Genomic DNA, 62,358 nt, shown 5'->3' with positions numbered 1-62,358 from the left:
CTTGAGATCTACAATGCCATGCAAATTAGGGTTACGGTTAGGGTTAGGGTTCACAAAGCTGCAAAAATGAGAAGTTCCCGAATACTACGGGTGAAAGAGGCATGCCAAGGAGGGCACGGCGCTGCGCCAACAGTGCTCCTTCAATACCTTTCTCATCTGGGACACCCATTTGGCTCAAGGATGTCAGCCTCAGCTAAAGGACGCAATCAAAATTAGGCTTAGGGCTAGGGTTAGCATGCAGAGATGCAAAAAGCCTACCCGTCATATGCGGCTAGGATTGAAAAAGTCAAGGCAAGAGGAATACGGGACTACACCAACATTGCCCCTTCAAAGAGTTTTTCATTTTGGATACCCATTTGCATAGGAGGTGTCATCTTCAGCTCCACCATGCCATGCAAATTAGGGTTAGGGTTAGGGTTAGGGTTCAGAAAGCCATAAGACTCAGAGGTTTCCCGATACTACAGATGGAAACGGCATGCCAAGGCGAGCACGGCACTGCGCCAACAGTGCTCCTTCAACACCTTTCTCATCTGTGACACCCATTAAGGTCGAGGATGGCAGCCTCAGCTGAAAGACCCTAGCAAAATTTGGTTTCCTGTTAGGGTTAGCATGCCGAGAGGCAGAAAGCCTACCCGTGCTATGATGCTAGGATTGAAAAAGGCAAGCCAAGTGGAACATGGCACTACACTAACAATGCTCCTTCAAAAAGTTTCTCATCTATGATACTCTTTTGGATAGCTGGTGCATCTTGAGATCTACAATGCCATGCAAATTAGGTTAGGGTTCACAAAGCTGCAAAAATGAGAAGTTCACGAATACTACGGGTGAAAGAGGCATGCCAAGGTGGGCACGGCGCTGTGCCAACAGTGCCCTTCAATACCTTTCCCATCTGGGACACCCATTTGGCTCAAGGATGTCAGCCTCATCTAAAGGATGCAATCAAAATTAGGCTTAGGGCTAGGGTTAGCATGCAGAGAGCCAAAAAGCCTACCCGTGCTATGAGGCTAGGATTGAAAAAGTCAAGGCAAGAGGAATATGGGACTACACCAACATTGCCCCTTCAAAGAGTTTTTCATTTTGGATACCCATTTGCATAGGAGGTGTCATCTTCAGCTCCACCATGCCATGCAAATTAGGGTTAGGGTTAGGGTTAGGGTTAGGGTTAGGGTTAGGGTTAGGGTTAGGGTTAGGGTTAGGGTTAGGGTTAGGGTTAGGGTTAGGGTTAGGGTTAGGGTGAGGGTTAGGGTTAGGGTTCAGAAAGCCATAAAACTGAGAGGTTTCCCGACACTGCACATGGAAACGGCATGCGAAGGCGAGCGCGGCACTGCGCCAACAGTGCTCCTTCAACACCTTTCTCATCTGGGACACCCATTTGGCTCAAGGATGTCAGCCTCAGCTAAAGGACGCAATCAAAATTAGGCTTAGGGCTAGGGTTAGCATGCAGAGAGCCAGAAAGCCTACCCATGCTATGAGGCTAGGATTGAAAAAGGCAAGCCAAGTGGAACATGGCACTCCACCAACATTGCCCCTTCAAAGAGTTTTTCATTTTGGATACCCATTTGTTTAGGAGATGTCATCTTCAGCTCCACCATGCCATGCAAATTAGCGTTTGGTTAGGGTTAGGTTTAGGGTTCAGAAAGCCATAAAACTGAGTGGTTTCCCGATACTACAGATGGAAAGGGCATGCCAAGGCGAGAACGGCACTGCGCCAGCAGTGGTCCTTCAACACCTTTCTCATTTGGGACACCCATTCAGGTCGAGGATGGCAGCCTCACCTAAAAGACCCAAGCAAATTTAGGGTTACGTTTAGCATGCAGAGAGCCAAAAAGCCTACCCCTCCTATGATGCTAGGATTAAAAATGTCAAGCCAAGTGGAACATGGCACTACACTAACATTGCTCCTTCAAAAAGTTTCTCATCTGTGATACCCTTTTGGATAGCAGATGTATCTTCAGACCTACAATGCCATGCAAATTAGGGTTAGGGTTAGGTTAGGGTTCAGATATCTGTAAAACTGAGGAGTTCCCTAATACTAGGGATGAAAGCGGCATGCCAAGGAGAGCACGGCACTGCGCCAACAGTGCTCCTTCAGCACCTTTCTCATCTGGGAGACCCATTAAGGTCGAAAATGGCAGCCTCAGCTAAAAGACCCAAGCAAAATTAGGGTTAGGGTTAGCATGCAGAGAGCCAGAAAGCCTAGCTGTGCTATGAGGCTAGGATTGAAAAAGGCAAGCCAAGTGGAACATGGCACTCCACCAACATTGCCCCTTCAAAGAATTTTTCATTTTGGATACCCATTTGCATAGAAGACTTCATCTTCAGCTCCACCATGCCATACATATTAGGGTTAGGGTTAATGTTTGGTTAGCGTTAGGGTTAGGGTTCAGAAAGATAGAAATCTGAGACGTTTCCCAATACTACACATGGAAACTTCATGCCAAGGAGAGCGCGGCGCTGCGCCAACAGTGCTCCTTCAACACCTTTTTCATCTGGGACACCCATTAAGGTCGATCATGGCAGCCTTAGCTAAAAAACCCAAACAAAATTTAGTTTCCTGTTAGGGTTAGCATGCAGAGAGCCAGAAAGCCTATCTGTGCTATGAGGCTAGGATTGAAAAAGGCAAGCCAATTGGAATACGGGACAACACCAACATTGCCCCTTCAAAGAGTTTTTCATTTTGGATACCCATTTGCATAGAAGACGTCATCTTCAGCTCCAACATGCCATACATATTAGGGTAGGGTTAGGGTTTGGTTAGCGTTAGGGTTAGGTTTCAGAAAGCCATAAATCTGAGACGTTTCCCGATACTGCACATGGAAACTTCATTCCAAGGAGAGCGCGGCACTGCGCCAACAGTGCTCCTTCAACACCGTTCTCATCTGGGACACACATTAAGGTCGAGGATGGCAGCCTCAGCTAAAAGACCCTAGCAAAATTTGGTTTCCTGTTAGGGTTAGCCTGCAGAGAGCCAGAAACCCTAGCTGTGCTATGAGGCTAGGATTGAAAAAGGCAAGCCAAGTGGAATACGGGACTACACCAATATTGCCCCTTCAAAGAGTTTTTCATTTTGGATAACCATTTTTATAGGAGATGATATCTTCAGCTCCACCATGCCATGCAATTTAGGGTTAGGCTTAGGGTTAGGGTTAGGGTTCAGAAGGCCATAAAACTGAGAGGTTTCGCGATACTACAGATTGAAACGGCATGCGAAGGCGAGCACGGCACTGCGCCAGCAGTGGTCCTTCAACACCTTTCTCATCTGGGACACCCATTCAGGTCCAGGATGGTAACCTTAACTACAAGACCCAAGCAAAATTATAGTTCGCATCAGGGTCAGCATGCAGAGAGCCACAAAGCCTACCCGTGCTCTGAGGTTAGGATTCCAAAAGGCAAGCCGAGTGGAATACGGGACTACACCAACATTGCCCCTTCAAAGAGTTTTTCATTTTGGATACCCATTTGCATAGGAGATGTCATCTTCAGCTCCACCATGCCATGCAAATTTGGGTTAGGGTTAGGGTTAGTGTTAGGGTTTGGGTAGGGTTAGGGTTAGGGTTCAGATAGCCATAAATCTGAGAGGTTTCCCAATACTACACATGGAAACTTCATGCAAAGTGAGCACGGCACTGCGCCAACAGTGCTCTTTCAACACCTTTCTCATCTTGGACACCCATTCAGGTCAAGGATGTCAGCCTCACCTTAGAGAACCAAGCAAAATTTGGGTTTGGTTTAGGGTTTGAATGCAGAGAGCCAAAAAGATTACCCGTACTATGATGCTAGGATTAAAAAAGTTAAGCCAAGTGGAATATGGCACTACATTAACATTGCTCCTTCAAAAAGTTTCTCATCTGTAATTCTCTTTTGGATAGCAGATGTATCTTCAGCTCTACAATGCCATGCAAATTAGGGTTACGTTTAGGGTTAGGCCGCATAAAGCCGCAAAAATGAGCGGTTCCCCAATACTAGGGAGGAAAACAGCATGCCAAGGAGAGCGCGGCACTGCGCCAAGAGTGCTCCTTCAACACCTTTCTCATCTGGGACACCCATTCAGGTCGAGGCTGGTAGCCTCACCTAAAAGACTCAAGCAGATTTAAATTTGGAGCTAGGTTTAGCATGCAGAGAGCCAAAAGGACTACCCGTGCTAAGAGGCTAGGATTGAAAACGGTAATCCAAGTGGAATACGGGACTACACCAACATTGCCCTTCAATGAGTTTTTCATTTTGGATACCCATTTTTATAGGAGATGACATCTTCAGCTCCACCATGCCATGCAAATTAGGGTTAGGGTTAGGGTTAAGGTTCAGAAAGCCATAAAACTGAGAGATTTCCCGATACTACACATGGAAACTTCATGCCAAGGAGAGCGTGGCACTGCGCCAACAGTGCTCCTTCAACACCTTTCTCATCTGGGACACGCATTAAGGTCGAGGATGGCAGCCTCACCTAAAAGACCCAAGCAAAATTAGGGTTAGGGTTAGCATGCAGAGAGCCAAAATCCTGCTCGTTCTATGATGCTAAGATTGAAAATGGCAAGCCAAGTGGAAGATGACACTACGCTAACATTGCGCCTTCAAAAAGTTTCTCATCTGTGATACTCTTTTGGATATCAGATGCAGCTTCAGATCTACAATGCCATGCAAATTTAGGTTAGGCTTACGGTTAGAGTTCAGAAAGCTGCAAAAATGAGAATTTCCCGAATACTAGGGATGAAAGCGGCATTGCAAGGCGAGCACGGCACTGCGCCAACAGTGCTCCTTCAACACATTTCTCATGTGGGACACCCATTTGGCTCAAGGATGTCAGCCTCACCTAAAGGACGCAATCAAAATTAGGCTTAGGGCTAGGGTTAGCATGCAGAGAGCCGAAAAGCCTACCTGTCCTATGAGGCTAGGATGGAAAAAGTCAAGGCAAGTGGAATACGGAACTTCACCAATATTGCCCCTTCAAAGAGTTTTTCATTTTGGATACCCATTTGCATAGGAGGTGTCATCTTCAGCTCCACCATGCCATGCAAATTAGGGTTAGGGTTAGGGTTACGGTTAGGGTTCAGAAAGCGATAAAACTTTAGAGGTTTCCCGATAGTACACATGGAAACGTCATGTCACGGAGAGCGCGGCCCTGCGACAACAGTGCTCCTACAACACCTTTCTCATCTGGGACACCCATTCAGGTCGAGGATGGCAGTCTCAACTAAAAGACCCAAGCAAAATTAGGGATAGGCTTAGGGTTAGCATGCAGAGAGCCAAAAAGCCTACCCCTTCTATGATGCTAGGATTAAAAATGTCAAGTTAAGGTTCTGAAATCTGTAAAAAATGAGGAGTACCCGAATACTAGGGATGAAAGCGGCATGCCATGGAGAGCATGGCACTACGCCAGCAGTGCTCCTTCAACACCTTTCTCATCTGGGACACCCATTTGGCTCAAGGATGTCAGCCTCACCTAAAGGACGCAATCAAAATTAGGCTTAGGGCTAGGGTTAGCATGCAGAGAGCCAAAAAGCCTACCCGTGGTATGAGGCTACGTTTGAAAAAGGCAAGGCAAGTGGAATACGGGACTGCACCAACATTGCCAATTCAAAGTGGTTTTCATTTTGGATATCCATTTGCATAGGAGATGTCATCTTCAGCTCCACCATGCCATGCAAATTAGGGTTAGGGTTAGGGTTCAGAAAGATATAAAACTGTGAGGTTTCCCAATACTAAAGGTGGAAAGGGCATGACAAGGAGAGCACGGCACTGCACCAACGGTGCTCCTTCAACACCTTACTCATCTGGGACACCCATTCACATCGAGGATGGCATCCTCACCTAAAACACCCAAGCAAAATTAGGTTTAGGTTTAGCATGCAGAGAGCAAAAAGCCTAGCTGTGCTATGAGGCTAGGATTGAAAAAGGCAAGCCAAATGGAACATAGCACTACACTAACATTGCTCCTTCAAAAAGTTTCTCATCTGTGATACTCTTTTGGAGAGCAGATGCAGCTTCAGATCTACAATGCCATGCAAATTAGGGTTAGGGTTAGGGTTCAGAAAGCCGCAAAAATGAGAAGTTCCCGAATACTAGGGATGAAAACCACATGCCAAGGACAGCACGGCACTGTGCCAACAGTGCTCCTTCAAAACTTTTCTCATCTGGGACACCCATTCAGGTCAAGGCTGGTAGCCTCTCCTAAAAGACCCAAGCAAATTTAGACTTAGGGCTAGGGTTAGCATGCAGAGAGCCAAAAAGCCTGCCCGTGCTATGAGGCTAGGATTGAAAACTGCAAACCAAGTGGAATACCGGACTACACCAATATTGCCCCTTCAAAGAGTTTTTCATTTTGGATCCCTATTTGTATAGGAGATGACATCTTCAGCGCCACCATGTCATGGAAATTAGGTTTAGGGTTAGAGTTAGGGTTAGAGACAGAATTCAGAAAGCCATTAAACAGAGAGGTTTCCCAATACTACAGATGGAAAGGGCATGACAAGGAGAGCACGGCACTGCACCAACAGTGCTCCTTCAACACCTTTCTCATCTGGAACACCCATTCAGGTCGAGGATGGCAGCCTCATCTAAAAGACCCAAGCAAAATTAGGGTTAGGGTTAGGGTTAGCATGCAGAAAGCCAAAAAGCCAACCCGTGCTCTGAGGCTAGGATTGAAAAAGGCAAGCCAAGTGGAACATAGCACAACACTAACTTTCCTACTTCAAAAAGTTTCTCATCTGTCACACTCTTTTGGATAGCAGATGCAGCTTCAGATCTACAATGCCATGCAAAGTAGAGTTAGGGTTAGGGTTCAGAAAGCTGCAAAAATGAGAAGTTCCCGAATACTACGGGTGAAAGAGGCATGCCAAGGAGGGCACGGCGCTGCGCCAACAGTGCTCCTTCAACACCTTTCTCATCTGGGACACCCATTCAGGTCAAGGCTGGTAGCCTCAACTAAAAGACCCAAGCAAATTTAGGCTTAGAGCTAGGGTTAGCATGCAGAGAGCCGAAAAGCCTAGCTCTGCTATGAGGCTAGGATTGAAAAAGGAAAGCCAAGTGGAATACGGGACTACACCAATATTGCCCCTTCAAAGAGTTTTTCATTTTGCATACCCAATTCTATAGGAGATGACATCTTCAGCTCCACCATGCCATGCAAATTATGGTTAGGGTTAGGTTTAGGCTTAGGGTTAGGGTTAGGCTTAGGGTTAGGGTTAGGGTTCAGAAAGCCATAAAACTGAGAGATTTCCCAATACTACAGATGGAAACGGCACGCCAAGGCGAGCACGACACTGCGCCAACAGTGTTCCTTCAACACCTTTCTCATCTGGGACACCCATTCAGGTCAAGGATGGTAACCTCAGCTAAAAGACCCTAGCAAAATTAAAGTTCGCACTAGGGTTAGCATGCAGAGAGCCAAAAAGCCTGCCCGTGCTCTGAGGTTAGGATTCAAAAAGGCAAGGCCAGTGGAATATGGGACTACACCAACATTGCCCCTTCAAAGAGTTTTTCATTTTGGATACCCATTTGTTTAGGAGATGTCATCTTCAGCTCCACCATGCCATGTAAATTAGGGTTAGGGGTACGGTTCGGGTTTCGTTAGAGTTCGGGTTAGGGTTTAGAAAGCCATAACTCTGAGTTGTTTCCCGGTACTACACACGGAAACTTCATGCCAAGGAGAGCGCGGCACTGCCCCAACAGTGCTCCTTCAACACCTTTCCCATTTGTGACACCCATTAAGGTCGAGGATGGCAGCCTCAGCTAATAGGACCAAGGAAAATTTGGTTTTTTACTGTTAGGGTTAGCATGCAGAGAGCCAGAAAGCCTAGATGTGCTATGAGGTTAGGATTGAAAAAGTCAATCAAAGTGGAATACGGGACTACACCAATATTGCCCCTTCAAAGAGTTTTTCATTTTGGATACCCATTTGTATAGGAGATGTCATCTTCAGCTCCACCATGCCATGTAAATTAGGGTTAGGGTCAGGGTTAGGGTTAGGGTTAGGGTTCAGAAAGCCATAAAACTGAGAGGTTTCCCAATACTACAGATGGAAACGGCATGATAAAGACAGCATGACACTGAACCAACAGTGCTCCTTCAACACCTTTCTCATCTGGGACAACCATTCAGCTCGACGATGGCAGCCTCCCCTAAAAGACCCAAGCAAATTTAGGGTTAGGGTTAGGGTTAGCATGCAGAGAGCCAAAAAGCCTACCCGTGCTATGAGGCTAGGTTTGAAAAAGGCAAGCCAAGTGGAATATGGCACTACACTAACATTGCTCCTTCAAAAACTTTCTCATCTGTGATACTCTTTTGGATAGCAGATGCATCTTGAGATCTACAATGCCATGCAAATTAATGTTAGGGTTAGGGTTAGGCTTCAGAAAGCCCCAAAAATGAGAGGTTCCCCAATACTAGGGATCAAAACGGCATGCCAAGGAGAGCATGGCACTGTGCCAACAGGGATCCTTCAACACCTTTCTCAACTGGGACACCCATTCAGCTGGGCGATGGTAGCCTCAGCTAAGAAACCCAAGAAAAATAACACTTAAGCTTAGGGTTAGCGTTCAGAGAGACAAAAAGCCTACACGTGTTATGACGCTAGGACTAAAAAGGGCATACCAAGGGGAGCATAGAACTGCGCCAACATTACTCCTTCAGAAACTTTCTCATATGGATCAGCCATTTCCCCGCAGAATGCCAGCCAGTGCTAAAAGATGCAATAAAACTTAGGGTTAGAGTTAGGGTTCAGAAAGCCACAAAACTGATAGCTTCTGTGATACTAGGGCTAAAAAAAGCATGCCAAGGGGAGTATGGCATTGCACAAACATTGCTCCTTCAACTCCTTTCTCATATTGGACACCTATTCGCCTCAAAGATGTCAGCATCCTCTGCAAGACGTCACAAAAATTAGGGTTAGGGTTAGCGTTCCGAGAGACACAAATCTTATGTCTCCCGGGATAATAGGCCTAAAAAGGGAATGCCAAGGGGAGCACGACACTGCACCAGCATGGCTCCTTCAACACCCTTCTCCTATGGGAGACCCTTTCGGCTGCAGGATGGCAGCCTCAGCTCCACAATGCCTAGGGAATTAGGGCTGGTTTCAAAGATAGGGTTCAGTTGAAGCGATACACAAAGCCTACTCCTCCTGGGATATTAGGGCTGAAAAAGGAATGCCAAGGGGATAACGGTATTGCACCAAAATTGCTTCTCCAACACCTTGCTCATCTGGGACACCCCTTTGGCTCAAGGATGTCAGCCTCAGCTGAAGAACACAAGCAAAATTAAGCTTAGGGCTAGGGTTAGCATGCAGAGAGCCAAAAAGCCTACCCGTGCTAGGAGGCTAGGATTAGAAAAGGCAAGCCAAGTGGACCATGGCACCCCACGCACATTGCCCCTTCAAAGAGTTTTTCATTTTGGATACTCATTTGCATTGGAGATGTCATCTTCAGCTCCACCATGCCATGCAAATTAGGGTTAGGGTTAGGGTTAGGGTTAGGGTTAGGGTTAGGGTTCAGAGAGCCATAAAACTGAGAGGTTTCCCAATGCTACAGATGGAAACGGCATGCCAAGGAGAGCACGGCACTGCGCCAACAGTGCTCCTTCAACACCTTTCTCATCTTGGACAACCATTCAGCTCGACGATGGCAGCCTCACCTAAAAGACCCAAGCAAAATTAGGGTTAGGGTTAGGGTTAGCCTGCAGAGAGCCAAAAAGCCTACCCGTGCTATGAGGCTAGGTTTGAAAAAGGCAAGCCAAGTGGAACATGGCACTACACAAACATTGCTCCTTCAAAAACTTTCTCATCTGTCATACTCTTTTGGATAGTAGATGCATCTTCAGATCTACAATGCCATGCAAATTAGGGTTAGGTTTCTGAAACCCGCAAAAATGAGAGGTCCCTCAATACTAGGGATCAAAAGGGCATGCCAAGGAGAGCACGGCACTGCGCCAACAGTGCTCCTTCAACACCTTTCTCATCTGGAACACCCATTCAGCTGGACGATGGTAGCCTCAGCTAAGAGATCCAAGAAAAATAACACTTAAGCTTAGGGTTAGCGTTCAGAGAGCCAAAAAGCCTACCTGTGCTATGAGGCTAGGTTTGAAAAAGGCAAGCCATGTGGAACATGGCACTACACTAACATTGCTCCTTCAAAAAGTTTCTCATCTGTGATACTCTTTTGGATAGCAGATGCATCTTGAGATCTACAATGCCATGCAAATTAATGTTAGGGTTAGGGTTAGGCTTCAGAAAGCCCCAAAAATGAGAGGTTCCCCAATACTAGGGATCAAAACGGCATGCCAAGGAGAGCATGGCACTGTGCCAACAGGGATCCTTCAACACCTTTCTCAACTGGGACACCCATTCAGCTGGACGATGGCAGCCTCACCTAAGAGATCCAAGAAAATTAACACTTAAGCTTAGGGTTAGCGTTCAGAGAGCCAAAAAGCCTACACGTGTTATGACGCTAGGACTAGAAAGGGCATACCAAAGGGAGCATAGAACTGCACCAACATTACTCCTTCAGAAACTTTCTCATATGGATCAGCCATTTCCCTGCAGAATGCCAGCCTGTGCTAAAAGATGCGGTAAAACTCAGGGTTAGGGTTAAGGTTCAGAAAGCCACAAAACTGATAGCTTCTGTGATACTAGGAATGAAAAAAGCATGCCACGGGGAGTATGGCATTGCACAAAGATTGCCCCTTCAACTCCTTTCTCATATCGGACACCTATTCGTCTCAAAGATGTCAGCATCCTCCCCAAGAGGTCTCAAAAATTAGGGTAAGTCTTAGCGTTCCGAGAGACACAAATCTTAAGACTCCCGGGATAATAGGTCTAAAAAGGGAATGCCAAGGGGAGCACGGCACTGCACCAGCATGGCTCCTTCAACACCCTTCTCCTATGGGAAACCCTTTCGGCTGCAGGATGACAGCCTCAGCTCCACAATGCCTCGGGAATTAGGGCTGGTTTTAAAGATAGGGTTCAGTTGAAGCGATACACAAAGCCTACTCCTCCTGGGATATTAGGGCTGAATAACGAATGACAAGGGGATAACGGTATTGCACCAAAATTGCTTCTCCAACCCCTTGCCCATCTGGGACACCCCTTTGGCTCAAGGATGTCAGCCTCAGCTGAAGGACACAAGCAAAATTAAGCTTAGGGCTAGGGTTAGCATGCAGAGAGCCAAAAAGCCTACCCGTGCTAGGAGGCTAGGATTAGAAAAGGCAAGCCAAGTGGAAAATGGCACCCCACGCACATTGCCCCTTCAAAGAGTTTTTCAGTTTAGATACTCATTTGCATAGGAGATGTCATCTTCAGCTCCACCATGCCATGCAAATTAGGGTTAGGGTTAGGGTTAGGGTTAGGGTTCAGAGAGCCATAAAACTGAGAGGTTTCCCAATGCTACAGATGGAAACGGCATGCCAAGGAGAGCACGGCACTGCGCCAACAGTGGTCCTTCAACACCTTTCTCATCTGGGACAACTATTCAGGTCAAGGATGGCAGCCTCACCTAAAAGACCCAAGCAAAGTTAGGGTTAGGGTTAGGGTTAGCCTGCAGAGAGCCAGAAAGCCTAGCCGTGATATGAGGCTAGGATTGAAAAAGGCAAGCCAAGTGGAACATGGCACTACACAAACATTGCTCCTTCAAAAACTTTCTCATCTGTGATACTCTTTTGGATAGCAGATGCATCTTCAGATCTACAATTCCATGCAAATCAGGGTTAGGTTTCAGAAACCCGCAAAAATGAGAGGTCCCTCAATACTAGGGATCAAAAGGGCATGCCAAGGAGAGCACGGCACTGCGCCAACAGTGCTCCTTCAACACCTTTCTCATCTGGAACACCCATTCAGCTGGACGATGGTAGCCTCAGCTAAGAGATCCAAGAAAAATAACACTTAAGCTTAGGGTTAGCGTTCAGAGAGCCAAAAAGCCTACCTGTGCTATGAGGCTAGGTTTGAAAAAGGCAAGCCATGTGGAACATGGCACTACACTAACATTGCTCCTTCAAAAACTTTCTCATCTGTGATACTCTTTTGGATAGCAGATGCATCTTGAGATCTACAATGCCATGCAAATTAATGTTAGGGTTAGGGTTAGGCTTCAGAAAGCCCCAAAAATGAGAGGTTCCCCAATACTAGGGATCAAAACGGCATGCCAAGGAGAGCATGGCACTGTGCCAACAGGGATCCTTCAACACCTTTCTCAACTGGGACACCCATTCAGCTGGACGATGGCAGCCTCACCTAAGAGATCCAAGAAAATTAACACTTAAGCTTAGGGTTAGCGTTCAGAGAGCCAAAAAGCCTACACGTGTTATGACGCTAGGACTAGAAAGGGCATACCAAAGGGAGCATAGAACTGCACCAACATTACTCCTTCAGAAACTTTCTCATATGGATCAGCCATTTCCCTGCAGAATGCCAGCCTGTGCTAAAAGATGCGGTAAAACTCAGGGTTAGGGTTAAGGTTCAGAAAGCCACAAAACTGATAGCTTCTGTGATACTAGGAATGAAAAAAGCATGCCACGGGGAGTATGGCATTGCACAAAGATTGCCCCTTCAACTCCTTTCTCATATCGGACACCTATTCGTCTCAAAGATGTCAGCATCCTCCCCAAGAGGTCTCAAAAATTAGGGTAAGTCTTAGCGTTCCGAGAGACACAAATCTTAAGACTCCCGGGATAATAGGTCTAAAAAGGGAATGCCAAGGGGAGCACGGCACTGCACCAGCATGGCTCCTTCAACACCCTTCTCCTATGGGAAACCCTTTCGGCTGCAGGATGACAGCCTCAGCTCCACAATGCCTCGGGAATTAGGGCTGGTTTTAAAGATAGGGTTCGGTTGAAGCGATACACAAAGCCTACTCCTCCTGGGATATTAGGGCTGAATAACGAATGACAAGGGGATAACGGTATTGCACCAAAATTGCTTCTCCAACCCCTTGCCCATCTGGGACACCCCTTTGGCTCAAGGATGTCAGCCTCAGCTGAAGGACACAAGCAAAATTAAGCTTAGGGCTAGGGTTAGCATGCAGAGAGCCAAAAAGCCTACCCGTGCTAGGAGGCTAGGATTAGAAAAGGCAAGCCAAGTGGAAAATGGCACCCCACGCACATTGCCCCTTCAAAGAGTTTTTCAGTTTAGATACTCATTTGCATAGGAGATGTCATCTTCAGCTCCACCATGCCATGCAAATTAGGGTTAGGGTTAGGGTTAGGGTTAGGGTTCAGAGAGCCATAAAACTGAGAGGTTTCCCAATGCTACAGATGGAAACGGCATGCCAAGGAGAGCACGGCACTGCGCCAACAGTGGTCCTTCAACACCTTTCTCATCTGGGACAACTATTCAGGTCAAGGATGGCAGCCTCACCTAAAAGACCCAAGCAAAGTTAGGGTTAGGGTTAGGGTTAGCCTGCAGAGAGCCAAAAAGCCTACCCATGCTATGAGGCTAGGATTGAAAAAGGCAAGCCAAGTGGAACATGGCACTACACAAACATTGCTCCTTCAAAAACTTTCTCATCTGTGATACTCTTTTGGATAGCAGATGCATCTTCAGATCTACAATTCCATGCAAATCAGGGTTAGGTTTCAGAAACCCGCAAAAATGAGAGGTTCCTCAATACTAGGGATCAAAAGGGCATGCCGAGGAGAGCACGGCACTGCGCCAACAGTGCTTCTTCAACACCTTTCTCATCTGGAACACCCATTCAGCTGGACGATGGTAGCCTCAACTAAGAGACCCAAGAAAAATAACACTTAAGCTTAGGGTTAGCGATCAGAGAGACAAAAAGCCTACACGTGTTATGACGCTAGGACAAGAAAAGGCATACCAAATGGAGCATAGAACTACACCAACATTACTCCTTCAGAAACTTTCTCATATGGAACAACCATTTCCCTACAGAATGCCAGCCAGTGCTAAAAGATGCAATAAAACTTAGGGTTAGAATTTGGGTTCGAGTTAGGGTTCAGAAAGCCACAAAACTGATAGCTTCTGTGATACTAGGAATGAAAAAAGCATGCCAAGGGGAGTATGGCATTGCACAAACATTGCTCCTTCAACTCCTTTTTCATATTGGACACCTATTCGTCTCAAAGATGTCAGCATCCTCTCCAAGAGGTCACAAAAATTAGGGTTCGGGTTAGCGTTCCGAGAGACACAAATCTTATGCCTCCCGGGATAAAAGGTCTAAAAAGGGAATGCCAAGGGGAGCACGGCACTGCACCAGCATGGCTCCTTCAACACCCTTCTCCTATGGGAGACCCTTTCGGCTGGAGGATGGCAGCCTCAGCTCCACAATGCCTAGGGAATTAGGGCTGGTTTTAAAGATAGGGTTCAGTTGAAGAGAGACACAAAGCCTACTCCTCCTGGGATATTAGGGCTGAAAAAGGAATGCCAAGGGGATAACGGTATAGCAAGAAAATTGCTTCTCCAACCCCTTGCTCACCTGGGACACCCATTTGACTCAAGGATGTCAGCCTCAGCTAAAGGACACAAGCAAAATTAAGCTTAGGGCTAGGGTTAGCATGCAGAGAGCCAAAAAGCCTACCCGTGCTAGGAGGTTAGGATTGGAAAAGGCAAGCCGAGTGGAACATGGCACTACACTAACATTGCTCCTTCAAAAACTTTCTCATCTGTCATACTCTTTTGGATAGCAGATGCATCTTCAGATCTACAATGCCATGCAGATTAGGGTTAGGGTTAGGCTTCAGAAAGCCGCAAAAATGAGAGGTTCCTCAATACTAGGGATCAAAACGGCATGCCAAGGAGAGCACGGCACTGCGCCAACAGTGCTCCTTCAACACCTTTCTCATCTGGAACACCCATTCAGCTGGACGATGGTAGCCTCAGCTAAGAAACCCAAGAAAAATAACACTTAAGCTTAGGGTTAGCGTTCAGAGAGACAAAAAGCCTACACGTGTTATGACGCTAGGACTAAAAAGGGCATACCAAGGGGAGCATAGAACTACACTAACATTACTCCTTCAGAAACTTTCTCATATGGAACAACCATTTCCCTGCAGAATGCCAGCCTGTGCTAAAAGATGCAATAAAACTTAGGGTTAGGGTTAGAGTTAGGGTTCAGAAAGCCACAAAACTGATAGCTTCTGTGATACTAGGAATGAAAAAAGCATGCCAAGGGGAGTATGGCATTGCACAAACATTGCTCCTTCAACTCTTTTCTCATATTGGACACCTATTCGTCTCAAAGATGTCAGCATCCTCTCCAAGAGGTCACAAAAATTAGGGTTAGGTTTAGCGTTCCGAGAGACACAAATCTTATGCCTCCCGGGATAATAGGCCTAAAAAGGGAATGCCAAGGGTCGCACTGCACTGCACTAGCATTGCTCCCTCAACACCTTTCTCATATGGGACACCCTTTCAGCTGGAGGATAGCAGCCTCAGGTCTGCAGTGCCTATAGCTAATTTTTGAAGGTAGTGTTATGTTGAAGAGATACACAAAGCCTACTCCTCCTGGGATATTAGGGCTGAAAAAGGAATGCCAAGGGGATAATGGTATTGCACCAAAATTGCTTCTTCAACACCTATCTCATCTGTTACATCCATTAGTCTGAAGGACAGAAATCTCAGACTCATCCTCTGGAGCGATGTTGGTGCAGTTCCTTGCTCCCCTTGGCATGACTTTCCAGCCCTAGTATTTCTGGAAGTATAAGATTTTTGTCTCTCTCATCAGTAATCCCTACCCTAACCACAATTTTTGTGAACACTTTGAGATGAATCTGACATCCTCAAGTCGAATGGGTGTTCAAGATTAAAAAGTTTTTGATGGAGAAATTTTGGTGCAGTGCCATCTTCCCCTTGTCATTCTTTTTTCATCCCTAGCATCCCAGGAGCTGTAGGCTCTGTGGTTTTCTTAACACTCCCCCAACATGAAACCTAATTTTTGTGACGTCTTGGTGATGAGGCTGACATCCTTGAGCCAAATGGGAGTCCAACATGAGAAAGATTTTGAAGGAGCAATGTTACATAGGCAATATGAGAACAGCTCAATATGGGGTGTTCCCCATTCCTTTTAGTCTAATGTCAAGATTTGGATATATTTCTCCATGGCTCAATCAGAACTCTTGAGCTTGATGCAGAATTTGTTGAATGAGACTCTTTGGACTATATTAAACAAAAGATAGAGAGTTCTAATGCCCCCTGTGGCTGTAAAACTTAAGAGCATACAGACTTAAGGGACTGGAGCTTAATTTTAAGATCCCAGTCTCTGGCTGGTTGCCGGGCAGAGGGGAAGGACATTTCACCTGGAGGTGTACTATTGGACACTTGAGCCATTACTGTTCTCAAGGTCCTCAATCTGTCACCAGTATCCTCAGCTGAGAGCTGCACCCAGGTAAATATTTTCAACACCTTTTCCAGGGGAGAGTTTCTAGCCTAAGATCCAAGCCTGAAACCTGCCACGATTTATGTGTTTGAAACGCTACAAATAGTGCCACTGATAGACTGGGGGAATGGTCACAAAGTCAATCACAAACTATAAAATCAGATGTATATCAAGTCAAAGGGACAACTCATTGCTACTAAGACTTAAATTCAGCAACATAAGTCTTTGAAGTTTCAGGGCCCAAAAGGATTAGAACAAGTGTAGATGAGAAAAGACTTTTGAGACCTGTTTTGTAGTCATGGGCACTGTGGCCCCTTCATCAGTTTAAAAACAGAATATACCTTGATGCTGGAGGCATAAGGGAAGATCTATTGTGAGAAAAAATACTAATAAATGCTGGATGTGGTTTCATTTTCATCAGCAGAAGGTAGCATCTCCCAGGCTTGGCAGCAACACAATGTTATCAGCTGGGGCATGGGGAAGGGACCGCTGATGGCAGGCAGAGCCCTGAAATGCCATATTTTGGCTGGAAGAAGGAAGATGCCATCAGAACCAGGAGTTTGCCAGAGGATGGGAAGACAGATGGGACTGCTTGAGTCAAGAGCCCAGGGTTCAACAAGCCTGGACATCTTAGAGCAAAGCCCTTGCGTGTTCTGGGAAGCAGGACTTTATAACCTATCTCCTCTCTGTAAGCAAAGTCACACCAGAGGCCTTTGTATATTTATACACTCAGGTCTCTGCCTCAACTGTCTCCCTCTAAGGAGGGAGAAAGCCAGTCAGACCCCCAGATTAACAAGTGCTTTGACAGCCCGGTGTCTGCAAGAAACAAATGGCTGGGATCCAACTATTAAGTCTTTGTCAGCACCATAAGACCATTCCTAATGGGGTTCTTTTCCCTCCTCCCTCCCTCCCCTCTCCTCTTACGCTTTTCAGTCTTAATTTCATTTTAGCTGTCAGCGTCTCTGCTCTTGATATTTTCTCATGTCTTCCCTAAGTAAACCTATGTTTATGACATTAAATACATTCACTGTGTACTGGTATCAAGCAACTGTTTTTAAAAGATAATCTTCCTCTTTCTGTTATTACCACTTATATCCTCTGCTATTTTTCTTGGTGAGTTATATGGGGGAGAAATTACTGCTATTTCATCTCGAGGCTTCCCTGAGGGACCTTGTCAAAATGAACAGTCCTTCTACTAAGCTTTCCTATGCAGATTTAGCAGAAATAAAACATTTAGCAGAAACAAAACAAAGTAATTAAATGGCTCCTGAAAGAATTCAGTGCCTAAAACCCTGGAGAAAAATAATAGATCCATCTATGCCTTTGGAAAAGCCTTTATTGCGTTACAGCATTAATTCTGCATAGGGTCTTATTGTGTCATCCTCATCACCATCAGATCTGAGTGCTTTCCAGGCATGCAGTTAAGTGATGTGACTAACAAGTGTCATCTGCTTGTTCTCACAGCCTCTCCCCTCTGGGAGAAACCTGTGTAGTTGAGAGCCTTGTTTTGGAAGTATATTAATTTGTTTGAGGCATATTTTCATTCCTGTTTTTAGTATACTTGTTATCATCTGTGTCTGTTAAAGAAGTTTAGTGGCACTCAGGGAACGAGTGTGTCTCTCAGCTGCCCATTCTCCTGAGTGCTTTGTTCTTCAATAGGAGAGTGAGGAGAAAAAAAAAAATGAGTATTTGGAAAGTTTTTCTCAAGTTAGAAAGAAGAGGCTGAATTTCACACTAGTGACACACATAATCTGTGCCTACAAACAGCACAATGAATAATGTCTTGGCTCATTCTGCTGTACAAAAATATCCTTCATCCCTGCAAAGTTATGGTTACCACACCCCCTGGCACGGTTGCAGCATGGAAACCCTGAACAACCTTGGTCATTTTTTTCTTGCAAAGCACACTGAGGGTTCCTTGACTTCAGAATTTGCCTTTCTTGTTGGATCAAACAGTCCAAAGCTCTTTAGTTTTCCAACTCATCTGTTTCCCCCCTACTTCTCAGAAAGCGAGAATTACCGGGCTCAGTCCTGCAAGACACTGGTCTTTCTGGCACCGGTTTAACAAACCACTTATACAAGTGTTTAGATCTTAACCACACACAGGAGCTGAGTTGCTGAGGTTAATGGAACTGTAATGGGGACTGTGGAGGGATCAGCTTCCCTGACCCCGTGGCCTGACCTGCTAACATCCCTCTGACTCCCACACTGCCATGACTTGGGGGTGACCTCAGCTCATGTTTGTTTGTCCTGGAGTTAAATGAGTATATGGGGACTTTGCTGGATCTGTCTTAGAATGCCCGGCCCTAAAATTCAGATCTCCACAGAGCAGTCACCAGGGAAAAGCAGATGGGTGGGATTGGCTCCATCAATGACATCCAGCGACCATGAAACTGTTCAGGCACCTATGATATGAGCAACCTCCTGGGACAGCTCCCCTTTCTCACTGACCCACTACATTTTCTGAGGGTTACTTTATCTTCCAAAGGGGTTCTGTGCTGCAGGGAGGGGAGGCTGGCACCATGGGGAGGCTGGGCACCATGGGATCTGGACCTCAGTGGTTTCCTCCAGTATCATGTTACAACAGTGAAAGGAGAGACCACTACCCTCAGCAATGCCTGTGCATGAACAGGGGCTCTTATGAGTTGTTTGTTCTTTATAGAAACAACAACAAAATTAATCTTAGGCATGATCACTGACAACACTTACAAACCTTCAGAGGCAGCCGAAATTGACCCATCCTTTTTCGGGGGGGGGGGAGGGGGAAACAAGCTCCAGTGGTCCCAATTACTCTGCTCTCCAGAAAAAATATTTTTGTGTAATGACCTCAGTAGGGAGTAAACAGCTCCTTTTGTGTATTAAATTAAAATCTCGGGGGGGACATTAGGCCCTGTAATTTGTATTTCTCAGATGCAATTTAAGTCTTTCATCAAAAAAACTCATAATAATTGAGCTCTGTGATACCCAGTAGATCCATTTTCATGTGAAAGATGGAAATAGCCAGCAACATGTTAACAAATTCCATGGGGTGACCAGCTGTAATGGTAAAAATAATCTGACATGGGCATGAGTTTGCAAATACAGTGCTTTAAGGATCGCTGAAAAGGAAAAGGCTGTCGTAAACACTTTCTTTATATTAAGATAGAGGCGGAAAAAGCTTCCTAGCCTGCTCATTAAAACTTGAGTACATGAGCAGTTTCCAAAGAGCAGAGGTCCAAAATCATGCATCTCTATATCTTATTTAGAAAAACTCCCATGTACCAGGAAGTCTCCCTGCATAAGCTGTCATCACTTCTGCTGGATTAAATTGACTAAGGAAAGAAGAGGTCTGCATTAACAACAGCTTCCATGTCCTGGAACTACAGAGAAGAACACAATTTCCAGTGCAAATAACTGATGCTGGATCTAACTTCTTGTTTTGAGGAGCACATGTATAATTTCCAAGGTTTTGGGGCTTTTCCAAGAATTGCATGTGAGTGTAGGAGAGGCCCAAGCCTCGAGACTGTTGCTCTGCCTGAATCCTGAGAGACAATTGATATGTTAGAAAACAGCAGCAGAAATGTGCCTTATACACAGGTTAGCCTCTGGGGTGGGAAGGCATTTTCTGGTGGGAAAAGCAGCATTCCTCCCCCTCCAGCTGGAAACTTTATCTAACACCATTGCTTATTAAAGCACATTGATAGATGCATGCCTTTGCAGCAGTTCACCTCATGAGGAGAATCAGAGCATTCAGCAGGACTTGCAGCAACACCACTCAGAGCGGGGGCCGTTTCTGTGCAGCCATGGTCTGAATGTAAAGCAACAAGCCAATAGTCCAGGTCAAGAAGAGGGAGGACATGGCTGGATATAAAGAAGGAGATGGGAAAATTAAAGAAAATACAACAAATTATTCAGCAAAATAACAGATACAGTCTTCACACTACATTGTAGTTCAAGTGATGACAAAACATCTGGCAGTCTCAGAGAAGGATAGTGGCTTTGCCAGTATACCAGCAGCTTTGCCTAAAATAAATTTAATTATGATTTTAAGCATAAAAACTGTTTAAGCAGGATTCATCATCCGCTGTTGAAACATTTTCCACTGGAGCCCTTGGTTTTTGCAATCCCTAGGTATTTACTGCTATTAAAGTAACACATGGAAAGATGCCTATCAGTCCCATCCAAAATATATTTTGTTACATAAATATGCTTTAATCTATTTTTTTGTTTACTCACCTATAAATAAGCAAACTAAGACCCAGTCCCATAGCACACATGCAAGCCACATATACATCAGGTACTAATTTTCAACACACACCTGATTCATCAAAAAAAAAAAGAAAAAAAAAATATGGGGGCAGAAAAAGCTTCCTAAGCTCTGGTTTGTAGGAAATTGGACTGAGACAGAGCAGTTACAGTGGCCTATGAAAAGGAGAACAGCAATCAGGCCTATGTTATATATTTTTCCTGATGGAGTTGTGAAAGACAGAGTGTGCACATGGATGGTGAATGATGCAGCTACACTAGAAAAATTACCTGGAGTATGCATATCTGTAGAGGATGGGCTACAGCCTACAGGTACAGATTATTCTGCTGAAATGACTTGTACTGGCAAAAAACAGTTTTGCTTCTGCTAAAATGCTTTTCCAGAGATAGTACAGACTGAGAAGATGTAACACATATAGATGTAGCCCAAGTGATGAAGTTAACCCTTTAAAGAGAGATCGTGACTCATCATCATTCCCTCCTAAACTCCTTATCTTTTGTAAGGTAGTGAGTGAAATTATTTATTTTACCAAATCCTGTCAAATTGCTTTATCCCCAGAAATCTGCCTGGAAAACCACAGAGGAAGTGTAACAGGCATGTCCACAGGCAAGGGAGTGGCCAGCTCCTGTTTGCTAAGGCCAGGCAAGCTGAAGCCACCAGAGCAAGAAGGGGCAGATTGGTATCACACTGCTAGTACTGACAACAAGTGCTTATTTTCATCATTGCAAATGATATTAGCAGTTTCCTTCTGCTTTCTTCTTCTCTCTAGCTGTGGATACCTTAATGTTGAGTTGATACAACTTGGTTTACGCAAAACTGATCAACAGGCTATTGCTGCTGTAATTCCCTCCACCAGCTTGCACTAGGAGAGCACCAAGGAACAAATCCAAAGACCAAGAAGGAAGTGAACTGGTAGGGAAAAAGGCCAGTGTGTTATATAGGACTTTCCTTGTAAGCAAGAATATTAAAAGGATGAAAATCGATTCACAGTGAATACAAGATGCTCTACGTATTTTACTGCTTGGTATTATCTTGTTGAAGAGGCAGTCAAAGCTCCCTAAATGTGGGCTGTTACACAAGCAAAGCACTCCAATATTGATTTTTCTCTTGCAGAGGATTATAAACCAACATGATTTAAGCAACTCTATGGCTGAGACTAATGGCCAGCCCCTGAAAGTTTAGTCAAGCACAGGAGCTTCGTGGACAGAAGCAGGTTTGTATCAGTGTATTTAATTACATTTGAAGGCATGGATTGTCCATTAATATTTGACCTCTAATTATGTTTTTAAGAGGTAGCTCTATTGGAAAGCAGTTACATCATGAAGATATGTGCAGAAGTTTAAACCAAAGCAACTTGTGTGGAGGGTTTTTTTTTCCCTCTGGAGCCTTTTCAGGAGCCTTTGCTTGAATAAGCAGATCTGGTTTTACCAGAAGGCCAGAGGTTCTAACCTGTGCACCATCACTCAGGTCCTGGGGCTTGTGAACCTGACAGGGTTGTTGTTGTTTTATATGCTATAAGGGTCTAAAGTAGAAAGCAAGTAGCTGTTGTATCTGGAGGCACTGAAAGGATGCCATTGCAGTGTGGTAGCCTCACTCTGCCAAAACTCTGCATTCCATGGCTTTCCTATCAGCAGGACTGAGCAGAAGTTGCTCCAAGGTGTCCAGCACCTGCCTGTTGTGCAATACTTCTTTCTTAGGCAAGAGAGGGGACAAATTCTCCCTCCATGGATTCCTGAGAGCATAAATACAAACTGTAGCTATGGAGTAAGCATTTAGTGCTGGAATCATGAGCAGATTTTCTTGGCCTTGCACTTCCCATCGTGGCAATCAGCAGCTTTTTGCTGCCTGTGATGGCTGACAAATTAGGAGACCTTTTCAACAGCAGAGAGCCAGGCAGAGCCCTCCTGGGGCTGGCATACTTGGTAGTTCTCTCTCCAGGATCCCACTACCTGCCCCAAGCTGAGAAAACCCCAAGTTTCTGTCCTGTTTGTTTCCCCTTTCCTCAAAACTCCCCAGTCTCCAAGCTGTCCAGATGTGCTGATGTCATCTAGCGGGCCTTACATAACTTCCCTCTTGAAAAAAAAACCTAGAAAACAGAAGTGCTGCAGTAGCAGTTCCTATGGAATTTATTATTTTAATAAGATCTTCTTAAAGCACTCAAAACCAAACAAACAGCTGTTTGGAGACCAGCTGTTTCCCCTGAATTCATTGAATATCTGGGTAAGCATGGACATTCGGGATATAAATTTGAACACTTCTAAAACTGGAACCCAGAAAACATCCAAACCAGAAACAATACCTTGATGAATTTGAAAACTGAATTTAGCATTCAAATCGCTGTTTTCTTTTCCCTCGGGACAGGAGAGAAAATATCACTGGTTTATTGCTCTGTTACTAATGGCACCAAATAGCTTTCAATGTAACATACAGAAATCTCTTGTGTTAGATTTAGGACCTATTTGCAGGGGAACGTCAGAGTTTGCATTAAAGAGTAATATTCTATTCTGTGTTTGCTGTACAGCCTCTGTAGACTTCACTGTCTTACTTCTGACTTATACCAGCACAGGAGAAAGGGAAACTAGCACCAGTATGGCAGGAGTGAGTGCAGGGCTATGACAGGAGTTTATAAACCCCTGAGAGTCAGGAAGGAGGTGCATGACAGGAACTAAAAATCATAAAGCAACAACCAGGTAGCAGATTTGAAATGAACTAAAGGATATATTTTCTTCACACAAAATGCAAGTGAGCCACAAAAATCAGCCAGGAGATGTCATGAACACTAAAGCTCATCTGTTTTCAGAAAATTAGATAATTCAGTGGAATAGGTAACCAGGGAGGGCCACTATATTCCAAAGCACCACCTCTGGCTCAGGAAGGTTTCAAGTCACAGACTCATGGGGGTGTCTCAAGCTATTACTTTCCTGGTTTTATACTCCTTCCTACAAATCTGCCTTGGGCTGATGTTGGAGGCTTTTGGTCTAAACTAGCACAGCTGTTCCTGTATGTGGAAAGCGAGAGTAACAAAAAATCCAAGCCAGACCAGGATGCAAATGGGATTTGAATGGAGGCATAACAGATTACTTTCCAGAATCAGCCCTTCTTGGTTTTTGATTTCAAAGTGCAAGCTTCAAAGGCTTGCCAACATTTCAGTGTGGTTTTTGGTATTTATTTATTTATCTATCACAAACAGTGCTCAGGATGATATTTACCAGGCTTGATTTAACTGTATTTGGTGCAGAGATTGGAATTTTTTATTTTTTTTCCCATAGCAGACATTCTTAAAGATTAATCAGGTTATTTCCTCTACTGCCTAGAAAGAGCAAAAAGCATCCTGCCTTAGAATCTGTTTGTGAAGATTTTTCCATGTTGTACTTTGTGCTGTTTTTCAATTAAACAAGCCACTTGACATCATGACAGATGTGTAAAGGCTGTTTCCTTTACATTGTACATTCAGATGGAATTTATTTCCCCATGTATCACATGTGATTAAGCCCCAAACCTTGGTCTTACTGAAGGTCTGCAGTATTATTGCCATAGATAGGGGCCATCATCCTTCACAGGTATGTAAAGGAGTGTGAGAACTGGCTACTGCCTTTGCTCACATAAATAGTGCCTGTGTGAAAGTTCAATGTTTTCAGAAATGGTGACCCAGGCAGAGTGTAATTTGTAGAAGGGAAGATGACAAATTTTCTGAGCTGTGTATGGAAACATCTGTTCCTTTTGAAGTCCAGCAGTGGTGTCCTTCTGCAGGAGTGTAGGATGAGCTACACTATGTCCCTCTGTTCCCTTGGGTAGTTGTCCCTGATATGTGTTGGATTGGCTCTGCATTTGGCTCTTGTATCACAGCACACTGTGCTGTGCAGCTGCTGTCCTCATCATTCCCTCTCCAACAAACTTTCCCTAGAGAATGGGAGAAAGCTGAAAGTCCCCAAAATGCTGCTGGAGTGCCACTCTTTTCTTATCTAGAGCCAAGGAAACACCTCAATATACTTTGCCATCTAGTAGTCAGCCTACCATGAAGTCCCTTGGTACAGCAATTTTGAGTGACAGGGAAAAAGGACTCCCCAGTTTCAATATGCTTAAGCCATCTTTCTTGAGAGAAAAACTTGACTATACATTTTACTTTAAAGGCAACATGAATTACCAAGGACCTCAGATAACTCTAAGCCCTGCATGAATTTAAGTAAGACAGCACAGTTTTCTGAGTAGTTCCTGCATTTTCTCCACATATGAGTTTGAAGATGAACTGCAGAAGGAAGCTTATCAATCTGTCTGTGCAAAGATCTAAGCCCAGAAGAGTAAGCATGGACTAATTATTCCCCTCCTGCACTGTTGTAAAATGATTTAAAAGAGCCACTTACAATCCTCTTATTTCAGCCACAGATGGCAGAGGAAACCAAGGAAACAGTGGGACTTGGATGGAGAGAGTGTTACCCATCCTTGGGGAAAAACACAGCATGCACTCATCCTCTGGCTGAAGCTGACTGAACTTCCCTATAGATGTGCTATTAGTTGGATTGCTTCCTTCAGAGTCTCAACATTATGTGAGCTGAATTAGGGGCTATAAAAGGCATTCTCACACAGCTTTTAGTGACCATACTTGCAGTGGTTTTAGGATGTTCTGCAATTCGCTCACACTCCAGGTCCTTAAGGTATTTCATCTCAGTTATGTGACCACCTCTGCAACCATCTCATTCCTAGGGCCCTCTCTAGCTTTCATCTTTTCTCCCCTGTCCCAACCACACTAAAATTATATCTGGCTTCAGCTATCAGCTGTGATTTTCTTTTTTTTTCTCAGGTTTCTTTTCTTCCTCTTTTAGACCTGCATAACCCTTTGGATGTGCCAGCTGCGGTTAGGGATGAAGAAGTTAAAATAAGGGAAAAGAAGTCATAGATATTCAATATTATTTATCATAAAAGACTAATTTTGGTTTTAACTCTGAAAATCTTTCAAACTGCAACTCTCACGCCCTTGTCAAGCACCACCTTGAAATAAGCTCCAAGTACAGCCCAGTGGGAGGAAGGACTCTGAGCTGCCAGCTAATTACCAAGCCCACCGGAAAAGCTGCTGCAAGCTCTTAAAACATGTCCGAGGAGAAAAACAACAAAAGGCGATCTGGTGGCATTCGGAGTTAGAGGGGAGGGAAGGATTAGGTTATTTCAGAAGGATTAAGAGGTCAAAGGACTCGATGTGGAGAAGTCAGCCCAAATCCACCCAAAGCTGTTAGTATGGGATCAGCTAAAAAACAAATCCAAGGGCTAATCCTTTAGCCTGTTGAGGAGAGCAGTGCCTGTCAGAGATGTTCCCTCTCCTCCTGTTGGGCATGTCCTGATTCAGGGGTGAACTCATGTCATGACACTCCTCAGATGTCCCTCCACCTGTGACACCACCTCCTCCTTTGTCCCAGGTTTACTTCCTCCCTAAATATAAGTACATGAAAACCTTTAGGGGCAAGGAAGAAGCCCAAGGCCAAATTCTTTCTCCCCATACCAAATACTGGCACTGTCATTCCTCTCAAGAAGAGGGTATACCACAAAAGAAAATAGCAAGCCTTTCAAGATAGCTCTTGTCTTCCCAAGTAGGAGTCAGCAGGGAGCTGTGTTATTCCAGTGGGAGAGGGACATACAGGAATACAGCATGAATAGGGTGTCCCAGCTGTGTCAGGTCTGATTTGGATTTTGCATGGCTATGTGTACCAAATAGGTTGCTTTAAAACAGAGACTCTGTTCTGCTTCCTAGTTGCAGAGTCAAGAGGAGGAGACATGATAAAGAGCTGTGCTGTGATCTTTGCCAGGCTGTGAACCTCCCTAATGGATGTTCATCATGTCAAAGATGTAAAGAGAAATACGAAGACTGCTTTCTTCCCACACAACAAACTCAGTGTTACCTTTCCAACTCCAATCCCTAATATTGCCCTTCCTCACAGTCAAGGATAGGGAACAGCTCTATGCTACCTACAGGCACCCTTTACTGCACAGGTGTTTCTAAGAGTTGTTCCTGACCCACACAAACTTCACACAGCCCAGGTTAGCAAAATAGACTGCAGAGCAGGGAAGAAAAAAAAATCCCACTGATGACCCACGAGCCTCCCCATTTCATTTTTCTCTTCTAACACTTCAATCTGAAGGGCATAAGCTTGGTTACATCCCCTTACGGACACCAGTTCTCCATATGACAGGGCTTTTCAGAGCCCCAGAGAAAAGCAACTGATCTTTCTCTTTGGGATTAGGGGCCTGACCCACAGTGGCTTCAAATGAAGCTGTCTCAGTCAGCTCTGGATGAAGTCTGTATGTGGGATCTGAATGAACACACATACTGTGTCTGTTGCAGGGGGAATCCCTCCAGTTCTAGCTGTGGCTCTTTCGCCTAAAGTAAATACTTTACTAGCAATACATCGGGGAGAAGGGCTCAGCAGGACGGCTGCTTTGCTCCCCCTGCCACCCTCGGGAACGGCACAGTGGGTGATGTAACTGCTGGCACCACTTGCTGGGCAAAATCCAACCTGAGGGTGCTGCGCCCCAGTTCCTGGCATGAAACATTAGAGCGAGGCACCACCTAGAGGCATTCGGGCTGTAGTATGGCTGGAGGAGATAAGCACGGCCAGGCTCCAGCAATTTTCTTCGACAGTAACAATGTAGTATGACGCCTATCAGAAACTAAAAGGCTCAGCATTCCCGTTTTCCTGTTCCTTGTTTTAACAAAGTGATTTATCAAAACAAGGTGATTAGTTTGAACAATAAGTGCAAACCTGGAAGCCCTTTGAGAGACCAAGCTGTGGTCAGATGGTATGGGAGGGAATATTCTTCCACCAGCAAAAAGAGTCCAGTGGGACACTTTAATTGTGGTATCTCTGTAATCCAGACAAGATGGGTTCAGTTTACTAGTTACTTGGTTTAGGGCTGGTTGGGGTTTTTGTTTGGTTGGAGTTTTGTTGGGTTTGTTTGTTTGCTTGTTTTTCTGAAAGGCCCAGCCTCAATTTTTAGCTATGAGAAAAATGGGAGGTATTTTTGCAATTGCTTGTTGTCATCATCCACAATATCACATCTTTTTAGCCTTGAGTAGGTGGGCAGCCTCTCCAGGCCAGAACAGACCAGGATTATAGGACCACTGAGGGAAAGAACTATTTCTGTCTTCTCCAAAATAATTTCCTTTGGGACCTTGATGCTGAGTTGTGGTATCAACTCCCTGCACTGAACCACCTGGGCCCCTCTTATTGCATTCAGATGCACTTTTCAGAACCTGGAGGACAATTTCCTTCAGAAAACAGATCCATATGATTTTCTACCACCTTCTTGTTCTCTTTTTTCCAGGTTGTCTGTCCTTTTCATTTTTGCAACCTCTTTTTCCACTATAAACCTGTCACTGGCCTCTCCCAAGTGGGAACTTAAAAAATAATTGCTGAATCTATGAAGGCAGGGTTGGTTTTGTTTGTTTTCTGCCATAGTGTTTCTTCATGAAGTTTGTTGCATCACTGAAGTCTGTTATTATAATGAAGCAGCTCTCCATAGTAGTAATTGTATCACAACTGGAGAATAGTCCTGGGTTTATCTTGCCTCCAAACTGATATCTTCCCACACTTGGTCTCCCTATTCATGGAGAAACTTGAAAAGAAACGTCAAAGGCCACTTATTAAGATCCAGAATAGCAGCCTGTGTAATATTTCTAATACCCCCAGATATGTGGAAAACATCACTAAATCTTTGTGGTAGAAGAGTCACATCTTTGACAGAGCTGAATGAGGGGAAAAATACTATGCTCTGAAGCCTGTTCAACTAAGATCAAATCTCCTAAAAAAGAGAAATGTCCTCTGCTCAATGAAGCTCCTGAACTTCGGATTTTGTATGCCAGGGGCACACTCCACAAGAGGTAGGTAACCACAGCAGGATGACCATATGCACCTGTGAGCCCAGAAACATGAATTTCTTTTCTTAGTGTTCACAAGGGTGCAATCCCTCTAGAGGTGTTTGAACTACTTTTGTAACCTGCACTCTGCCATGTACCAGCACCCCACCAGAGGACCCACTTCTAACCCTCATTCTGCAAACACTTGAACATGTTCTTAAAGATATTCCACAAGTCAGTGGAACTGACTGCCCCAGCAGTGATGACCTTGCAATTTCAGCTGTTGCAGGGATCTTCTGTGGGAACTCTCTTGAATGGCCCTGCAAGTATGTGTTTCTCCTTCATGCCCTGTTTTAAGCTTCACTCCCTGAAATTTTCATCTTTCATGTCTCTTACATGGTCTGTGGTGCTCTAGGACTAAGTTAAATGTCAATATTACATTGCATAGAGGACACAGCACTTTGTAGTTCCTTCCCTGCTTAGCTGTATTTCTCATGCAGTGGGCCAACACGCCTGCTTCAAGACTCTGGGCTGTCAAACAACCTTTGAGAAAACCATGTCCTTGGTGATAAGACCAAAGAAATGCAAAAAAAAAAAAAAAATGCAATGCAACTAATTAGCACCTTCTTTTGCTACAGTGTCCTTTGCCATAAGGAAATGTAAGGTAAGTTCCTTACCTTAGAGCGGCAGTTTACCCTCAGCGCTGAGTGGCTACTCTTCAGGAGGACAAGGAGATGAAGCTCTGGCTCTGAGGGCTCCATGAAACAGCTTGCACAGCTGCCCACTTCTGGGGTGGTATCCCACCACTGCTCTTTGTGACAATGGGGTCTTTGCCCTCCCAGCAGCAGCTTTGGAGATAGGCGGTGATGGCCCCGCTTGCTCACTTCCCAGTATTTCTCCCAGCATTATGCCATCTGCAAGGTCTGAGAAACCAGCTGATGTACTCCAACCAAGTTTCTACCAGTTTACTTTCCATATAGCACATGGGCCTACGGAGGCATGGACACAGCAAGCAAGCTTTTAGTTGAAGAGATTTTTTTCCAGTAAAAAACTCTCTTATCCTGCCCATGGCAGGGGGGGTGGAACTAGATGATCTTAAGGTCCTTTCCAACCCTAACTATTCTATGATTCTATGATTCTACCAGTGTCAAAAATCCCACCTTCCCATTTAAGGAATATCTTACACAATCCTGAACAAACTGGAAGTAAAACAGGATGCCATTTTCGTTCAAGTATCATGACTGATACTTACTGGGAGACAAATGACAGAATGGAAAAACTGCGCATAGTAGCTGTAACAAAAGGCAAGTGCTCTTAGCTGCTGTGCCTCCTCCTTTTCTTATAACAAAGGCAATGACAGTAAATCTGCTAATTAACAGATAGTGTAATTTCTCCAGAAAATGTGTAGATTTCTGGTTTGCCTAATACTAAATGAGTTTTCTGTGAAGATAAGTGTGTTTTGACAGGGCCACTTTGTCTTGTTGCTTTTGACTTCTGCTCTGCTGGGGGAGCAAGCAAGCTACAAATAAACAGAGAAAGCTTTAAGCTATGTCATATGGCCCCGTTCAAAGAGCAAGCATCAGCAAAGGAAGCAAGGTGTTTTATTTCTTTTTCCTATTATGCAAAATAAAACCTTTTCAATTTAGTGTCAGCTCTTCTTCTGGGAAAAAATACAGTTCTGGTCACCAGTGGCTAGAAAATGGTTGAAAAATTTGGTGTCAGGATAAAAGTTCTTGAGAAATGAGGCCTTTGAATCATACCCTTCATGTTCCTTGTGTTTGGCTTAGACTTTTAACTAAGTTTCATTGTCCTATAGAAAAGTGGGATTTTAAAGCCATTTTAAAAAACTAGGAACAAAACTATATGGATAACTCTCTGCTGAAATGTACTGAAAAGACTATGCTAAACTTTTTCCATTCAGGGTTGGACCCTCCTTGTTATTCTGTGCTCCTAAAGTAAAATGAAACTGTTTCTGCTCAGTTTCAGCTAGTGTGGAACTAGCTTAGATTTTCAGAAAGATTCTTTTTACTGAAAAAAAAAAAAAAGGAATATATCTGCAAGAATTTGAGGAAAGCTGGTCAGCTCTGTCAGCTGATGGCTTGAACTCTTCTGTGTGATATATACAGTTCCTATTTTCAGAATGCTCATCCTAAAGCTAGTGTAAGAGACAGCTGCTCCTGGCTGTGTCTGTTGAAATTGAAAACAATACTACCAACAAAAAAAAATATTTGAAATTAAAACCAAATTTTACAGCATAATCCTTCTAGGAAAGGTGGAATATGTTTGTCTTTAAATAATAATAAGGTACCATTAAAAACTGTGAAGAGATTATGAATATTATCTGCTTACATACAGTTACACCAGTGGTAACAGGATAACTACAAATCAGAGTCAGCTAATCTGCATAGGATTAGCTAAAGGGCAATGAATAGTTTTCTGCATGTACAGTACTGGCAGTAACAGTGGAAGTCCACAAACTACTTTTGTTAAAGCATGGCCCTGCATTTGTTTGCACTGTACTACACCAGCCCACCCAAGCAAAAGTCCCACATGATACTTTTCTTACTGAGTCTTCCCCCACTTCAGTTGAATGCCTACAGCTATGATGTTGAACACATATAGGAAACTGAGGAATTTGTGTTTCCGCCTTCTGCTGTAGCAAATAAATCTGCTTGGAATAGCAAGAATAGAAAGGTCTGGATGCAGGCAGCAAGCCTGCGGAGGGGTTCACAGCGGTACAAATTCAGGTTCTGCTGAGCAGCCAAAATGGAAACAGCTGATGAACATTCATAGAATCATAGAATAGTTAGGCTTGGAAAGGACCTTAAGATCATCTAGTTCCAACCCCCCTGCCATGGCCAGGGACACCTCACTCTAAACCATATCACCCAAGGCCTCGTCCAACCTGATCTTGAACACTGCCAGAGATGGAGCATTCACAGCCTCCCTGGGCAACCTATTCCAGTGCCTCACCACCCTAACAGGAAAGAATTTCCTCCTTATATCCAATCTAAACTTCCCCTGTTTAAGTTTTAACCTGTTACCCCTTGTCCTGTCACTACAGTCCCTAATGAAGAGTCCCTCCCCAGCATCCCTATAGGCCCCCTTCAGATTCTGGAAGGCTGCTATGAGGTCTCCACGCAGCCTTCTCTTCTCCAGGCTGAACAGCCCCAACTTTCTCAGCCTGTCTTCATACAGGAGGTGCTCCAGTCCCCTGATCATCCTCGTGGCCCTTCTCTGGACTTCTTCCAACAGTTCCATGTCCTTTATATGTTGAGGACACCAGAACTGTACGCAATACTCCCAAGTGAGGTCTCACAAGAGCAGAGTAAAGGGGCAGGATCACCTCCTTCGACCTGCTGGTCACGCTCCTTTTGATGCAGCCCAGGATATGGTTGGCTTTCTGGGCTGCAAGTGCACACTGCCTGCTCATGTTCATTTTCTCATCAACCAGCACCCCCAAGTCCTTGCCCGCAGGGCTGCTCTGAATCTCTTCTTTGCCCAGCCTGTAGCTGTGCCTGGGATTGCTCCGACCCAGGTATAGGACCTTGCACTTGTTATGGTTAAACTTCATGAGGTTGGCATCAGCCCACCTCACAAGCGTGTCGAGGTCCCTCTGTATGGCATTCCTAATTATTCCTAATTAATTCCTAATAGAGGCATGCTTCAAGGGTTCTTAGTGAAAGCTGGCCTCATTCCTATATGCTAAATGTCATATATGGCAAATGTCAACATACAGCCCCGTTAGGCATCTTGGATTTTTAGCTGCTTGCAGGAACCTGGAGTCATATAGTGGTTTCACACCCCCTCACATTTCCCAGGCACTCTGCTGCGTGCTGGTGGCAGTGCCGAAGCTGCAGGCTGCATGCACAACCTGAGAACAGGCTCGTTCTTGGCACTGAAGGCAGGGGGCGGTGGACGTAAGGTGATCTTAGCTCTGTGCTGGGGCATTGCTGATTCTTAAGCTGTTGCTCCTGTTTTCCTGGCCCTGACAAGTAATGAAATCTCTTTCTTGTCAGTGTCACCAGTGAGTAATTGCCATTAATAAACCCTGGATATGTGTGGTCTGTATCTTACCTCAGAACAGAGTAGATATGGTGTGCATCTACCCCTTGAAAAATAAGAGGGTGTCCCTCTTATTGTCCCTTAAAAGATAAGGAGAGCTTCAGAATTTTTTTGTCTATTGTAGTTAATCTACAGCTTCTCTCCTCTGACAGTTTTTGGTGAGACTTGTTCAAGCTGGGACTGGGTGCAAGAAACAGCTGGGGCATGTTTAATGCAATGCTTCCTCAAAAAGCTGCCTTCTCCTGGGAGAAACAAGAGCAGATAAAACTAGGAACTGCAGCTGAAGAGAGGAGGTCAGCATTTTTTTTACAGGCAAAGTATGCCTTGGTCAAAAAAGAGACAGACACAAGCATCTGCTCAAATGGAGAATGAGTAGATCTTTCATGCTAGGAACACTGTTTCATTTGAGCCTATTTACCAACCCATGTTCAGGCAACGATGCACTGAAGCATAGTGCTAATGGATTTGGGAGCAAATCAAGTACCTGGAACAAGTAATCAAAGAAAAACAAACCCACATCTGTGTCTCACACTGCATCTAAACCCGTGGAGTTTCCTACCATATACTCATTTCTCTCACAAGGAAAACAGTGGAACAGAAGCCCACTCATCTAAACCCAGGCTCAAAGCAGAGGTGGTACAACAGTCACAGGGGGCTACATGCGGTAGCAGAAGGGCTGTGCTGTAAAGAGAGTTCAATGTCATTCTCAGAACAATGTATTTGCTAATTACCTTCATTTCAGCAAGGCTTTTGTGCACCCAGAGACGCAGAACCAGCTAGCTTGCACTTCTGAGAAATATACTAACTTAAGTTTTTGGAGACAGTATCCTTCAAAGGTGGAGTAATGCTACATGACAGGTGAAAAAAAGCTAGGAATGGAAAGTGATTGATTAATTCAAAGACTGGGCTCTGAGTAAGCTGCATGAAATGAAGTTCTCACAAGTAGCTATTCTGAGTAAAGCAACATAAAATCCAAGAGATGGCCAAATTGGAGCAGCTAAAATGTCAGTTTTGATAAGCAAACCTCTCTGTACTGGAGAGGGCTGATAATGTACCAGGCAGGATACAGGACTCAGGCTTGAGGAACTCAGCTCATTTCTCCACCCTCCCAGCAATTTCTCACGGGATCCTGGGCAAGTCACCGACTTAGATTCACCCCCAGCTAACTCTAGATGTTAAGAGGAGGAAGGTGCCAAGATTTAAGACTGTCAGCACCTTAGGCCCCTTTCCATAGTCTAGAGGGTAATTCTGACACCAAGTGAGCTAAGATGTTAGTCTAATTTGGAAACCATAGTAGATTATCTGCTGTTAGACAGAATGAGTACTGGTCTCCTTGCCTCAGTTCCCAACTCTGGACACCAGGATGGCATTGCTCCATCATTAATATATGAAAATAGCATTTATTAAACACCATGACACTCTGAAAGCACCACCCTGCTCATAGGAGCCAAACAATCAGAGAGCTGCACACTGCTCTTAGTGATCTGCTTCGGATGATATTCTAATTGGATGCATTTGGTTTGACTTCCTTGCAAGCTAGACTTGCCAAGAACTAAGTAAACAAACCTGCTAAAGCACATTTTTCAGTAACTGTTATTTGCAAATAAATATTCTGTCATATGCTGCTGTATTCATAGAAGAGGTTGTATGCAGAACCAGATCTGTTTTTCTACAAGTGACACTTTCTGTTCTGTATTTTCCTTCATTTTTCCCTTGTTGCAGTCATTGCACTAATCTCTTGTATTTATTGATGGTAATCTTTATTATAGTTAAACCTTCACTTGTGAAACCTGTTCTTAAGAAGTTGATTATTGACACGTGTAACCTTTCACAATCTTTTCACACTTCCAAAAAACATAATTCATACTGCTTATATTTTGAACTTAACTGATGGAATGGAACTGCAAACCATGCAGAAATACTTTCCCCTCCCACAAACAAATATAAGAGTCTGTGCATAGTTATGAGAATATGTCACAGTCCCATGGGATGAGACTATCCAGCAGAGCATTTTGTCTGTCATGGCTGAAGGTTGACATGCCTGCAAGAACACAGGAACAAGACATAGAGGTCCTTCTCCAGAATATTTTCCTAGGCTTCAGAAATTTGAGATTTTTTGGGCTAGAAGTGAGGTCTTTGTCTTATAACTTCCAATGATATTGTCATTGACAGGAGCAAAACTCATGTCAATTAAAAAATGAAATCTAAAGTAAGCACCACAGTCGAAACTGTTCATAAAGCCAAAGAGATTTAGATCCTAAACTGTTTATAAAGCCAAAGGATTGAAATCCTTTGGGGCCCCTATTGTGGAAGATCCTTCAGAGTCCCTATGTGCAAGATCCTGAGCTACCACAGCAGAAATAACCACCTGCCTGAGCCTTCTGGTGAACATGCCATCCTGGCACCATGCAGTACAGGTCACACGCACAGGCCTGGGGGAGAGGGCTCCAGTTGTCTGCCTTATGTTACACCCACAGAGTTTAACCTTTTGCCTTGCTCCTGATATTCTGATTGCTGGTCCCACACAAGAGCAAACACAGAGTAAAAATGGAAACAAGAGGAGCTGCTACAGCTTACTGGGACAGGGAATGTCCAAGCACCTCCAGCATCACTGTGGTGATTCTCTAGTGGGAAGTGGACACTCTTTCTTCCATGACCTCCAGGCAGAGACAGGCAGTAAAACTAGGGGGGAAGTTTCTGTTAACTCTCACCTAAAAGTTGTGTGAATTCTTTATTCCCAGACTACATAAGCCTTTTCCATTTTCTACCTGATGTTTCCCCTTGTTCAAAAATTGGCTTGGCTTCCAACGAAACATTTCCCTGATGCTTCCAGTTCTTTGTTGTGGAAAGTGCAAGTGGGAGGAAGGTTTCACAACAGTACCTCTGAAACCTGAATCCTTGCAAATCATCCTTGTGTTTCTGCTAATAACAATTCTAGCTCTGGGAGAAACCGTGAACTTTGCTCAGTAAAGTTGATTTTCTTCTCTATTGGAGCTCTGAGCTGGGTTTGATTTCTCTGTTTTAAATGGTATCTAGTCACTGCCGCCTGGTACCACGATATGTGTGGTCTGGAAGTGCTTTCTTTTCTCATCTGATGATGGCTCTTCTGCACCAAGTGTCATATAGCTGCCATCTTCCTCCCTAGTTTAAATAAGGGTTTGTATGTAGAGTGAATTTTGGAAGGAAAATGACCATTGGTGGTATCAGGATGGGGAGAGGATCTAGCTGCATGCTGCAGACAAGTGGGGCTGAGGTTGCTGGATTAGTGGCTGACCTTTTTCCTCTTCTCAGCACTTTAAGAGATCCACAAATGCCATGTGAGACAGGCAGCTGTGTCCTTTGATGAACATCATCCACTGGAGATGGGAAAAAATGAAGGAAGTTAGTTTGTGAGAAATTATGCTTCTGCCCAAGGACCCTCATGTCTGTAAGGGGAATTAAATGCTTTGCAGGCCAGATTGTGACTGATGAGAATAAGGTAATTTCCAAGAAGCCTAAATTAGTCAGCTCTTTAATTTGCATGTTATGTAAAGGAGGAGGGGGAAACTCCCACCTTCCTCTTGTGTAAGAAGAGGCACAGGGGGCTGGACGGCCCCTAAGAGGAAAGTAAGTTGTAAAGAGGGACAAGTGAAATAAAGGGACAAGTTATGCAACTTGCACTTAATTGAGAATTGTGTTTCAAACCAGCAGAAAACAGCATGTTGCTCCCCTTGTTCCCCAGACAGAAAGGCACAGTTTTACAGTCTCCTTTTATTGTTTTGCTGATAAGCAGGCATTTCACATTTCTGACACCATACAAAATGTCCTTTAGAAAACTCAGTCAGTGCCATGGCCTTTTCCAACTGGAACATTAAAACCAGAGCCTGGCTGGTCACCTAAGTTTTTACCCCATAACACAGTGTCTCAGCTGTGGCTTGAAAGGGGAAAAGCAGGAGCAGCGAGCTTCAGCTCCTGCTTCCACCCTCACCCAAATGGGCAGCAAGGCAAATATAGTGCAAACCTCCCAGCTCTTGGGGCAAGCTGACTTGGCATGTGCAAAGACAGTTTGTCAAATATCTGACTTTGTATAATCACTCATGTCTTTGTATTTCCATTCTGCAAACACTGACTGCTAGCCAAAGTTTAGTCCTGCTCTGCTTATTTCATAAGGACCCCTACTGTGGCCCAAACTGTTACAGACTCCTACTATAAACAGCAAACTATTCTTCGGCAAAACTCCCAAAGGGTATTTCCGTGAGGCACAGGTCCACTCAGTACCTCCTGGCATTCAGGAAAGGGTCAGGGGTTTACCTCTTCCTAGCCTGGCAATCCCTGCAGCCTGACATGACCCAACCCAAGCCACTAGCAACTGAACATCAATTTGGTTTTGCAACAGGTATAGCTTGATCCTGGTTAGTTTTCAAGATCTGAAAGTAGAGCTATCAGAAATTGCTGAATCAGAGGATATGGATCTCTAACAACAATAATATATATGAACTCTTACCAAAAAAAAAGGTGACGATTTTGGGGTTTGGTTTTAAAACAGAAAAAAAAAAAAAAGAATAATAGCACCTGCAGTAAGTTTGTGCTTTGCTGCTCCAAGGAAATATGTATGCTGTTTTTGCCAGCTAACAAAATACTTTCTAACAAGTCATTTTGACAAAGCTGAAAACATCTTTGACAGATGTGAGTCATTTTGGCTTCAAGTACACATCTTAGAAAAAGGAATCTCAGAAAAAAAAAAGTCTTTTTTAAGTAAGTGCTGGCATGAAATTCAGTCTTCAAGTGACAGGGCTGGAAAGGCTGTGCATATTTGTATTCTATGCAGGATAATAGCTATCTTTCAACCCACACAAATGCTTTCTGTTGCTTCTTTTTTAAAGAAGAAAAACAAAAATCTATTTTCTTTCCCAACTTTTGGATACTGATAAAGTTTACTACTTCAGCTGACTACGGTTACTTTTTACATGTAGCTAGGTGACCTCTGCTGGTAGACTCTTATCATAACTGTAATAATTCACACAAGTACCAATGCATTGGTATGCTGGTAAGTGCCGCCCTACATACACAAAACGACAGCATACACAAGAAGATACAATCCCTGCTCTGAAAAATTAGATTCCCACGCTAGAAAGGTGTGAAAACAATATCATGTAACCCAGCTTTCTCTATTGACAGATGTTTTATTGGGCACTTTTTGCAGCTTTAATAACAGGTATGACCATTTCAGGATGGGCCACTGGTGTTTAATCAGCATACTGGTCTAAATGTTTGCTATTGCTCAGAAAGCACCTACACTTCATCCTGTTAGAAGCAGGCAGATTGTTCTGAGGGAAGGATTGGTCTCCACTTGCATTCCTTTCTTGCACTCTTTCTCATAATATCTGCTAGCAGCTATTGTTGGAGAAAGGATACCAGCTAAATGGATCTCTATTTTGACTCAGCATACTTGTAGACAGTATGTCTGCTATGATACGGCAGCACAGTACAATTTGATACTTAATAAAAAATAAAGAAAGCTATTCACCTGAGAGATCACAATGCGACTTGCAGTTAACAGCCTTAGTCTTTGTGATAGCCAAGGTCATTTCCATTATTACAGCACAGTGCACGGAAATACCACAAATACCAAGAGAGCCTTATCTATTTACCATAGGTGAAATTGGCATGCTTTGCAGCTCCACTTTGGATCACAGGCATTTGAGTTCGCTCGAGTTTATATTCAAAGGCTGGTTTTCCCAGCTGGGAGCTCAGTGGGTTTCATGCATGTGTGTAGTTGCCCTGGCATTGCTGCGGCAGTTTCTCAAGTGCTCAGCTTCCACTCCGACAGCTCAACACAAGGCAGCAAACATAAACACATGGGAGCAAAACTCACCCTGACATTGCCAGAGTAGCAGAAGGACCAAACCCAAATGCTGTGCATGGGTCTTCCTGCTTCCCGACAACACATCCCCGCTTGCCACTTTAGAAAAGGGGGGTATACCTAACTCCTCACAGCTGCTGCCGAACCCAAACCACTTCAGACTCCGGAGTCCACCCGGCTGGGCCAGCGGGGAGCGGGCTGGGGTCAGGCAAAGCCAGGTCTTCTTCACCCCCGCCGTATCTCGGCGCTGCCCGTCTCTCGGGCCGGGGAGGGACGGAGGGGACGTCGTCGGGTCCGTCCTCCGGGATGGCGGCAGCGGGAGCAGCGAAACGCGCCACCTCCGGGCGCCGGAACCGCTCCAACGAGCGCCGCGAGCCTGAGGGGCGACCGCGACACCTCCACCGCGGGCGGCACAGAGCCTGCGGCCGCCGCCGCCCGGCTCGCCCCACTGTTAAAACAGCACCAACAACAAACGCTGACAATAATCACAATAATTATTATTGTTGTTATGGCGAGCGCCAGGGTGCCCGGCGTACCTCCGCCAGCCGACTGAGGCGGCCTCCAGCCCGCCCTCAGGTGCGATGCGCGGGGCGCCCCCTGGCGGCCCGCCGCCAGCGCAGCCGGGGTCGCCCCCCGTTCCGTCCCGAGGCCGTCCCGTCCCACCCTGCTCCGCTTCGCTCCTCCCCGGCCCCCCGGCAGCCGCCGCCGCCCCCCGCCGCTCTGAAGTTTGCAGGCGATTTCCTTTCCAGGCCGCCCTTATCTCGGGCCGCACGTTGCCGTGCGGTGACTAATAGCAGAATAACATTGTCTTGGGATAAAATAGCGCCGGGGCTGTTTACCCGCTCCATGGGGGTTCGCTATAAAAGGGCGCCGGGGACCGCTGCGCCAGCCAGACGCGTCGGGGCGCACCGAGCCGCTGCCTTCCCTAGCTCCGTGCCCCGACGGGGACGGGACACGAGCCTCCGTCCAGACGCTGCGAGACTCTTTCGCCCCTTTTTTCTCTTTTATTAATTTTCCCTCCTTTCCTATTCCCGTCCGCTCTCCGCTGTCTGCTATGGATTATTTACAGATGATCGTCTCTCTTTTCTTCGTGCTCTGCCCGGGGCTGCTGCCGGCAGGTAGGTGCCGGTCGCTAGCCACTCGTCGTCGGTGCCGCCTCCCGGGCTCAGCTCCGGCCCTGCGGGGGTCTGTAGGGTGACACCCCGGCTCCGTGCCGCCGGGCATCGCGGGGAGGGAGCTCGAGGGTGCGGCGGGAGGGACTGTCGCCAGAGGTGCGCGGGGTGCGTGGTGGCCGCGAATGCTGAGCTCTGCCGCTCCCTCCCGCAGCCCCCGGAGCCGAGGCGGCCGCCGCGCCGACATCCCCCTCCGCTGCCACCGCCTCCGCGCACCGCCGAGCCCGGCGCTGCTCCTGCTCCTCGCTGATGGATGAGGAGTGCGTGTACTTCTGCCACCTCGACATCATCTGGATCAACACCCCCGAGTGAGTGGATTGGGGAGCTTCGGCGGTTCCCAAGTGATGGGTTTCCCTTTGGTTGGAGAAAAGGGCAGGGGGATACATGGGTCAAAATTAAGAACCACAAAATCCTCTGCAGAAATAGCACGAGGAGGAAGGGATAGTTATTTGCACCGTATTTTCTATTGCTTCCCTGCTTTTCTGACGAGTTTAGAAGTGAGACTGTTGCCAGGAGAAAGCGAGAAGGGTTTGACCACTTAGATTGCGCAGATAGCTCCTAATAGCCCTAACACACCTGCGTTCTTAACATCTGAGCAGGAGTATTTCGTGTGCTGCTCAGCAAAGGCTGCGGGATAGTTTTCGCTATGAATCAGAAGCAGACAAAATACCACAAGTATGATTTTGCCAGCCTGAATCTGTCTGACCATTCTTCTTTCTGACAAGTTGGGAGGCTAGAAGGCTCACTTTGACACCGGGTGGCTCCACATCCCTTCTTGATGCTCTGTCCTACAAGTTAAAGCATCCCACATGTTAATAGGGTTACGTAGTGTCCGTTTCAGCTGTCTCCTCACCAAAATGTAGTAAGCCAGAGCCTCGCCTAACACTGCAAACACTGGCTGCAGCAATTTGTTTTGCTGCTGAGCACAGAGGATCTGTTCCTCACTATTATTACTACTTTCACGATTTGAAGTTACCAAAGTTCAAAGAGATGAGATTTTATTGCTTTCTACTGTGCAGGGAGGCACAGCAGCCTCATGAAATCTCAATTAAAAGGCCATTAGCCTTGCCGGTAGCCATGCTAATGTTGCAGGATCAGCATAAACATTTGCATGGAAACTGTGACCAGCAAGGTATTCCCAATATCCCAGCCTTTACTCATGCAATCAATCCCATTGGTGAGATTGCCCAAAATACCTCATTGTTTTGAAGCCACAGAATTATTTGTATTACTTTCATGTTGTCTTTCTGATCATAGGAAGACTGTTCCATATGGTCTCGGAGGCCCTTCTCGATCCAGAAGATCACTGAAGGACATGGTGCTGGAGATCCTTGCTGATCCTAGCAGCAGATGCCAATGTACCAACCAGAAGGACAAGAAATGTCTGAACTTCTGCCAGACAGGAAAAGATCTCTGGTGCGTTTATTGTTTCTACTTTTTAAAAGGCTGTGCATGTAAAAGGGGTGGATTGTGGCAGACTTACTCATTTTGGCACTTGCTGAGTGAATAATCTCCCCAAAGCCATGCCTCCTACCTGAGTGCTCACACTGCTATGATACATGCTATGGTTTGGCCCAGAAAGGTTGCTTATTACATGCCTTGAGAAGTGGTTGGTGAGATGCCTCACCTTGTGTACTGCAGACTTGTTCGGTTGTTGTGGTTTTTTTAACAGCAGCACCTTATCCCTTTTAACAGGGCTCAGTCCACAGCGGAGAAAAACTTGCATCACCGCAACAAAGGTGGCAGTTGCATTGGACCCAAATGCATGAGCCAACGGCTTGTTGACAGCAAGAAAATGAAGCAGTGAGTTTCTTCCCATTCTGTTGTAGCTCCCCGGCATAGCAATAGAGAGCACAGTTCACCTGCCTTTGGGTCAGTGTGAGCTTAGCTGTTGATTTCAGCTTGAGAGTTAGAGGAGTGAATGAGGATATCTTGAGGGCTTTTCTTTGTGCAGAGGTGTGTTAGCTTGTGAAGACATGAGCTCTGAGCTCTATCTAGCACCCTCCGTTTGTTTAGTGAAAGAAGACTTATCTGTAGGCCTAAAGATACACCTAATTCAGAACAGCATGAAATAATGAAATACTGACAGAAATAAATAGAGCCTGTTATTTTACTGAGTTCATGTACCCTCTTAACTACTTGAAAATATTCCAGCTATTCTAACATGAAGTTAAATCAGAATGCCTTTTCTTAGATACTTTATTCCATTTCACTGGAGTAAAAAAAAAAAAAAAAAATTATTATTGATCTACCCAGAGTTTGAATATAATATTTCTTCTGGCTGGTGTGGCTGGCTTTTTAAAGGCAGAAGGTGGATTTCTATCTACCTTATCTCCTTACATTGCCTGATAAACCTACGTAAAATGAACACAGGAGGTTAGTGATGGATATTACTGCAAAAAGATTGAGGAAGGGGAAAATGAAGACTAAATTCACACTGGAGCCCAATTTAATATTTGAGATTATGAGTAAATTTCAGGACTGCCCTCTGAGGTCTGTGCATAAGTTGAGTGGCAGTAGGCAGCAGGCAGCAATATCACTCCAGGGTGAAATTCAGAGACACATGCATTGGACTTGGTGCAGCTATGAAGCCAGCTTTGAAGTTGAGTGTTAGTACAGCTGTATCAGCTCCAGTGTCCAGACATATGCCCATGTAAAAGTATGGCATACAGAGGTTTGCCCATGCAAAAGAAGGCTCTTCAGTGCTACTTTCACAGGCAGAACAGGATTTATGACAGCAGGCAGCCTGATGATTTTGAGTGAGACGTAGGGCCTAGGAGTCTTAAATTATTTTTGAAAATGGAGCATGCTTACTTACTTACTTGAAAAATGCACCCATTCATTGGAATCAGGATCAGGTTTACTTAAAAGAAATAAAAACAGCTGAAAAGAGTAATACTGAAGACCTCTTCGTCATAGCTTACATGCTATTTAAGGAAGTCGAGGGTGTCTAGATTTGAATGAGTATTTTAACTTATTTCAATGTTAGCATTTAAATTCTGAATATAATATTTCAAGTGGCTAAGGTTAACATAATTTGGACAGAGGTATAGAAATCAGGAGTTTCTGAGGATCCTGTAGCAAAAATCTAGACTGAAGTTTATTTAACCAAAAACTTAATGTCTGCACACTGGAGATGCATCTTCATTATTGTAACTATAAATGTCTATTTCTTGGTTTTGTAGGCTGGAAGCTATTGGTAATAGCATCAAAGCTTCCTTCAGTATCGCAAAACTGAAGGCTGAGCTCCAGAAAGGGAGGAAGCTGAAACATAACAGGGCGAACAAAAGACAAAGCTTCTGGGAAAGCCTGAAAGCATCCTAGTGGGAACATCACCTGAATCTTTCTCCACTACACTTGCTGACAAAGCACCACCAAACTTTCTCTTGACTTCTAACATTCCACAATGGTGAAGGGTCTCTCTGTCCAAGTGTTTGCGCAGCAGAACAAAACACTGAGGAAGTCCCATATTTGGAGGTACAAAAGGAAAAGATTTCATCATCTTGGAATTCAGATGGATGGGTAGAGGGGGTGAAGGGAAATCTACAGTAACATACATGAAAAGCCAAGTTTCTGAAGAAACATCTGAATATTGCCTCTGGAATGTTACCCATTAATTGCGCAGCCTTCAGAGTCTACATCAAAAGTATCTGGCAAGGAAGACCTCAGAGATGTGCTTAGAAAGGACAGAAAGCAAGATATGAGTAGACAAACTTCAAGGCAAAAAACTCTACTTTTTGATTAAAATGCAAAAATGAAAGCCACAGTGCTACTTTAATCAGGACTTACTGCATATATACGTGTCTACCTCGTGTACTGTTTGTTGCACTCCTGCTAGAGTATTTTTACACCTTGTTATTGCCTTTACTAATCAGCTGCAACCCTTTGCCTTTTTTCAGAAGTCTGGTTTACTTGTACAACCAGAGTTATCAGAATGTGGGTTAGGCACTGTGGTTGTTTGCACAGTCAAATCCTTTGGTTTTAGATACCAAAGGACTCTTCAAAATAAAATAAAAATTAGAGGACGCTACTAGGTTTCCCATAACAAGAATATTTGGCTAACTGAAGTTCTAATAATAGAGGTTATTGTGTCTTACATTGCACCAAAAATGCACTGGAGTGGGGATGTACCAAAGGCTGTTGTGAGATACATTCAGTGCCTTGTTTGGTAGAATTGTGTTGAGACAAAGGGTTGTTTTGAATTATGTCAAAAGGCTAATATTAGGTGAATGTTTATAGCAGTGAATTTATTCACATTGTTGAATTTGCTGACAGGTTGAATCTTATGTGCTCATTTTTTTTGTGTTTTATATTTATATTCACACAAATTCTTCATTATATTTACCATGTTGAATACACATTGAAGTAGGCCATATTGGTCTATGCATGTTTTATGTATTTCTGTATGAAATTGGAAAATGCTTTATGCCTATCAAGGTAAATATCTCCAGAAATAAATATTTTTAATTACTGTATTGGTTTGGTTTTCATATGCCCCGCTTTTTCGTTGGCTGTGACTCTGTGATCATGGAGGCAGATTGCCCCACATACAAAGCTGACCTAGATGAAGCATGTATTTTTAAGTGAGATTAGCCAGATTGCAACACAGAAATTTAGTGCTAAATGTAATATGACAGATAATGCTTGTTCTAGCATCAAGCCATCTTATCAAAACTTCATGGCAAAATTTGAATTGGCCAAATGAATTTATCCTGGTGCAGCATTCTCACATGACTGATGTCTTTTTCATCCGTAGTACAGTCTTTTGTTGGATACAGTGTACCATTAAAATATGACCAGTAAGTGGTTGGATATAGATGAACTAGAGGAAAAAATGCACACGCTGAATGCTTTGTGGGCTATATTGGACTAGGCAGTGTTATGTTACTTATTGCCGTGCTATCCTGAAAGTCTCAGCCCAGCCCATGCAAGTTAAAGATTGAAACCATAATGGAGCCTGACCCAAGCCCAGGAAAGAGCTGGAGCAATAGTTAAACTTTGCAAGTCTCCAAACATTGCCCTAAAGTGGTTATAGCTGGAAAGATGCTTAAAGAAAATAAATGCATTTAATAATCTGTGATCCTATAGAAAAAAAAAAAACAAACAAACAACTGCACAAGAGTTAAGTCCATGGGCAAAATGGAGTGATTTGATTTAAAAAAAAAACCAAACTTCTACAAGCAACTACAATGCAAGGTGTGTGACACAAACACTAACATTAAAATTTCCCCATTAAAAATTTCTGAAACTGCCCTGAGTTTCTTGTCAGTATTCATTTGGTTGAAACGTTTTTCACACCAAAGCACCATAAGGCTGAGTAAAGCCTATATCACGTTTCCTTCACACTGTTCTGCCACATTTTGGGACAGTAATTCCATGGAGAGATGGCAATGCTGGCACCCTGGGTCCGACAGAGAGTGGGAAAGAATCGTGAGCCCCTACCCTTTTACAGGGCAGGATGCAGCCCCTGGAGCCACCCTTTGATCTCTGTATCACCAGTGCTAACTGCTCAGGATGCGCATGGATCAGTGACCTCTGTCAGGTGTGAAGAGACCTCACTAAAGCTCCCTGTTTTCCCATTTCTTCCCCTACCAGTAGTTGCCTTAAGCAGGGAAAATAAACAAGCAAGTACTCGAGGTGCTGCTTCTCACCCAGCCAAAGCAGCAGGCAAGTAGGCGGTGTGGGGTACCCTGCTAGGGAATGGGCTGTGAATTGACAGCCAATTCCAGTTGCTCCTATTTTCTCTCCCAGAAGAGAGAGACAGGAGAGCAGTGATTCTGGGAGCAGAGTTGTGCCACAGCAGCTCCTGTGCTGTTATTAACACTGGCTATCTGGATTTTGTAGATAGCCAGGGTAAATGATGCTGTAGATGGGCTTTAATAGCCCAAATTCCTGGCCAGCCGCTTAAGTGATTCTTGAGACATCATCCTAAAAATAAACTTGTTCTTTCTAGGGTTTACTGTGTTCATGCCTAGATTCAAAAGTTGGCTTTCATCCTCCTTTCCTTCCCTGTGAACTGACCCTGCTGCTTGCTTATGCTGCAGCTTTGTGTAATGATGGCCCTTTGGAGAAGGCATGGTCCCAACAGCTGTGCAAGGTAAAGCAAGACCCCTTCACAGCACTGAGCCTGAGCAGCAATGCAAAGAGCACAAGGAGGGTGAAATACTCCTGTGCCATCGGTTTGCAGTCTTTGGGGAGAGTGACTGAAACACCTTCCTCTGCCCAGCCTGCTCCTGTTCATGTGCAGCAGTGGCAGAAGGGGATTTGTCCCTGTCCCAACCCCATGCTGTTTACCTTCTGTCATAGGAGCATAAACTGCAGTTTACCCTGGCTTGCACTAATGAACTGGACCAAAAGCCAGAATTTAACAGTCTGTTTGTCTCATTGAATAAGCAAAAGGGAATATAAAGCGTTTTATCTCAAGGCTGGCTCACAGACTAGGATCTGCCCCAGAGGTTTGCTCCTTCACAAAGCAAGTTCCACAGCAGAAAGAGAATCAATAACTCAGGCCAGAACCCATGGTGAAAAAAGAGAGGCATGGTATGTGCTGGGATTTATGGCACTGAACACAGAGGAGTGTAAAAGTACATTCTTACTTATAATAAACGACCTGAGCAAAAAAAATATTCTACCTGAAGCCAATGGAAACATTGTGCTGACTGCAGAGGCAAGGCTTCAGAGTCAGAGCTCTCATTCTTCTGACTGGAACTAATCTCACTTCTCTTAAAAAGTAAACCTTTCATGACCATGTTCTATCTCCTTTTTAAGTGAGAAGTTCTTCCAGTCAAGGATGAAATTTGAGAAGGACGAAGGGAAGCATATAGAGAAGAAGGCCACCACTGTCTATCATAGCCATACACTAATGGTACCAAAATATAGCTAACATATGGCTAAAATTCAGCTCAGATCAAGAGCAAGGAAAGGCCCCATTCCAGAGCTGTTATCAAGTTGTATCTCCCTCCTCTCCTTTTTCCTGGGTTCAGCATGGCCATTTCTGAAAAAAAGTTTTACAGGAAAGGACAAATATTTCTCTCCAAAATTTAGCTTGCTGTACTTTTTATTCAATGCTGTGTGTAATTCTTTCTTGCTCAGTTGGTTTATTTTTATTTTCTCTGGATAAAGGGTGTTTTGACTATGTATCAAAACACGGTATACAATGAAACAAAGCTTCAACATGTGAGTCAGGTTTCAAGTCATGAAAATACTACAATGCTACTGAAATTCTTTCCATCTTATCTACATAATTCTGACCTAATTTTTCCAGAAATGGCTAATCTAATCCGTACCATGTTATCGTGAACTGCTCTGAAATACCTCATGCAGGATGTCCTAATGTTACCTATAGAAGTTACAAATACCAGTCTCTTTGTTAATGTTTCCTTGCACTAGGATAAATTTAGCCACCACAACACACTTCTATATTTACAAACACAGAATGATCTAGATAAACCACTGTTTGAATGCTATCTGATATTTACTTTCTTCACACTCAACTATTTATGTATATAAAACCATATCTATTCTGACTTCGCTCGCATTATGGAACTATTATTAGGTTCTTGGGTAGAAATCCAGCTTCCAAGTTCAGCCAATATCTTTATTTAATTTACTGTTCTTCCTTTGTGACCTTGGAAATAAAAGCATGGGGGCTCTGATTAATTAGAGGAGAACACTTGAAAGCTGCAAAGGTGAGTATAAGTATGCAGAGAGACAGAGCCCCATAGGTAAAGTACAAAGATACTGGCAGGATCATTTTTCCTGAGGTAAACATTGTGGGAATGACATTTTGGAAACTTAGCCAGAATAGGTGTTTGTGTCTTTCTTTATTTTATATCTCTGATCAAATCTGAGTTTGGCGAAAAATGATAGGGAAGCCTATATTGCTGTTTCTCAATAGGGTTAAACAACCAGTTGTTATGTCTTAGTGTTGCGCGTGGGACAAGTTCCCTTGCTCTGATGAGGTCAAGGAGACCTGAATTCTCCCTGAAGCCCATTGGATCAGTCGGTCAGCCAACAATTCCCTCAGCTTTAGAGGAATCATTTGTGCCAGCAAAACTGAGAGCAGAATTTCACCCAAAAAGGCTTCGTTCTTTCTGGTACCACCACAATGGGGTCAAACAGACACTGATTTGCTGATGCTAACACAGGGTTCCAGTGGCCTTTGCTGCTCTTGATCTGGGTTTGGGGGGGGGGGGAGGGTGTTGTTTTTTTTTTCTCCCTACAAGCATTTGCTGGTAACAAATTACAAAAACAGCACTTTGGTAAGCAATGGGGCAGTTTGCCTCTGGCTCAAGAAAGCTGCGTTCAGAAATGAATGAGCCCTGTGGAGTTTGTGGTTTCATTCCAAATATTTTGGGGGCTGCAGAAATGATTTCAGTTCACCAGCTGTAATTCAAGCCCACACTGTTGTTGTGCTTTTCCCCCCTAGGAAATGAAAAAAAAAAAAACAAAACAACCAAAAAACAACAACCCAACCCTAAACCTAGTTTTTTTTCCTAGCTAAAGGAAAAATGTATGTTATGTGCCAGTCACTAGAAACAAATCCAACCTCTAGTCTGGCAAGAAGAAAGCAGCACTGTATTTTGGTCATATATATTGGATTTACATTTTCCTCTGCTTTTTCCATCTCTTTTCAGAGTCACCAGTCAGCCAAGCACTTGGTGAAGTGTCAATCATGAAAAATTAGCCAATGCCCTAAGGACTTGTGCAAAGGTAAGCACTTGCATCAAATGTTTTGGTGGACCAAAGCTTCTCCTTTTGTCGTCTTTCTCATCTTCATTTGAGTCCTATTGTTGCAAGAGATCTGTTTTTCTTTTACTTCTTATTTTCATCTCATCTTATTTCCAACAGAAGTATAAAGCAGTGATATTTGCAAACTAGACAGCAAAATAGTGGACAGAAAAATCTGGCAAACAGTGCTTGTTGCATTCTTACCAGAAATGTGCAGGCCTTTAAGTTGTGTATGACCTGTGAAAGGATTTCTAAGTGCATGAGACCTCTTACAAGTGATTTAATTAACAAGGCTCAGCCCCATAAAGAATCAAACTCTGTGGCCATCAGCTGCTCACGAAAATGTGGTCATGTAAGTGTGGACAGATTGCTTGGGAGCTTCAAAGGATCCAATGTGCTGGATGCTTTACAAACCAAACTCACTCCTCAAGAAAGTAAGGACTTCTCCTGTACTTTCTCATACCCTGAATTTGCTCACCCACTTTGGTGAGCATCACTCAAGTAGCATAAGCAAGCACAAAACAAGAACCATGATATTATCTGCAGGAGAAGTACTTTGAGAGTGATTTCTGGGTTTTCCCCTCATGACTGTACATCTCATCTGACCTCAAGGGAGACATCTCTTTCCTCACACATGGGCTGTCCAGCACATCCATCAGGCAGATTACTTCATTATGTGGCAAGGGTAAGCAGGGATTAAAGAACCCATGCTGCTGAAAAGAGTGATCATTGCTGGACTGCAAAAAGCCTACCCTGTGTGATGCCACTGCCAGCATGATCCTTGGGGGACAGGAGAGAGTGTGGCTGCAAGTCACCAGTCATACCAGCAGCCTTGCTCAGTGCCCTGGAAATGTAAACCCACATGGCTGTGGGTTCACCCTGGGTAATGCCATGCAGGCTACTTTTCAATGGCATCTGCTCTTTCAGTACCTATGGTCTCAAAATGACCCCACGGATTTTGTCAGTGTCTTACTGTAGATTTTTCTGAGAAAGCATCTCAGCTAGGAGGGCTCTTCACACAACATTCAGGTGAGTTTAGGGGTATGCCACTTATCTCACCAGCCCAGAGGTTTTTTGGTGTATCAGTCATGGAGCGATAGCATATCATAGAATCATAGAATAGTTAGGGTTGGAAAGGACCTTACGATTATCTAGCTCTAACCCCCATGCCATAGGCAGAGACACCTCACACTAAACCATGTTACCCAAGATTCCATCCAACCTGGTCTTGAACACTGCCAGGGATGGAGCAGTCACAACTTCTTTGGGCAACCCATTCCAGTGCCTCACATTCTCATATGACTGTGAAATCCATGGACAACTCCACAGAGGTCCACATTTCTTCCATGTACTCATACGAAAAACCTTTTCGTAATTTTCCAAGAAATTTTACTCCCATATCTTTGTAAAATTTTATACCTTTTCCTGAGGACTTGGCCTGCTGTTTTTCCTCCTGGGTGTCTACTAACCATTTCATCATTTTCGGAACACATCCAGCTGGACGCTTTGTGATGATGTGCTTTCCAGTGGCTTCCAAATGTGCGTTCAGGCTGTTAATTTACTTTTACTTAACCCTGAGTCTGCTTCATCCTAAGCACAAGGATATCTTTCACCTGGCTGAGAAGCAAAGTGCCTGGGAGTGCTGCCCTTTGCTCTGATTTGGCAATGAATTACGGATTGCTGGTTCTGGTGTTGACCCTTTAGGCAAGTCAGAAAGTTGGCTGGATGTTACTATACAGTAAAAAAATCATTCTTTGAACTAACCGCTTTCTGCTGAGTAATTCTTTTTCTCCGCAAACATTTCTATAAATGTCTATACATGCCCAAGGGTCAACTTTCTTTCACTAGCCCTTTATTTTTCTTCTCTCAAGCATTTCTTTGTTGTCCCTGTGACCAAGCACAGCTTTTATGAGCTACCACCATATGAAGCTGTGATTGTAGCTGTTTCTTCAACCTGTGATCCGTGAACATCTGAAGAGCCATGAAACATGATTAAGGAATGCAAGTTCATATGTGCTTTACTACAACCTGCATTTGTGAAATTCCTGGAACAGCTTGGACTTCCGCTGGAATTCTTTTCATGGTCCACATTACAAATTAATTAAACCTGTGTATTGTACATGGAAAGGAGGTTTGAAAAGTGTTGCAAACCAAAGCCGTCAGCATAAGAGAGTGCAGAATTGAGTCCAGCCACATAGCAAATAAAAACAAAATTGTGATTAAAAAAAGTATGTAATTGTATAACTACAGTACCAAGTACTGCAAAGTGTGTGTGCAGCAAGGTACATCAGGGAAAACTTCAAGCGTTTACCAACTCCGCATGTGTACCTGTAAGTACAGAAGTATGCGCAATATAATGTAATGTAACATAATTAAAGCAATGTAGCAATAAGGAAGATCTTTCTGATGTTGTACAACACACTTTGGATCCACTTCCCATTGTCAGAAAACCCCAGACCCAAGTGCCTGTCTGCCTTGATGTCTGTCTCTTTTTCCCCTATTTAATCCAGCAGAACTCTGGTCAGGATAGCAAAATTCTGTTGGTGCCCTTGCAAAGGATGCTTTAAAAAAGGGTGCTGCTGTTCATAGCACCCTGCCCAGGCACTGTTATGGAGAATGGTTGCTATTGCCCAGGCTCCTAGTCTGTTCCAACAAACTCATGTTGTTTATATAGATTTCTTTTACTATTAGGTATACAAAGCATATTTGCCCTCAGTTTTCCCTCTCTGGACAGCACAGTTGGAAAGCTCTGAATGGTTTATTGGCTAATTAAAAACAGACCACAGGTTTTGGTTGGGTTTTTTTTCTCCCTTCCTTTTGCTGCATTCCAGTTTGTTTAGCTGCTCAGCAGGGATTTGACAGGGGAATTGGTAAGGAGACAAAGAACCTCTGGCTTGGGTGACATTAGTGTGCTAAGAGATGACTCCTTTTCACCTGACAGCCTAACCAAATTGGATCAGGTATAGGAAAGACTGACAAAACATTGGAGGACATGAAATATTTTGCAAATGACTGACCTGCACATCCTACCTGGCTCTGGCTACAGTAACAACTTTGCAGGAGAGCTGATGCAGAACTGCCCTTCTCCCTCCACCTGACAAGCTCAAACAGGTGATAAATTACCAGAACTAATTGTTGCCTTGACAGGCCTTTGATCCCTGGAAGAGTCAATTTATAAATGATGAGCTCCCTTTACATGCCACTGCTGATGGAGCTGTTGAAACAGTTATAACATCAATAATCCCTGTGGTCTGGTGATTCTTTAGTTTTCTCCTATTTATTCAGGAGACAGTCCAAAATGTCTGTAAATGCTTATTTCTGTCTCTTCTGAGCACCCCTCCCAGAAAAAGCCAGGCATTGCTATAAGAGTAAGGCTTGGTGAAGAAGGAGAGGGAGCATCTGAAAAGCCAGTCAGATGAGCATCAAGTAGGAAGCAGGATGCTCTCCAGATCTTACTCTCAGCCACTCGGGATGGTCTCTCCAGGAAGAGAAAACTGCCAAAAACAAGTTCAGAGAGGCAAGGTAGGAAAAATTTGGATGATAAACAGCATCACGGGGAATGGCGACATCTTTCAGTGGAACTGAAATCCCATTTATGGTCCCTGGTGTCCAGCCTTTACAGGGAACCCAGACAGTCTGTTCTTGGTGCCATGCTGCCTCTCCAAGAGGCACAGCTCCCAGCAGTCTGCTGGCACACATCTCCTTTACCTGTGGCCATCTGGTTCTGGCACAGGAGAGTGCCAAGAGCTGGGCTATATGGCCTCATCTGCATATGGCTTTAAGTGTCCAGAGTCCACCCTACCCAACAAACGATGTTTTGTTGAGTGTGAATTTGGTTTCACCAACTTGAAGGAATAAGCCAATATTTAGCCAATAGGTGGTGGGATATCAAGTGTAGAATTTGGTCCTATACCTGTATTGCAACAGCATATCATGACCACCACATGACAGAAGCCTATGAAACCTTGCCCTTGGATTGTTTGAGCAGGTTGCTAGCTCTTTTAGAAGAAACTCTTTACAGAGTAGTCAGGAAACTCCAGAGGTCTAGTATCTCTTACACAGTCCTTTTACAGCTTCCATTTTTCTTTTTTTTTTTTTTTTTTTTTAACTAGGTGTAGAAGGATACTTAAATTAAGAGGAGATCAAGCTGTGCTCTCAGCCCTGACAAGTCATCAGTGATTGGATGCTATGCTGACTAGCACAAGGCAGCACCAAATCAGAAATGGTCCTCCCATTCAACATGCCTTCTCTAAGTGAGAGGCTTCTCCAAGGCCTGTAGGTGTGAGACAGACAATGGCCGTCACCAGCAGTGGCCATGCAGAGAGAGGAGCAATGTTTCATTTCAACTGGAAAGAAAATCTGGCTGAATTCTGGTGAGTCCTTCACAGGAACGCCTATTGTTTTTAAACAGGAGACAAAAAGGGTGATGCTCACTGCTCAGTATGAAGGATTGCAAGCACTTAGCTTCCAGCAGCCCACCTCACAGGGAGTGCCAGCAGCACCACCATTGGATTAGAAGGAAAGTCCTTGGCCTGCTTTTGCTGATGTTTACTTGCTGTTTTTCCAGTTGTGATAAAAAAACAGGAGTGCTGCAAAATGGCCTGGCTTACTCCTGGGAACAATGTTTGCAGGCTTGGACCCAGTGTCATTACCACTTACCAATTCCGGAAAACACAACCAAGTAGTCATAAGTCTGCCTCATATCTGGAAACCTTATTTGCATACAATCCTGTCTTCCAGTACAAGCACTTTTTCTGTTCCTGATCATTCTGTTGAGAGAATGCTCACTAGAAAAATGGAATACCACAGCCTAAGAGCATGCATGCAGCTGGAACAATAGGAGGTGCTGACTCTACTTTCTATTCTTCCCTGAAAGCTTGAACACAAATGTGAGTTTTTATAATGCGGTTCAATGGGATTACTCCAAAGCTGTCTGGGGCCTGGCCACCAAGGCTTGCACTCACCACAGGCAGAAGTGATCCTAAGAGTGAAACTCCCCTCTCCTGTCCTTCAGACTGAGGAACACTTGGACTGAATCACAGCATCTATTACAGAAATAAATGAGATGTTATTAATTGTAACTAGCTGTTACTAACTGAATGAAGGAAATGGCACATGCACATGTCTTACACAGTGAGATCCTGCTCTTGTCCAGCCTAGTTCTTCTCTGTCTTACCAAACTTGGAAGTTCTCCAGACCTCCAGCCTCAGCAGTGCGGAGGTGATCCATAGGGAGATTTTTCTTCAGGCCACAAGAAGGCCCTAGGGCTGGGAAATAAACATTAATAAGTTCCTAAATTAATGTTGAATGGAGTTAGATACAACATGCAGCCTTCCACTGGAGGGAGAACTGAAACCTTTTGTAAAGCAAGTAAAGGTTTGGAGATGACTTTGCTTCACCAGTTTGTGTAGTAAATTGACAGAAGCCTGTGAAAGTTGACAGCCTGTGAGCGAAAGAGGAATCTACCTCAAAAATGCAGTTTCTGAAACTAGGTCTGGATTACAGCCTTAATCACTGTGTGTTCTAGGGAGCTACATCATGAAGAAGCAACAAGGCAGAGGTACAAACAGTGCAAGAGCAAAATGAGACTGAAGTGACTCAGTCTGTACAACCTCTTTTTTGCAAGAATGTGGCTAGCTCCTGCAACCCTCACATAGCTGGGCTGACTCAAGAGGAAGAGATGACTAGTTTTGATTATCATATCAAGAAAAAAAAAAAAATTCTTCATGCTCTTTCTGACTTAGTCAGCTATTTGTAGAGCCTGTCACACCCAGGAGATGCTATTTATATCATACACTTCCAGGACAATCTTTCATTGGGAAATATTCTGCCCTGAAAAAAAAGGGAAGGGTAAAATAATTAAAAGATACACTTGAAAGAAAAGCTTGTAAAGTGGCAATTTCAGCGTGGTTATAGAGGATGTAGAAACAGCACTGGAGCTGTTGCTCTGCATAGCATCAGGGTACATGCCAGGATCTTACTGTAGATCAGTTCTCGCAGGACTCACTTCAGGTTTGAAGAAACCTTGTGAATGCATGCCATGTCTGACTACAATCAGAAAGTCAGATCATTTAGACAGCACTGTCGTTCCTTGACAAAACTAGCTCAAACTCTATTCCTCAATGTGAGATTCAGCAGGATGGTTTAAGTTTCCAGAGTGGTATCAAACGTAAGGACTGACCAGGTCCAGGTCCACTACACTCTGTCCTGAAATACCTAGGTGTCGTCAATGAGCAGTTATTCTAGCTTTGAGCCAGGTGGGTAGTCAGTGAAACCTGATGAAGTGGCTTTTTGTACTGAAGATAGAGAATAAAATTGTGAGATAGGGCCACCTTTGTTTGCATCAATTTCTCATTAATGTTTGACAGCAGAGGGTACTGCTAGCTGCTGCAAAAAGCTATCGTAACAGCAAAACCTGTTGTCCTCAGGTCTCTAATATTCACAGCCAATCACATGTGAGATGTGTGTCTACTTTTACTTTGGATAAGTTGAAATGTTGGTTTTCTTTTCACTAGATGAGATGATGAAGATGCAGATAACTTTTAAATTGAGCTGGACTGTTCACTGCAGATGAAAACAAGGAAGAGTACAATAGTCTATCTCTTGATGACGATGAGCAAGTGCACATAAACTGTTGTTGACTTGTCTCCTAATCTAGAGACCTGTATACAGCTGCAAAGATGGAGCAAGCTTGGCTTATCTCCTGTTTGTTTAATGAGCACTATACCTGGTAGAGATGCTGGCCTCGAGTTCACAGGGACTTGTGTTTGTGTTTTGCAGCATTGCAATGACAAAGAACTCTTCTGAGGTACAGGGAGCTGTGTTACTCATTGTTGGTGGCTGATGTTGAAAAGGCTGAGGCAACATCCATAGACCCGAATGAATAGTAACAGTAAGGATGGCACTTGCTAGAAGTGAGTTTTCTGGTCAGGCATCTTCTAGCACCTCCAGGTTAGCGGTAAGGCAACAGAAGGTGGTTAGAGGGATAAAAGACATGTTCAGCATTCATGTCCAACCAAATCAATTTTTAAAATGTTTATGACTATGGGGAAAGAGCAGAAAAGAAAGGTAGACAGGGAAGATGTGGAAGTTACACACTAAGATACCAGAGAAGTCCAAACTACTAGAGACATATGTTGGCTGTAAATAATGGGACCAAAGCATCACATTATACAGAAAACATATCAGTCTGGAAATCTTAAAGGAAGCAGATTTCTTTTGAGGTTCAGAGTGATGTTTGGTCGTAACACCCTGGAAGATAACAAAATATTAGCTGAAAGCTGTAGGCCACATCTGCAGTGTCTTAAGCAAGCCCTGCCCCTGTTGTACTCTTCAAGTCACATTGACTTCAGTGGGATTTTTGCCTATACCAAAAATTATAAGAGGTGACTTTTCACAGGGGCTTCAAGAATTCATCGAACTTGGGTGCAAAGTCATGGGAAGAGCTAGACAGACCCAGACCCAGCATGTATAGCTCCCAGTCAAGTGCGCAATTGCAAAGAATTTTTGTCACTCTTTGCCAGCTGCTGCTATCAATCCTTCCATACTTGCCTGAGTAATGGCAACATTTCTTCAGTGTTGATACTTTTCTGTTTCCCAGTTTATTTATTTGTCTTTCAAGAGCTTTATTTTGCTAACACATTCATAACAGTTTACCATACAGATCCAGATACTATCAAGTGACAGGGATAGTCAGTTAAACCGAAAGGGAGACTTGAGTCTTCAGCCTTGGCCCTTAAATGCTTGCTGTGACATATAAACATTTTTCTGGTAATATTTTGGCAAAAAAAGTCTGATTCAGACTAGTTTGTTTGGGAAATTCGGTTTCAAGCTCCCATGCTTCCTCCAGGGTTTCACTGGGTTGCATCACAAAAGATACATCTCTTTATGTAATTTTGCATTCAGACATAGATGAAAACTGATGTGCAAAGCTGAGTGAACTGAAATGCTTCCGTGTTGCATCTCCATCATGCAATGCTCTTATGGGAAAGACAGAACTGATGAGAAATGGATGCTCTCATGAAAGAAAGATTTCAGTACCACAGTCCTTAATTTGGAAAAAAGTAATGCTGACATGAGGCTTAAAAATATTTTCCATTGTGAATCAGGTGCCTTGGCAAGTCTGGAAAGATCTGAATTCTTTTTCTCTTTATATTTGAAAATGAAAAAAACATACTGTTATCAGGACTTGACATAAAAATAGGCACATTTTGTTTAATGTGTCAGCATTCGCTTCTTTCACAGTTCTGCAGTGTTCTGAATGCGGTTTTTTTTCTGACTTGCTACTAAGTCTCCAGTGCAAATGGATTACAACTGAAGAACTTGATATTCAATGTTGCTAAAATTTTGCAATTCTGTATTATAAGAATGCACCATCTGTTCTTCCTAATATGCAGCTATTTTTAAATTATATTTTATATGGTTTCTGCTGTTCTTTGATAAAGAGCATAGAAAACAGCCTCATAAACTCTGACACACCAGACAGAAATAACTTCAAAAGAATTTTGATGTAAGTTTCCCTCCAAATACAAGAGTATTCATTCACACTGAGCTACTCATATTTTTTTCTTAGCAGATACATATTCATGAGGTACAAAACTTATTTCCAGTGGTTTATTTAACAGAGCTGGTGCATGATTTTCAAACAAAACATGTGTTACTAGGTACTGGATTCTCTGGGAAGTAAAAAAGGTGCCACAAAGACATTTTATTTCAGGAACTTCTCCTGTGCCATTTGTTTCCTCTGTATTCTTTGCTACCATTTTCCTGCTTTTTTTCAGTGATAAAATGGTTAAATGTGGGAGAGAAAAGAGGAATAAAGGTTGAGAACAGAGAAGGGAGAAAAGTTTTGGTCCTGCTTTGTTGTTACAAATAGACCAATCTGTTACAATGAACATATCTCCTTTGTTGCAATTACTGGGGTAGCAACAGCAAGCTTTTAGAAAATTGATAGGGAAAAGTCACTCTCTTGCTACGATGCCTCAAGGACTCTACGCCTGTTTTTCGTTGATAATTTTGTGTAAGTAGACCAGAAAGATCTGGGAAGTTTACTTTGGAATAGCTATGCAAAATACAGCTTTCTGAAGTTCTCTGTTTCCTGAGAAAATGAGACAAACTAAGGGTTTACTCTTGCCTCCCCCTTTTCCTTATCTGTCTTCATCTCTCTTTCATAGTCTTTGGGAGGGTACCATCTCTCCCCTACTGCATTATATATCCTATGCATTGTCCCAGCAGTGGAAAAAGAAACAAATAGAAGCAACAAATGCAAGACAGCTGGATTCCACCTTGAGGAGTGCTCTTGCCCACAGGCCCTTAGAGATGTCCACAACTGGCAGAGGCTGCAGGCAGCCCATCACACCAGCAATAGGACCTGCTGAGGTAATTTCTCAGGAATATGAGAGGACTGGGTGGTGTGTGGAGGAATAAATCAAAAGAACTCAGAGAACTGGAGAAGCGAGGCAGTGATGCAATGTACCCATCTGCAGATTGAGTTGCAGCACTGCTGGGAACCGGAGATGAGACACTTAGGAAACTTAGGGCATGGAGCATCTATCACTCTTTCTCCAGCTTGCCTGGAATATGTCACTTCCTACTCACACTGCCATTTCACAGCTGTGACTTTTTAATCATGTGCTTTTCAAAAGAAAACAGGTCTGGCCCCTAAAGAAGACTACCACAGTAAGCCCTGAGTGCTCCCTTCTAAACTCGTCTCTCTCTTCCAGCTGTCTGTCTCTTGGTTTTAATGAACTGAAGCCATAACAAAGTCCGGACAACACAAGGCCAATTCAGTACTGAATTTCTTTCAACAGTGCTAATTCCTCTGGCCTTTACAGAGGCATTGAACCAGAAACACACCTCAAATGGGTAGAGCGTAAAACAACCCAAACAAACAAGTAGGGGAAACAAACTGAAGGTTAAAGAAAAGATAACCTGTGCCTGTTCTTGGGAAAGTAGAGCGTTTTCTTCCAGCTCAATTCACCCCATGGCCAGGCAGGTCAGGACTGCTGGTACTGGGTAGCTCACCTATGAAAACAAACATTCCCTTGTTGGATAAAGTGCCACATTGTTGACATTCAATGCCTTTTCAGGTTTTAAGGCTCTCCAGACCAAGTAAAAATCAGCCAGGCTAATTAGGATGTGCAAGTCTTTTGTCCTGATTGCATTTTGTGTACCGATGTGCACATAAGAGCAGGACCTCCAGGAGAGTGTAAGAACATGCAAGAGAGGGAGAGAGGAGATGAGCATGTGAATGTGCAACCAACAAATGAGTGTATGTGAGAGAAAAAGAGACCAAGAAGCTTTCTCTTATTCTTGAAGATATATTAGAAGATTTCTTCTTTCTAAAGAATGACCAGTGACACGTGATAAAGGAATAAGGATAAGGGGTGTTTAATTTATATAACTCATTCCACTGAGCTATATAAATCGTGTTGCCTGTGCATGACTTAGTCTGGAAATGCTGAAGAGAGATAACAGATAGGAGCACAAATCAGCAGCTTCTGCAAAGTGATATGCAAGGCTGTAGATTTCCTTTCTCACTGGAACTCAAGCATGCCAAGAGACACTGCACGTACAGCAGGATCTGCTGTTTTACCTGGCAGAAAAATGCCACCAAACACAGCACAGGTTGAGATCTAGTAGCAGCAGTTCACTGTCTGCCTGTGTGCAGCAGCTCCTGGCTCCCACCAAATCCAAAGCTGAGCAGAAGATGGGAGCTGAAAGCTGCTATCTCTTACAGACACCAGTTGCAAAATGCAGTAACATCTGGTTGCTGGCCCTGCTGCATGTTGTTCAAAATCTGGCCAGCCTCTGGAAGTTCTGTGGCAGGTTGCCTGCTACTCGAGGGCATTAGCTTCAGGTTACCCATAATTCTTGGACAAGAAGTGACTCAATGTTAAGAGATGCCTCATGATCTGTAGGAAATACAGTGCGAGTTATTGTCCTTCCTGAGATCATTAATCCAGTCTACATAGTCTGATGAAGAGCTATTGAGCTAACAGTTTAATTCTTTCTCAGTTCCTTCTCATGTAAGATAATTATTTCTAATACCACTGTTGGGTTTCCATGATGCTTTTTCTTGCCAAAAGAGGACTCTTCTGGATATACAGGCACAGATTATTGTATGTAGATCAGCAGGTTTTTCTGGAAAATGCTACAGCTCTTCACTGGTGACAAACATCTACGAGCTTTCCTATAGCTTTTTAGGTGAGTCACTAATTCTAGGGAGCTTGAGAGCCAGTCTACATGCAAAACTGGAGTAGAAAACCACACACACAACCAAATCAATTTATTATAGTGCAAGTCTACAGCTAAACAAGAACTCTAGGTTCACAAGTGGGAGGATTCACTCATGCTACTTACTGCATTTCTGAAAGGCAGACACTGACCAACAATAAAAAAAAACAACTCTAAAAATAACAAGGAAGCTTTTATTCCAGAATGAAATACACTATTCTGATGTACCTGAAATTGATTTCAAAAAAGTCAAACTATACATTACTATACATTGAGAAACACTGAGGCAAAATAGCATTCAAGTAGTTACTGAGCAAAACAAGCCAAGAGGTCGGTTACAATGGTTTTGTTTCTAGCAGTGAGTGGTTTTACACTGGTAAAATCCTTTAAAAAGTATGTATGCTTGAACAGTGACCCCTGTGACATTCCAATTGTACACACTGCATGCAGACATATGCTTACTCAAGCAGGGTGAAAAATAAAGCTTTTGGTATCCAATCTCAGGTCTCTACACACCTGGCTCAGATGTATGATACCACAGACCTGTAAGGGCCATGGCAGGGGAGACTTGGACATTTTCCTCTTCAGTGTTTCTCCAGGATGTGTTTGATGCGCATATCCCAGGTGAGTCTTGACAGAAACACCAGTGCTGGTTGAAGGCCAAGCTGTTTCCTTGCTTCTTGAAGCGAAGCTGGTGAAATTATTTGGCCGTGCCTGTCAGTTGAATTGCAAGACTGCTTACTGTCAGGACAGCCAAGCACACATATGAGATCTGCCTGGAAGACAGCTCCTAACAACTTCCTCCTGTCAGAAGCCTCAAACCTGAAAACCTTGCTAGGGGAATTGGGGAGGAGTAGCTTTTGATTTTTCTTCCCTTCCTATGCAGTAATGACCTGATTGTCCATAACAAAGTAATTATACTTTGTTGAAATGCTGCCCTTAAGTGGAAGCCAGCGCTGTCAAGATACGCAAAGCATGTATCTAACCACAAACGGATGCATAAATACATTTGTATGCATTTATACATACCTATGTGCATGAATATATACGTGTGTAAAAACTGAATGCATTGGACCTGATTATCAGTTCACTGAAGGAAAAAGTTCTGTCTCACAGAATGTTACTTGCAGATATTCTTTAGCCTTCATGTACACCAGGATTCAGGCATTTTTCCAGCTGTACCATGAACTTAGCAGTGACCGGAGAAGTTTATAAAATAGCTAAGACAGAGTTGTTGAAATGCAGAAGACAGAACTAAACCTGGGATCCATAATATTAGCTTCATTTTTAGAATGAAAAGTAAGACTTCTTCCTCAGAAACATATTTTGCCATTCCTGCCTGTCAGCCCCAAAGTAACAATGATGTTATTTAAAATTTACTTTTTTGGGGGGTTTGCTGTTTGCCAAGGATTCAACCATATCTTCCTGGTTTGTACACAGTAACAGTGGAGATTCACAAGGAAACAAATAAACTGACTTCAGACTTGTTTTGCTTCTGCAACCAGACATTATCACAGGCACAGGTATTTATCAGGAACACTAGTACAAACATAGTTGTTTCTCCTCTTCAGGTCCTGTTCCTGATTCTGTAGGGATCCATTCTTTAACAGAACTCATAGTGTAAACAATGGATACTTTCCTGGAACAAGATACGTAGTAACAAAAGAAAGGGGCCTATGCTTAGTTATCTGCTTTTTTTTGTTTTGTAGAAAACCTGGCATAATTTAAGCATCAGCTAAGCACATACCTGGCCCATACTGTAAGAGGTAACTTGTGCCCTGAACCACAAACATGGTAAGAATGCTTCTATCTTCCTGTATCCAGACTAGATTTATCTTAGCAGAAAATAAGTACATGAAAAAAAAGAGGCAGAGAAGAAACACAAAAGAATTAGAACAAGGTGTTAACTGGGATAACAGAGATTTACATAGCTTACAGTCTTCTGGGGTCTCCTCACTGCTTTCTTAACTTACTGCTTTTTTTTCCTCTGAATTGTTGCTGTTTCAGCATAAAAGCTCAGCCTGGGCCCTATTAATGGCATTGAGCAATTCTGGCTCTGCTTAAACTTCAAATTCTTTACGAGAGGAATTTTGTTCACTTGCAGAAATGACAAAATGTCATTCTGGACCAAGGATACAAGTTTCAACAAATGCTGCCAGGAGTGTTATTCCACGCAAATGCAAATACAAGAGCCTTGTACACCATTGGTGCTTTGTTGTCATTCTACTCTGTTGTGCTGTTTCTGAGAAACCTGTTAGCTGTTAATATGGAGCTCAGGTACCTTGTTAGTCCCACCTGTGTGGTTGAAACAGCTGCTCTATGTGGTCTTCTGCAAGAAAGCAGCACATTAATTGTTTTAACTGTTGATAGAAGGGTTGGTTGGTTTGGTTTGGTTTTTCCCACTTTCCAGAAATTGAGCCTTTTCCCCAGATAACAGTCCCTCCAAGGAAATGTCAGCAATCTCCTCATGGATAGCTTATACCTACAACTGGGGACCTAGTTAAAGTTTCCTAGCTCTCTGTTTCACCCCCAGAGTATCCTCAGTCCTGTTCTAAATTGTATCAGTTAGCAAAGCACTCCACTACTATGTTTCCAGACAGTTTGACCCTTCCACCAAGAACTACTTTCTCTCCCATGGTGCATAAGGCTCAATACATAGAAATTTCTTCCACCTCCTTTGGGGATTGCCCCACTTCGGAAAGGTCCCCAGAAAACTGCTTTATTAGCTGGTGCTGCAAGAAGAGCCTTAAGGTACAAAAAGGGAGAAGGAGGCACAATTCTTATTCTGGATTTCTGTGCGTGAGAAGTCATGGTCAAGGGACTCAGACATCACTTTGTATGATCGTCTTCTAGCTAACTTCTGCCTTAGAGTAATTTAAAAATGTTTTTAAAATAAATTCTTCATCCAACAC

General features: G+C 43.8%; 1 protein-coding gene across 1 annotated transcript; it reads left to right on the top strand.

Moving 5' to 3' along the window:
* Window positions 1-39,039: 39,039 nt before the first annotated feature.
* Window positions 39,040-43,956, top strand: EDN1 (endothelin 1). The gene is made up of 5 exons (XM_057424391.1): window positions 39,040-39,427; window positions 39,636-39,789; window positions 40,739-40,897; window positions 41,177-41,284; window positions 42,667-43,956. Exons 1-5 carry the CDS (start codon window positions 39,364-39,366, stop codon window positions 42,803-42,805), a joined length of 624 nt encoding a protein of 207 aa, XP_057280374.1. The 5' UTR covers window positions 39,040-39,363; the 3' UTR covers window positions 42,806-43,956.
* The last annotated feature ends 18,402 nt before the right edge of the window (window positions 43,957-62,358 follow it).

The sequence above is a fragment of the Pezoporus wallicus genome, unplaced genomic scaffold (assembly GCF_028554395.1).
Source record: "Pezoporus wallicus isolate ANWC-B61680 ecotype Strahan unplaced genomic scaffold, APGP_CSIRO_Pwel_v1 contig_5485, whole genome shotgun sequence".
Lineage (NCBI taxonomy): Eukaryota > Metazoa > Chordata > Aves > Psittaciformes > Psittacidae > Pezoporus > Pezoporus wallicus.
Note: the sequence above shows the minus strand (reverse complement) of the source record. Positions and strands in the feature narration are given on the sequence as shown.

Bases quoted from the DNA above. Each gene is read 5' to 3' on its own strand.
- EDN1 (XM_057424391.1), top strand. From the start codon at position 39,364: ATGGATTATTTACAGATGATCGTCTCTCTTTTCTTCGTGCTCTGCCCG. The intron at 39,428-39,635 runs GTAGGTGCCGGT...TCCCTCCCGCAG, and splicing joins CCCGGGGCTGCTGCCGGCAG to CCCCCGGAGCCGAGGCGGCC. The intron at 40,898-41,176 runs GTGCGTTTATTG...CCCTTTTAACAG, and splicing joins CAGACAGGAAAAGATCTCTG to GGCTCAGTCCACAGCGGAGA.